We start from the raw sequence: 72,089 nt of genomic DNA, 5'->3' as shown, positions 1-72,089 counted from the left end.
CAATTCAACTTACACCATTCTCAGCTGTATACATATTACAGAATCTCTCATTTAATCGTAACAAAAAATATTATCCCTCCGAACATGCAACCTGAGATACTGACAATGTTAAACTTCAGGGGCCATTATAGAGGGGGCATCTCCGTATGGTATGAGGCTTTACAAACCCGCTCTAACTCTCCTCTTCTTAGGTACGCAAACACATGGTCCAACGACTTACAATGTAATATAACATCCGAGCAACTTACATTAGCAAATAAAACACTCTCCAGGATATCAAAATGCAATACTCATTGGGAAACCTCTCGCAAAATCCTATACAGATGGTACATTACCCCCAGACGCATTGCCTCCTTCTCTGCGGAGATGTCCCCTCTATGCTAGAGGTGTCATAAGGAAATAGGTACATATGTCCATATGCTATGGCAGTGTCCCATTGTCTCAGATCTTTGGGGAAAAATTGAGAACTTAATACAGAGGTCTATGATACGCCAATTCAAACTTTCACCACAATTAGCATTACTTCTTATTGGGGCTGAAACCCTTCCCCCCAAATTCAAACCCACTATCTGTCATATTATCTTCGCTGCCCACCACATAATCTTCACAAATTGGAAGTCTCAGGACAGTTTGTCCTTTCCTCATGTCATAGTGACTAAGCATAATAACATCATGATGGAAAACAAAATCAGAACTAGGATAGGCTTGTCACAAGGTGAATTTCTCTTCCCAGAGACCTGGCTGTATGTATAACTAACTTCTTATTTATACCATGATACAGGATCTATGAGATATCTTATATGCCATTAGTAGAATAGGATATGTTGTTATAGTAGTTTTTTTTTAGTTTGGGTTATGTATAATTTTCTATGTAAAGCAATACTATACAGCCTAGCATAAACAAGTTTACGTTATTGGTGCTTCCAGTACTCTACCCCTTCATAAGGACAAATATGACTTGGAAATTAACAGGTTAAAGGGGTGAAATACTCTCAAGTCAGGACTTATGTCTATCATTGTGACTGACGGAGGTTTGATATAACCCTCTGAAACCGTCAGATCAGGCTATTAGCAATGGCACTCTTTGACTACCTTTAAGGTCAAGTAAAAGTCAGAGAGCTATGCTATACTTTACTATAAGCTATCTAGACCTGTACTTATGAGAAAATTGTTAACTGTTGCTGTCGATGTACACTATGCACATTAATGCTGACAATGTTGTTGTATATCACTTTTTCTTATAATAAAAATATTATATGATGAAAAAATACTTTTCAACCTTGAAGATGCTCAACCTATTGTATTTCTGCAGTATGTTGCAAAGTGACAGTTGTGATGAGTCACTTCAAAATTGTATAAATATGACACAAGGTGTCTTCTTCATCACATTCATAGCAACAGTATTATGCTTCCCGCGGTATAGCTATGGAACAAAAATAATCATTTTCTTATGCAGTTTTTGCTCCAGTTAAAGGGAACCTGAGATGGGGAATTATAAAGCAAATGTACATACCTGGGGCTTCCTTCAGCCCCCTCCAGCCTGATCGCTCCCATGCCATCCTCTTCTGCCTTTTCGTTCGCCTGCAAATTGGCCATGGAAAGTCCTCTGGTCCGGGGCCAAATGCGGTTACACGGCCCTGCCACAAGCGTGGTTCTAGGAGCGTTCTGCACCTGCACAGTGCTACTGCGCAGAACGCTCCCAGGACTGCACCTGTGCCGACTGGCCCAGACTGGAGGATTCTTTGGGGCCAGTTTGTTATCTTTGGCCAGTTATCTTCAGACACTGTTGACCCTTCCACTGATGGAAGAGGGGTTGGCCAGTAGTGGGGTCTAAGTGACCACGGGTTCTCGCCCATACCCCCTTGAGGGGAGTGCAGGATTTTGCTGCCTAGTGCCCACCAGGTCACTACTGGGATAACCTCAGCTAGTGGTTGGGAGAACAGTGATGCTAGTATATGAGAAGGAGAAGATGTAGTGGGACAGTTAGCCAGAGATCCAGGGCAGGCGGCGATCAACGTAATCAGGTCACAAGCCAGGGGTTGGGGCAGGCAGCAATCAACGGAGTCAGGTCACAAGCCCAGGGTCAACACGGAAATCAATCAGAATAGTAACAGGAAGCAGTAGAATCACCACGGGGATTACGCCAAGCTGTCAGAATGAGCAGCACTGTCTCCGAGGGCAGTGCTGCTTAAGTACTGTGGAGAACTAATCAGAATGCAGGAAATTTGCGCTAATTATTTGCGCATGTGCTGGTGCAACCTTTTCCGCGCATGTGCTGGTTTGAACTTCCCGTTGCATGCGCTGGAGCGACCTTTTTGGCGCATGCGCCTGAAGCGCGACGCCAGATACCGCTGGCCAGGATGTAAACAAAGGAGTCCCAGGGAACCCCCGCGCGTGTGTTCAGGGAACAGGTTCGGGAATGCTGCGGGAGCCTGGTACAGTGAGTGTGACACAGTTGCAGGCAAGAGGAGAGGCAGAAGAGGACGGCATGGGATTGATCAGGCCGTAGGGGGCAGGAGGAAACCCCAGGTATGTACACTTTCTTTATTATCACCCATCTCAGGTACACTTTAAGTTCTGATTAACGTCTGACTATATAATTTGTCATCATGATCTTCAGAGACATCTATTTGCAGTTTATTTTTGTGAACAAAGAGAAGTATTGTCTCAGGGAAAGCCTTAAATATTGAGAGGACTACACATGGCAGATGGAAAAGGGACCTACAAGTATGTATGAACAAGGATAAAACTGACTAAGCCAGCCTGCTTGGAGGTGGCAGTACTAGCAGGCTGTAAAGGAATTGTGAGTTGCCTTTATTAAACTAGATTATGAAAACAGTAGAAGCTGGTCTCATGCAAGCAGAGATGGGCTTCCAAGTAATTCCAAGTAGCAAGCTACTCAGAATTGAAATGCTAATGAATTAATCAGCCGGGAACGCGGTCCGCGATTGACGGGAGGTTAACTTACCCAGAATTCTGCGCAATAGTCTGCGCTCCACTCGCATCATAGGAGAAATGTGAGCCACATTCCACAACTTACTACCATGCCTCCTCCTTCTGGGTTGCTCTTCTATAATGCGTAATGGAGCGCAGACCATCGCGCAGATTTATGGGAAAGTTAACCCCCCGTCATCCACGGTCACAGCTGATTAATAAGCGATTCATTAGCATTTCAATTCCAAGTAGCTTGCTACTCGGAATTACTCGGAAGCCCATCTCTGCATGCAAGGATTCATGCCTGAAACTGAAAACTAGAGTACGTTTTTGAAATGCAAGAACATTTACAGAGCCTGTTACAGAAAAGTGTCAAAGGAAAATATAGCAAATAGACTTCATATTTTACGACAGATCTGGTCAGATGGTTATATTTTAGCATATTTTGGAGATCTGCAGACCCAGGTTGGCCTCACCTTTTGTACTCAGAATAAGGAGATAAAGTTGGGTTACTGGTCAGTGGGAAGCTAACAGAAGCATTATTAACTTACAGCCTATATTTGATAAACTGCTAGCAGTCTATTTTGAGACAAATATATAAAATGCTCCAGTTTTTTCAGTGATATACTCACTGGACCAGACCAGAAGCCATGTAAATCTATTATGACGCATGTGTATGTGAAAACCTGCCAAAAGTTTTATCCATTGGAAGCGTATTTTTAGCAATATGCTTCCGTTCACGGGATCGCTTCAGCCACAGGAAGTGTCACTTCATGCTTGGCTGGCTGCCAAACGGGGATTACCGCACCGCTGCCGTCAATCCACAGTGTGAAACTGGCCTGAATAAAAGTCTTGATAAAACCATAAGGAAAGTTAGTCAATCAGGCCCTTTAATTCTTCTGCTAGAGCTTAATGCTAACTTTGGTGCAGAATATTAAGACCTATAAGATATAATGTGGATAAATGAACTTGGAGTAAAAAAAAAATGTCTACAAACATTTGTGTTCATTACGATTGAAAAATAATAGAATAGTAAGTGATGAGGACTCACCTACTGAAGCATTAGAGCAGGGTTAGGGAACCTATGGCTCAGGAGCCAGATGTGGCTCTTTTGATGGCTGCATCTAGCTCACAGACAAATCAGTAGGGGTTGATTCGCTAAGCTACACTGCTCAAGCAGCGCAGCTTAGTGTGGCAGCACAGGTAACATTTTCAAAGTAGGCAAGCTACTGCTGTAACATGCACTACTAGCTTACTCGCGCTACCCCCAAAACTAACGGCGGCTCCAATTGCCCACCCTGGATCCTGTCAGATCCAGTGACTTTGTAGGTCAAGATCCCCGCACTTTGATTTGCCCAATAGGCTGCCTGTCACTTGACAATGACTGTCACTATAGGGCCAAAGTGCGGGGATCTCGTCCTACAAAGTGAATCAACCCCCAAGTCAGCCAGCTAATTGTACAAGCTGTTAGTCAGTATTTCTCCTGTCTAGCTCTAAGGAAATTGCTGATGTTGCTGAAACCCAAGAAAAGTTGAAGACGCGTCTGACACTTCTGCTGCCCGGGGGGGGGGGGGGGGGGGGGAGGATCAACTGTATACACATCACCATGGCAACAGGGACGTGAGCCCTCTGCTGTGCCAATGCGCACTGTGCCAGTTTCAAACATATTGTATGGCTCTCACGGAATTATATTTTAAAATATGTGGCGTTTATGACTCTCTCAGCCAAAAAGGTTCCTGACCCCTGCATTAGAGCTATACTGAGGAGTATACATCTATCCTCATCATTCATAGACACTGATGCATCAATGTAGGGTAAGCTCCAAACTTATGGAGGATGCTATGTCTAAGGTGTTCCTGGTTAGGAGGCCAAACCAGGTTTGTCTTTGGGGTTTGCTGCTTGGCCCTTGATGTAGCCTTGTGACCTAATTGAAAGATTGATCATTTTACACTGTCTAAGGACATAATGAAAATTACGTGTTTGTTGCTACTGGTGTAGGAGTAGAGGCAAAGCCAATATAGATATAATGCGTGGAGGAAAAAGAGAAGGCCCCATTAGTCACATCTTCATGCAGTATTGTTCTGTGAAGATAGACATGTCCCTTTTTACGTACGTGGGACGTGCTCTGAGGAAACAGTGAAAGTGGTGCACTCAGGGCCGGGCCGAGGCATAGGCTGGAGAGGCTTCAGCCTCAGGGCGCAGTGTAGGAGGGGGCGCACAATTCATTCAGCTGTCATTCCTAATTGTGTTTGAAGCAGAAAGAAATAAGAAAAGGGGATACATGGCAGTGACTACAAGCCAGATAACTCGATATTAAGGTGTTGGGGAGGTTGTGGGCCCTGTGGCCCTCTTAGTCTAAAAGCAATCAGTGTGTGACAGCTGGGGTGGGAGGGATGGAGGGGCGCACTTTGGTGTCTCAGCCTTGGGTGCTGGAGGACCTTGTCCCAGCTCTGGGTGCACTTGCTCTTATAGGAAGGCTATTATTAGCAAGTAGAAAGACTCAAGGTGGATAACGTCGAGGGGCTGAGAAGAAAGGCATTTTTTTACCTGCCATTTTTGGCGAAAATCTTTTTATCTGAGGGTGACTTCACCCCTTCCAACAGCAAACTGTTCCTGAAGAGGATTTTTTTCTAATGGTTTATGAAGCTTGTAAGGAAAAATAAAATCGACTTTTAAGTACGTACTGTTAATAATCCTGGCTCATATTTACTTTGTTTTTCTGTAAATGTTTAGCAAGACACAGGGGCATTCAATATTATGCAGTGAATCTTATTTATAAGGAAATTTGCATTTAATTAAATTAGTGAAACTAGTCACATTACCTACACCACCAAACTAATATGAAATTTTATGGGAAGACTTCATTTAAATAGCTCCACAGTGACTACAAGGTTACACAGAAAGGAAGAAATAATATTTGAATAAATTGTTTCTTCAACATAAAACTAATCAGAACATAGGGGAGATTTGATTTTCAAAAGCTTTTTGCTCTAGTCAAATATCCTTGGTGTGCTAATTTACGGACATGTTAGTGATCTGCTAATTTTATGTTTCTTAACCAGATTATTCTCTTTAGGTTATTGCTGTAGAATTACCTTAATGCTACTATAGCAAGAGCACATCTGGACTCCTGTGAAGGTGCCAAGATCAGTGATCTGTGTAAGCAGCTTTTGTGTTCTTTGTTAACCACTTATGGACTGCAGTGTTAACCCCCCCCCCCCCCCCTAGTGACCAGGACATTTATTACTAAAATGGCCACTGCAGCTTTAAGGCCAAGCTGCATGGTCGAACAACTCAGCACACAAGTGATCCCTTTTCTCCCCACCAACAGAGCTCTCTGGTGGTGGGGTCTGATCGCCCCCCAGGTGTTTGTTTGTTTTTTTGTAAATATTTATTTTATTAAATTTTAATAAAATGTACCATTTTTTTTATTTATCTTATATCCCTCTCTCCCCCAGCCAGCCAATCAGCGTGATCAGCTGTCATAGGCTTCAGCCTATGACAGCCGATCAGTAGTTTGCCTGCCAGGGGAACAGCCGTGTCACACGGCTGTTCCCAGTACAGCAATGCTGCAGATCACATCGCTGTACAAAGTAATTAGACGGCAGTTTCACCGTCTAACAGTCTCCCGAGTGGCGGGGTGGAGCTCCCCAAATAGGAGATGTGTGCGCAGCCTGCGCGCGATCTCCTGCTAGCCCCATAGATGGCCGTCCACGCCAATCGGCATGGAGCGGTCCTGGGGCTGCCGCACTGCTCACGCCAATTGGTGTGGAGCAGTCAGCAAGTGGTTAAAGAAAAAAAAGAAATAAAAATGATGATAACCCTATATCTCCAGGAAGCATCACCATGGTCAGCTAACATCAGAAACATCTGAATTTTTCCCCAGTGATGAACAGGGGATATCTGGAAGAGACCATTACTAGACATACCGGGGTGCATTCACTTAACTAGGGTAAGCAGAATCAGGTGCATGAAGTCTTACCACATGATGAGTAGCGCAGAATGCAATTGATTTCAAGCAATGCATTACCCTCTACTTTACGCATGCTATTTTTTTGCTTACAGCAATTTAGTGAATACAGTCATATCCCCCCCCCCCTTTCCATTAAGTAAGGGTACCCTTCACCTTTTTTCAATACTTGGGATAAGAAGGATATTTTATATATATATATATATATATATATATATATATATATATATATATATATATATATATATAAACCATGATCCAGGAGCACCACAGAATATTGTCAAGGATGGTGTGCCTGGCCCTCACCCCTGTACCAAGGGGTCAATACAGTAGAAGCCTCCAAGGACCGGCACCACACAAAGTATTAATAGCTCAGTGAATCTTTATTGCAGCATATGGCAATAAGAAGCAACGACAGCCCGCTGTTTTGCCCTGTTGGCCTTTGTGAAGTTGGCAACTTGACAAAGACCAACAGGCCGAAACAGCGGGCCGTCGTTGCTTCTTATTGCCATATGCTGCAATGAAGATTCACTGAGCTATTAATACTTTGTGTGGTGCCGGTCCTTGGAGGCTTCTATATATATATATATATATATATATATGTATAGTGAGTTATCTGTGTTGGCAAGCGTGTGCAACTTGTTCTAAACTTGTGCTTGTGAATGTATGTGTTTTTTTTTTATAAACCTATTTGTTTAGCTGTAGCAAATGACCTACCTCTCTGGAGGAACTCCTTTGTTTGTTGGGTCTGCGACCTCGAAAGGTAGTAGTAGTTGGCACCTCCTTACAGCTCTGGGCCCCCCTGCAGTTGCAGTTACTGATCCCCTGTAGTTACGACCCTGTCTTCTTCCATATCACAGTACAGCTCCACCAGTACAGATCCACCACTGGCGTCTAGTAGAGTGCTGGTCCCAGGTCACCCTCAACAATCCACTTCCTATTCCACCTTACCAATATCTATTAATGGCCAATGTGATAACCTCAACTAAAAATCTCGTAATACTGTAAAACTATTAAATAGTAATACATGGTATTTCAATCACATAAAATGACTTGTAAAACAGCTTAAAGTTTTATATATGGGCTCTCCCTCATTCAGAAGGCCTTGGCTGGCTCCTCCCAATGTGCTGAGCTCACAGTGTATGGGTGGCTGCCGCACAGGCAGACTTCATCTCTCCACTTCTCAACACAGCTTGCTTCACTAGTACTTGTGCACTGCCACATCTGGGGTCTACCCATGTTGTGGAATTTGTGGGACTTTATTGCTATTACATATGAATTTGAGTGGCACCTATACTGAGCATTGATTAGTGCAGTGAGAAAAGACTTCCAGCTATGACAGAATTAGGTTACTCACATGCCGTGCTGATCTGCCTCAGTCTAAGTTTTAGGGAGCAATATCCCACAGCCTTCTAATTGCAGATCTGTGCAGCCTTTCTTCTTGTTTAACTGCTATAGCTGCTACTTTTTTTCTCAACATATGATATGCAGGTCCTGCACAGGCTCTAACCCACGTATTGGGATTGCAGATAATAATAGGAAATAGGCTGAGGTCCCCCAGCCCTGCACACACTTCTGAGACATGGGCCTAAATTCACTAAGGTTCTCTCCTGTCTTTAATAATGTTTCTAGAGTTATCACCATGGTGATCAGGCATGTAGTATTCAGGAAACATTTTCCCTCAGGCAAACCTAAAGTTTACTCTTCTGTCTTTAAGTTAGGGCTGGTGCACACCAAAAACCGCAAGCAGATCCGCAAAACGCTAGCGTTTTTTTAACCGCTTAGTGTCATTTTGATAGCGCGGTTTTGGGGCGTTTTGGGGGCGTTTTGCGTTTTTTGCGTGCGTTTTTGCAAGCGTTTTTGGAAGCGTTTTGCGTTTTGAGTTTTTCAGGAAAAGAGGTAGAAAGACCTTAAACAAAGGGTTAAAGTGCGATATATTGATGACACATGTCAAAACGCATCCGCATCCGCATCAAAATCCACTTGATCAAGCGGTTTTACAGGCGTTTTGCGTTTTTCCTATACTTAACATTGGAGGCAGAAACGCATCCGAAATCCAAAAAATGCCTCACCCAGGCATTTTTCGTTTCTGCAAAACGCCTGCCGCTCTGGTGTGCACCACCCCATTGAGATACATTGACCAAGCAGATCCGCAGCCGCAAGCGGATCTGAAAACGCCCAAAAAGCCGCTCGGTGTGCACCAGCCCTTAAGGAGAGATCTCTAAAGTCAACTCTTCAATCCTTAAAATAACTCCAGAATTCTAAAGTTAAAAACAGGCTGTTAATTAACTGCATGAGAAAATAACTACAGAGAAGGTAACTTTAAAGTGAACCAGAGATGAAGCACCCTCATGTATTTTACCATATATATCAGTGAGAACATTAGAGAAAACACCTACCCTGCTCTCTGTTTCATTCTTCACTGCTCAGCCTGAGCATTCAGTCTGGCTTTGCTCAGGAATCATTATAGCTGAGTCTGTCTTCTCTGATGTCTTTTCAAGCCCAAGCTTGCCCCCTTCTGGCTCTGCTATAATGACTCAGCTGTAATGATTCCCAAGCAAAGCCAGACTGAATGCTCAGTATGAGATTTTATCAGGGCCGATAAGAAGCAGGCTGAGCAGTGAAAAATGAAACAGGGAGCAGGGTAGGTGTTTTCTCTAATGTTCCCATTGATATATATGGTAAAACACATGAGTGTGCTTCGTCTCTGGTTCACTGTAAGGACTAAAGAGATAAGATAACTCTCTCACTGTGAAAACTTATCTCTATACCTTAATAAGTCAAGATCCAAGTGTGGAGGTAAGTTTTTTCTTGCCTTATCTCCAGCATGATCTTAGTGAATTGAGGCCATTGTCTTTTATATACATATTCTGAGGTGCTGAACATCCACTCTGTCTTCAATGTAATCATTATAGCTAAGCTGCCTGCAGACAATTAATGGTGGTCAGATATGTTGCCTAGTTTAGTGACAGCTTATCATCTAACGCTGCCACATTCCAATTGGGGGGGGGGGGCACATTTATCCCTGGACATTGTCAAAAACCTGAGCGGTTCTTGCCTTTTTCATGATTGCTAACTCAGTAAAGGACCAGCCTTTAAAGCGTTGCTATCATATAAATCTAGCATAGCGGGGTCTGAACTTGCTACAACAGTAATTATAGATTGACGGTATACATTGAAATGAATCAGAGCACTCAGTATATGATTTTATATAAAAAATTGTATTTGCTTATCATACAGCATATATACACAATACGAACAGTTCCAAGTAGTGTTTCCTTCTAACAGTATTCCATCTCATCATGGCCTATATAGCAAAGCAATCAACAATTTACTAAGCACATTTACAAAAGAATATAACAGTTGTGTTATGTAGAATAAGATCAATAGTAGTATCATATGTATCAATAGCTGTGTATCTAGTAGCTGGGTAAAACTTGTAGTAATCTTCTTAAAGAAATAGCATAAAAAATAGCTTCTAAAAAAACTTCTTGCTAACAGCTTAACAAAACATAATGCTGAAAAATGAATAAAGTAAATCACCAGAATATTAAGCATATTACCCCTTCTCTGCCATCTCTTCAGCATCTAGAACCACGTGTGGGAAGGTAGCTTCTGCCTCGTGTGTCTTCTCAGGAGATTGGTAGGCTAGTGCAAATTATAAGCTTTTAGCTCCTACTTTTATAGTGATTGGATGCAATATGGCTGCCTAATCTGGAATTTCCCTAAATTCCAGGTTCTGATTGGCTGAAAGTTTCGTGCGTCATCAATGCTGTATCATGTTTTGAATACCTAAGTCATATTATTGTTTATAAATTCCTTATTACCTTATCTTGTGAGAATTAACATCATTTGGAGTGTTTACAAATTCTGACATATATATATATATATATATATATATATATATATATATATATATATATATATATATATATATATATATATATATATTGATATCAGGTCATATTTGACGTCTTTAATTACAAATGGATGTCACCAGTCATCTTGTCTGCTGGTTGACTTATTTGCCCCAGACATTTAGACTTTCAAACATTAAACAATGTCAGTTATGATGCATTTCTGATAATGTGTCCTTCTGCTAATTAGTTTGGAATGTGTCTGTTCTTTCCCAGACATAAAATTGGTCAGGTTGACCAAGTAAAAAGTCTACAGCAATTAGATGCTTACTGAGGTACACAGGGCTTCTAAAATACGTATTTAAATATAAAGCTTATTATATAATTCTTCATAAAACAATTAATCATATAAGATATAATTGCACATTAAAATGTAATATACCTTATATATATATATTTGTCTTTCCTATAAAGAATGCATTTAATGTCCACCGGCAGATGTCAGCATTTCATCAAGTAAATAACAAGCAGTATTAATAATGGCAATTATAAGACTTTGAAGCCGCCAGGTGTCATATTTGTCCTAAATATGGGACAAAAGAAAAAAAACCTTGCAAACTTTTATTAACATTCCAAAGGACAATCATAGTCAAAACAACTTTGTGGAACACAGCTAATGTGTTTTGAAACTTTCACTGCAGAATCCAGCATTAAAATGTATTTCAAAGTATTAAATTATATTATGTGTATTTAATGGGTTTAACAATAACTATTTCTTTCTTTAGAAGGATTGTATTGATTATTAATATTTATATGTAATAACTTAGCAAATATACATATATGTTTGCTGCAGTAATTTAACTTTTAAAACTTGTTTCCAGTCTTCAGACAGAATGCTTATCTATAACCTTGACATTTGAAAGATGCTTGTAACAAACAAAAATGTTTTAGCTTAGTACTAAAATAATCTAATTATGAGTTTCACTGCCTGGAATATGATGAGATGTCCTAGAGCAATATTTTGTTTACCTTGTTCAGGTAGGATATATATGTTCACACAGCCATCACTGTAAATGGGAGGCGCTCCACAAGACGCCTCTGCACCATGGATGCACCAGGATAAGTATATTTTTTTCTCCCTGGTTTTTATCCTCAAAATCTTGGTGAGTCTTTAAGTCCATAGACTTTTATAGTCAGGAAAAATATGAGTAGATTTGCTGTACCTATCTAAGAATCTCCTTCACTCAATACAAGAATAGGTTTCTCTGAAGGAATGAAAGAACAGAAAAAAATGTATTCAACTGAAGTTACCTTATATTTGTTTGGATATACCGTGACCTGGATAAAGGAGAATCTTCACCAAAATATTGTGAATAAGACAGTTAGAGATGCCCAAATGTAACAAAACAAATTAAATGGTCAAAAGGGGAGGCTTTCCTCCAATAGCAATCAGATACCTACAGTTAGACAAATTAAAAACTATGACTATTTTTTAGTGTTTCATTGGTAGAACCAGACCTTTTTCAAGTTGAACAGACTGATGCCTGCCAAAGGGTTTTTTCAAAACTTCTACTTGTAGGTATCAGAAAAGTCAGGTTATACTGACAAAACCAATCACAAGGCAGGCTTATTTTGTTTCATCTTTTACGGTTTTTATTTTTATTTTTTTTCTACCTTAGTTACCAAAATAATATTTTGCATTGAACTTTAGCAATATATGCGTATCTTTGCATTTATATATTTGTCTAGTTAGTGCTACACAATCTTTTTTTTTATCAAGTTACATTTTTAAAATAAAAAGCAGCTTTTTTTCCCCAAAGAAGACATAGATAAAGAAGTAGCACTTACTTTTTATTAGAAACTGAAATGTCACTAAGAGTAAAAAAAAATCAGCATCCTGTGATGGAGTGGAGGGCTATAAAAATGCCATTTGTTTCTTAAATTGAGCTCAAACCTGAAATCAATGCCAAACCAATTTACAATAAACCAAGCACTTCTATAAGATGTACATACTATTTCTAACAGCTATTCCAATAATAATACACACCACATCACAAAAATATCACTACTTTATCAAATTTAACAGACAAGTTATCTTATGCTATTATTTAATCAAAGTGAAAATTGATCTTTGAAAAAGTAGTCATTTAAGTAATAGCTTTCAACTAACTAATTAAATTTGCCATGTAAATTATACATTTTCATTTCTTCTAATTACATTTTGAAAGTCAACATAAGGCTATGGATATGGTCTATGCAAGTGATTTACAATGCTGAGGGTGATTTTTGACTGCAGTAGTTACAGTGTAATTCTTTTGTTGGTTGATTTAAAAAAAATTAATTATACTGCAAATCCCTGATGTCAGGCTTGTCTGGCTAATAGCTATAGGTCAGATTGTTTGCTCATATGACTGCCCTATAACCCAGCCGTAACACTTGCGTGCACTCCTGCCTAACAAACTACACAACCCTGCAGGTAGATGTAGCATACAACCTGGCATATATAGCATTCACCAAACACAGCAAGGAAATGCAGATACAGTATAATTGAATAGTCACCTGAGGCCTATAGACTGAGGCAATTCAGACGAAAATATAATCACAATACAGATGCAAGGTCAGACAGGCCGGGATCAGGGCGGGCATCGTTCATGCAATGGTCCTTAAACATTCTGAGGTTTGGCAACAGGGAATCCAGTAGATGCAAGGTCAGGTACAAGCCGGGTCGATAACAGAAGATCAGAAGAAGAGTAGTCAGGTTCAATTCGGGTCGGCAACAAGGTATCAGATCTACAAGAAGCTTGGTCAGGAGACAGGCAGAATCTGCAGCAAGACAAGGCACTTGGTTTGAGCGCAATCTCAGCTACAAGCCCAGCATAGGCTATCACGGGCACAGACCAGAGTGCTCACCTAATTCAAATACAAAATCCCACCAATTGGAGTTCAGCGTGTCAGCAATCAGCTGACACGCAGGGAGACGTGATGTCTATTGCATAGACGGAGTGCGCACGGAGATGCGTCCTCCGCCTGCCGCTCTGCATGCCTGTGAGTCAGCGGCAGGGATGGCAACAAAATGTGAGTCAGCGGCAGGGCCGTCAGCGGCGGCCTGCCGAGACCTTACACCTGAAACTTTCAACATATCTGTAATTTTGAAGACTTTAAATTGAATCAGACTTAATTCCTTTTAGCAATACATAAAATTGTTGAGGGGAGGAGGTTATTTTTGTAATTTTGCTTACATGTCTTTCTTACTTTAGGAATGAAAAGGGAGTAACAAAAAGGACTTACGCTTTCAATGTATATAATATACGGTAGTGTTAAAGCACAAGAAAAGTGAATACTGTAAGATGTACTCTTTCCATTTGCACAAACAGGGTTTTTTTTCATTATTTAAAAGATTGACTATTGGAGGTATGCTTCCAACCTTAACAACATGCAAGACGTAAGTATAAATCATATTGCTTAATCTTATGTTTGTATAAATATATATTCCTACACAAAAAATGATCTAAGTAAGGTTCATTTTGTCAACGAATAAAGGTATAATGGCTGAGAGATTTAAAAGTGGTCATAAAAATGTCTGATATTTCATTAAACAAATCAGATAATTTTCATCTTTTTTTTATTGTACTGACCAAGGTTTTCACTCTCATTTCAAAGTTGTCATTTTTATTTCTGGTTTTGAAATTCTGATTCAATACCTTTCTTTCAGAGTTTACACTAAATGTCCTAAGTAAACTGTGTGTTGTATTTATATTATCCTTTATCATTTTTTTGTGTATTTTTTCTTTTCATTATTGTTTTTTTATAATATGTTTCTCCAATCTAGTACTTCTTATTACAATTGTTGTAATATTTGAGGTGCACCGTATTATTGGAACAACAGCAATTTGATCCGTATTATGTAACAAAGGCGCCTATTAAAAAGGGTGCCCCGTAGACATCAATGTGAAACTGGTTTTGTTTGATGATAACTGCATAAAAAGGGCGCCACATTAATTTAAAACAATGATTTTGTTTGTGAAATAATTTGCCAAAATATAAAACAAAGATATCGCTTGTGAAAGGGAAGGTTCAGGGAGGGTATTGAAAAAATAAAAATCAATTTCCACTTACCTGGGGCTTCCTCCAGCCCGTGGCAGGCAGGAGGTGCCCTCGCCGCCGCTCCGCAGGCTCCCGGTGGTCTCCGGTGGCCGACCCGACCTGGCCAGGCCGGCTGCCAGGTCGGGCTCTTCTGCGCTCTAAGGCCCGGCACTTCTGCATCCCACGCGGGCGCGCTGACGTCATCGGACATCCTCCAGGCTGTACTGCGCAGGCGCAGAACTACTGCGCCTGCGCAGTACAGCCCGGAGGACATCCGATGACGTCAGCGCGCCCGCGTGGGACGCAGAAGTGCTGGGCCTTGGAGCGCAGAAGAGCCCGACCTGGCAGCCGGCCTGGCCAGGTCGGGTCGGCCACCGGAGACCACCGGGAGCCTGCGGAGCGGCGGCTAGGGCACCTCCTGCCTGCCACGGGCTAGAGGAAGCCCCAGGTAAGTGGAAATTGATTTTTATTTTTTCAATACCCTCCCTGAACTTTCCCTTTAACTTTAACTTTCATGTCCATACCAAATGTATCTATTATAGTAACCCATTTTTTAACAAATAATCGTTTCTAAACTGTATAATTGTTTCTAAAACTGTTCCAAATGCTTTCTCAGAAAAAAACATTTACATTTCAACCTTGCTTTTTAATGTTACAAATTATGGTTTTTCAACAAATTTAGTTAAACTTATATAAAAAGAAAATGTTTATTTTTTACGTATGTCTCCTCAGTTATCATTTTTTTATTTTATGTAAAACTAAAACAGACAATCATATACAAATTTATTTTACACAAATAAAATGGGGGATTAAGGTTAGATGCCCTCCAGCCCAGAGGGGTCTTAAAGTTAGGTACCACCAGCAGAGACTTAGGGTTAGACATCACCAGGGGGGACTTAGGGTTAGGCACCACCGGGGGGGGTCTTAAGATTAGGACCACCAGGGGGCTCTTAGGGTTAGGCACCACCAGGGGACAGTTCTGTGTGAGAGTAGGGAGAGGTTATAGTAAAATATCATAAAGGATTAAAGATATTTTACTATATGAATGAAGTAGTACAATATTGGTATATTAAACAATATTTTAACAATATTTTTAACTTTTACTGGTCTTAATTTTAGTAAACATAAAAATGAAGGTGACAGTGGGTAATAGTAGAATATCAGTATTATAAATGGTATTTTAAGTTTATCATTTTAGTAAACGAGAACTTTAATATTGTTTATATCTGGCGTTCTTTTTAGCCGGGGGGGAAGGCATCAGGTCCCGATGGGTATACCCTTGAGTATTATAAAAGATTTGGAGAAATTTTGAAACCATACTGGGTGAAGGCATTAAATGCCATAAAGGCAAAGGACAATCATGAGGGGAGACTGGGACGGGATTCATTGGTCTCACACATAACGGTAATACTGAAGGAAGGGAAGGATTTGGCATCTTGTGCAGGGTATGGGCCCATATCTCTATTAAATATTGACCTAAAAGTCCTAGCAAAAATCTTAGCAAATAGGATGGCACCATTATTAAAAGAGTTGATACATTATGACCAAGTGGGATTTATACAGGGGAGGGAGGCAAGGGATAACACCCTTAGGTCAGTGGATGTGATTCAGTGGGTGGGATCCTCACCTGGCCCTGTTTTGCTATCCACAGATGCAGAAAAGGCATTTGACAGGGTCAGGTGGGGATACATCAAGGTGGTGCTGGAACACATAGGCCTGGGGTAAAACATGAGAGCCTGGTTGCATCTATGTATAGAGACATGACGGCTAGAGTTAAAGTAAACAGAATGCTGTCTAGCCCCCTGGAAATAACAAATGGAACCCGTCGGGGTTGCCCGCTGCCCCCCCCCCCCTGGTATTTGCCCTAACCCTGGATTCCTTTTTAAGAACAATCCGAAGAAATGTAGATATCACTGGAGCAAAGATAGGACCGACGGAACATAAGATTGCGGCATACGCGGATGATTTGTTATTTTACTTGACAAATCCAAGGATAGCTATGCTAAATCTTATGAAGGCTTTTATGGAATATGGGAAGATCTCAAATCTTAAAATAAATTGGGATAAATGTGAGGCAATGAGCATAGGGAAGAAGGAGGAGGAAGTGGAACAATTAAAAGTAAACTTCCAGTTTAGATGGATGAAAGATTCCTTAAGCTACCTAGGTATAAAATTGTCCAGAAATATGCAAGAGATTATTGGATTAAACTATCACCCACTCCTTAATACAATAAAAAAGGATTTAGAAAATTGGGCAAAGCTTAGACTCTCATGGTTCGAAAGGATTAATGTACTTAAAATGAATATCATGCCGAGGCTGTTATATGTCTTCCCTGTTCCCCTACCTAGAAGTTATTTTGATGAATTAAAGAGGGTGTTTAAAAAGTTCGTTTAGCAAAATAGAAGGGCAAGGTTGAAATTTGCATTTATTTCACAGTCAAAAGATAGAGGTGGTCTGGCAGTTCCTGACCCCATGAGATATTATTTGGCTGCTGTATGCACGAGGGTGGTTGACTGGAATAAAAATGAAGCATCAAAACAGTGGGTCCTGTTGGAAAGATAATTATTTGAGGGCGAGCTGAGAGAAGCACCATGGCTCCCATATGTACCGGAAACATATAAAATCTCATGATCATTGGTAGAACACACTTTGAGAACCTTTAAAGGGAAGGTTCAAGCAAAATAAAAAAATGAGTTTCACTTACCTGGGGCTTCTACCAGCCCCATGCAGCCATCCTGTGCCCTCCTAGTCACTCACTGCTGCTCCAGTCCCCCACTGACAGCTTGCCGACCTTGGAGGTCGGCGGGCCGCATTGCGTACATTTTTACGCATTCCCGCTAGTGCAGGCACATTAACACATACATTTTTACGCATTACTGGTTTAATGCGTACATTTTTACGCATTGAACCAGTAATGCGTAAAAATGTATGGGTTAATGTTCCTGCACTAGCGGGAATGCGTAAAAATTTACGCAATGCGGTCCGCTGACCTTCGAGGTCGGCAAGCTGCCAGCTGGGGACCGGAGCAGCAGTGAGTGACTACGAGGGCACAGGATGGCTGCATGGGGCTGGTAGAAGCCCCTGGTAAGTGAAACTCATTTTTTATTTTGCTTGGACCTTCCCTTTAAGAAAGTAAATAATAAGAGAGATATGTCCATGAGCCCCTCTCTCTTAATGCCATAACTGGGAAATAGCAGATTTCCACCAGGGTGCCAAAAAGGAAGTTATAGATAGTGGAAGATGGGAAGGAGGCCACAAATTTGCTCCCCGATTAGAAACAGTAAGTGGTTGGATGAAAGGGAAATAGCGGAACAACTACAGGTGAGTAAGATAGATATATGGAGTTTGAATCAGTTTAGACACTTTCTACTTACTCTGGGCACGAGGGAAATTCTATCAAGGGAACTGACCCAATTTGAGAAGCTATGCCTGTCTGAGGGAATGATTAAAGGAACCCTGGCAAAGATATATAAAATATTAGAAGAAGAGGAGGATTACACCCTAAAATATAAAACAAAATGGGAGGGGGGTACGGGGAGGAACTGGACGAGTACCCAGTGGGGAAGAATAGTTAAGATGACATACGGGCTTCGATGTCCACCAGAATACAGGAATCTGGCTATAAAATAGTTATGAGGTGGTATTATACACCAGATAGATTAAACAAGATAAGTGGGGCAAGCCCAATATGTTGGAGGTGTAGTAAAGAAAGAGGAGATTTCATGCATTAGAGGGTCATTGGGGATGCATTTAATTAATGACGCCGGATTCTATTTGCAAGGAACTGGAAGTGTCAACAGGCCCCTACTATAAAGAAATGGTTTGCGGGGAATTAAACCAGGTTTATAGGATGGAAGAACTTTCAAGTATAATCAAAGGAAAGGAAAATTGAGGTTGGGATAAATGGCTAGAATTTAGAGAAACAGAAGAATATCGTGGCATGGAGATATAAGATCAGTAGCAAGAGGGGTTGTTCTCCCCATGGGCAGGGAGACCTAGAGGGGAAAATGGGAGAACTATGGAGGAACAGACAAGTGGGATCGGTGTATATTTATTTCTATTTCTTGGTGGAGGTGTTACTCTTTCTTGGGTGGAGGTGCTATCGTATCAGGAACAGAGGATATGGGTCGGGCTTGGGGAAAGATTGTATGGGGGAAGGGAGGGACTTTTCCTGGAAAACATTATGTAAAGATTTTGTATTGGATTTTTTGTAAGACATTGGAAAATATATATTTTTGGATAAATAAAGAATAGGAAAAAAAAATCAGATAATTTTCATCTCTTTTTTTTATTGTATCTTATCACTCATTTCAGTGATATTTTACTATATGAATGAAGTAGTACAATATTGGTATATTAAACAATATTTTAACAAAATTTTTAACGTTTACTGGTCCTCATTTTAGTAAACATAAAAATGAAGGTGACAGTGGGGAATAGTAGAATATCAGTATTATAAATGGTATTTTAAATTTATCATCTTACTAAACGAGAACTTTAATATTGTTTATATCTGGCGTTCTTTTTAGCCGGGGGGGAGGGCATCAGGTCCCGATGGGTATACCCTTGAGTATTATAAAAGATTTGGAGAAATTTTGAAACCATACTGGGTGAAGGCATTAACCACTTCCCGACCGCCGTATTGACAATTGGCGGCCGGGAAGTGGAGAAGTGGACCCCGCAAGGACCGCCGTATAGACAAATGGCGACGGTCCTTGTAGGGGCATGGGCGGAGCGATCGCGTCATCCGTGACGCGATCCTCCGCCTCCGCCTGTCACCGCTCACCCGCCGCAACATCCCACCGGCCATACGGAAGCGCCGGCGGGATGTTAACCCGACGATCGCCGCATACAAAGTGTATAATACACTTTGTAATGTTTACAAAGTGTATTATACAGGCTGCCTCCTGCCCTGGTGGTCCCAGTGTCCGAGGGACCACCAGGGCAGGCTGCAGCCACCCTAGTCTGCACCAAGCACACCGATTTCCCCCCCCCTGCCCCAGATCGCCCACAGCACCCATCAGACCCCCCCCTGCCAACCCCCCAGACCCCTGTTTGCACCCAATCACCCCCCTAATCACCCATCAATCACTCCCTGTCACTATCTGTCAACGCTATTTTTTTTATCCCCCCCCTTCCCCCTGCTCCCTCCTGATCACCCCCCCCACCCCTCAGATTCTCCCCAGACCCCCCCCCCCAGACCCCCCTCCCCATGTACTGTATGCATCTATCCCCCCTGATCACCTGTCAATCACCTGTCAATCACCTGTCAATCACCCATCAATCACCCCCTGTCACTGCCACCCATCAATCAGCCCCTAACCTGCCCCTTACGGGCAATCTGATCACCCACCCACACCAATAGATCGCCCGCAGATCCGACATCAGATCACCTCCCAAGCGCAGTGTTTACATCTATTCTCTCCTCTAAACACGCACTAATTACCCATCAATAACCCCCTATCACCACCTGTCACTGTTACCCATCAGATCAGACCCTAATCTGCCCCTTGCGGGCACCCAATCACCCACCTACACGCTCATATTGCCCTCAGACCCCCCTTATCAATTCGCCAGGGCAATATTTACATCTCTCCTTCCCTGTAATAACCCACTGATCACCTGTCAATCACCCATCAATCACCCCCTGTCACTGCCACCCATCAATCAGCCCCTAACCTGCCCCTTGCGGGCAAACTGATCACCCACCCACACCAATAGATCGCCCGCAGATCCGACATCACATCACCACCCAAGCGCAGTGTTTACATCTATTCTCTCCTCTAAACACCCACTAATTACCCATCAATCACCCATCAATCACCCCCTATCACCACCTGTCACTGTTACCCATCAGATCAGACCCTAATCTGCCCCTTGCGGGCACCCAATCACCCGCCTACATGCTCAGATTGCCCTCAGACCCCCCCTTATCAATTCGCCAGTGCAATATTTACATCTGTTCTCCCCTGTAAAAACCCACTGATTACCTGTCAATCACCTGTCAATCACCTATCAATCACCCATCAATCACCCCCTGTCACTGCCACCCATCAATCACCCCCTGTCACTGCCACCCATCAATCACCCGCTGTCACTGCCACCCATCAATCAGCCCCTAACCTGCCCCTTGCGGACAATCTGATCACCCACCCACACCAATAGATCGCCCGCAGATCCGACGTCCGATCACCTCCCAAGTGCAGTGTTTACATCTGTTCTCTACCCTAAACACCCACTAATTACCCATCAATCACCCCCTGTCACTGCTACCTATCAGATTAGACCCCTATCTGCCCCTAGGGCACTCAATCACCCACCCACACCCTCAGAATGCCCTCAGACCCCAGCCCTGATCACCTCGCCAGTGCATTGCTTGCATCTATTCCCCCCTCTAATCACACCTTGAGACACCCATCAATCACCTCCTGTCACCCCCTAGCACACCTACCCATCAGATCAGGCCCTAATTTGCCCCGTGTGGGCTCCTGATCACTCGGCCAAACCCTCAGATCCCCCTCAGACCCCCTTCCAATCACCTCCCCAGTGCATTGATTGCATCTATTTTCCCCTCTAACCACCCCCTGAGACACCCATCAATCACCTCCTGTCACCCCCCTAGCACTCCTATCCATCAGATCAGGCCCAATACAACCTGTCATCTAAAAGGCCACCCTGCTTATGACCGGTTCTACAAAATTCGCCCCCTCATAGACCACCTGTCATCAAAATTTGCAGATGCTTATACCCCTGAACAGTCATTTTGAGACATTTGGTTTCCAGACTACTCACGGTTTTGGGCCCGTAAAATGCCAGGGCGGTATAGGAACCCCACAAGTGACCCCATTTTAGAAAAAAAGACACCCCAAGGTATTCTGTTAGGTGTATGACGAGTTCATAGAAGATTTTATTTTTTGTCAAAAGTTAGCGAAAATTGATTTTTATTGTTTTTTTTTTTCACAAAGTGTCATTTTTTCACTAACTTGTGACAAAAAATAAAATCTTCTATGAACTCGCCATAGACCTAATGGAATACCTTGGGGTGTCTTCTTTCTAAAATGGGGTCACTTGTGGGGTTCCTATACTGCCCTGGCATTTTAGGGGCCCTAAACCGCGAGGAGTAGTCTAGAAAACAAATGCCTCAAAATGACCTGTGAATAGGACGTTGGGCCCCTTAGCGCACCTAGGCTGCAAAAAAGTGTCGCACATGTGGTACCGCCGTACTCAGGAAAAGTAGTATAATGTGTTTTGGGGTGTATTTTTACACATACCCATGCTGGGTGGGAGAAATTTCTATGTAAATGGACAATTGTGTGTAAAAAAAAATCAAACAATTGTCATTTACAGAGATATTTCTCCCACTTAGCATGGGTATGTGTAAAAATACACCCCAAAACACATTATACTACTTCTCCTGAGTACGGCGGTACCACATGTGTGGCACTTTTTTACACCCTAAGTACGCTAAGGGGCCCAAAGTCCAATGAGTACCTTTAGGATTTCACAGGTCATTTTGCGACATTTGATTTCAAGACTACTCCTCACGGTTTAGGGCCCCTAAAATGCCAGGGCAGTATAGGAACCCCACAAATGACCCCATTCTAGAAAGAAGACACCCAAAGGTATTCCGTTAGGAGTATGGTGAGTTCATAGAAGATTTTATTTTTTGTCACAAGTTAGCGGAAAATGACACTTTGTGAAAAAAAAAACAATTAAAATCAATTTCAGCTAACTTGTGACAAAAAAATAAAAACTTCTATGAACTCACTATACTCCTAACGGAATACCTTGGGGTGTCTTCTTTCTAAAATGGGGTCATTAGTGGGGTTCCTATACTGCCCTGGCATTTTAGGGGCCCTAAACCGTGAGGAGTAGTCTTGAAACAAAAATGACCTGTGAAATCCTAAAGGTACTCATTGGACTTTGGGCCCCTTAGCGCAGTTAGGGTGCAAAAAAGTGCCACACATGTGGTATCGCCGTACTCGGGAGAAGTAGTATAATGTGTTTTGGGGTGTATTTTTACACATACCCATGCTGGGTGGGAGAAATACCTCTGTAAATGACAATCTTTTGATTTTTTTACACACAATTGTCCATTTACAGAGTTATTTCTCCCACCCAGCATGGGTATGTGTAAAAATACACCCCAAAACACATTGTACTACTTCTCCCGAGTACGGCGATACCACATGTGTGGCACTTTTTTGCACCCTAACTGCGCTAAGGGGCCCAAAGTCCAATGAATACCTTTAGGATTTCACAGGTCATTTTGAGAAATTTTGTTTCAAGACTACTCCTCACGGTTTAGGGCCCCTAAAATGATTTTTATTGTTTTTTTTCACAAAGTGTCATTTTCCGCTAACTTGTGACAAAAAATAAAATCTTCTATGAACTCACCGTACTACTAACGGAATACCTTGGGGTGTCTTCTTTCTAAAATGGGGTCATTTGTGGGGTTCCTATACTGTCCTGGCATTTTAGGGGCCCTAAACCATGAGGAGTAGTCTTGAAACGAAATGTCTCAAAATGACCTGTGAAATCCTAAAGGTACTCATTGGACTTTGGGCCCCTTAGCGCAGTTAGGGTGCAAAAAAGTGCCACACATGTGGTATTGCCGTACTCAGGAGAAGTAGTATAATGTGTTTTGGGGTGTATTTGTACACATACCCATGCTGAGTGGGAGAAAGATCTCTGTAAATGGACAATTGTGTGTAAAAAAATTTAAAAATTGTCATTTACAGAGATATTTCTCCCACCCAGCATTGGTATGTGTAAAAATACACCCCAAAACACATTATACTACTTCTCCTAAGTACGGCAATACCACATGTGTGGCACTTTTTTGCAGCCTAACTGCGCTAAGGGGCCCGAAGTCCAATGAGCACCTTTAGGCTTTACAGGGGTGCTTACAAATTAGCACCCCCAAAATGCGAGGACAGTAAACACACCCCACAAATGACCCCATTTTGGAAAGTAGACACTTCAAGGTATTCAGAGAGGGGCATGGTAAGTCCGTGGCAGATTTCATTTTTTTTTGTCGCAAGTTAGAAGAAATGGAAACTTTTTTTTTTTTTTTTTTGGTCACAAAGTGTCATTTTCCGCTTACTTGTGACAAAAATTAATATCTTCTATGAACTCACTATGCCTCTCAGTGAATACTTTGGGATGTCTTCTTTCCAAAATGGGGTCATTTGGGGGGTATTTATACTATCCTGGAATTCTAGCCCCTCATGAAACATGTCAGGTGGTCAGAAAAGTCATAGATGCTTGAAAATGGGAAAATTCACTTTTTGCACCATAGTTTGTAAACGCTATAACTTTTACCCAAACTAATAAATATACACTGAATGGGTTTTTTATCTATCAAAAACATGTTTGTCCACATTTTTTGCGCTGCATGTATACAGAAATTTTACTTTATTTGAAAAATGTCAGCACAGAAAGTTAAAAAAATCATTTTTTTGCCAAAATTCATGTCTTTTTTGATGATTATAATAAAAAGTAAAAATCGCAGGAGCAATCAAATAGCACCAAAAGAAAGCTTTATTAGTGACAAGAAAAGGAGCCAAAATTCATTTAGGTGATAGGTTGTATGAGCGAGCAATAAACCGTGAAAGCTGCAGTGGTCTGAATGGAAAAAAAGTGGCCGGTCCTTAAGGGGGGTAAAGCCCACGGTCCTCAAGTGGTTAAATTCAATAAATGCCATGAATGAAGTAGTACAATATTGGTATATTAAACAATATTTGAACAATATTTTTAACTTTTACTGGTCCTCATTTTAGTAAACATAAAAATGAAGGTGACAGCGGGGAATAGTAGAATATCAGTATTATAAATGGTATTTTAAGTTTATCATTTTACTAAACGAGAACTTTAATATTGTTTATATCTGGCGTCCTTTTTAACTTGGGCCCTTATTATATGCACACATTTGATCCTTTAATGTTAAAAGTTTGTGGTGCATGTCTGACACTTCTGATAAATGATAATCTTTGAATAAAGAGATGTATTATAAGTAAATACTCCCTTCCATTGTTTTGTTGTTATTGCAATTCTCCTTATACAGTATAAGTCAGGGTTAATTATGCCAAAAGTCTACAGAGTAAGAACGTATTGTGGTGTCCCTGCATGATTTGGGCCGAGGGGGTGCCTATAGTAAAAATATTGGTAATTTACTTTACCAATATTTTACTTTAGACTTGGTCCTCATCCTCACACTGGCCATCCTCTCCTTGGGCCATATGCAATTTACTTTTTCACCTACATTTTCTCCTAGGAGATAATTTTTCACCTTCTATTTAAAATAACTTTCCAGTACTTTTCAACTAAAAAGTACCAAAAAAGTAAATTAAAAAGTACTATCAAAATTATTTTGAGTATTTTCTTGCTTTCTGGTGGCTTAAAGGGCATTTTATTGACAAGTTTAAAAATACCACCTAGGAGAAAACTATGGTGAAAAAGTGAATTGCATATTGGCCCTAGTGTCTAACACTAACCCCCACCCCAATACATAACAGTAGCCCCCAGCACCCAAACAACCACTATTTGTAGACAATCATCTACAAAATAGATGATCAGCTCTTCTAATTCTCCCCTAATTAGAATTCAATCACCTACTAGTATCACACTGGGTTCCCAACTGATGCATGGGTGTTCGATAACCGATCATTTCCATTGGTGGCTATTAAATGCCTGCTGATCACAGCACCCAAATGACTTGGTCTGCTACAAGGGGGCCTCATCAGTAATATCACCACTTTCATTTTTCTCCTCCACTGTGCCCTCTGTGTAGTGCACGGCTGACAATTACATTTTCTTTAGTGTTCCATCTGTGACTACCTACCTATTTCCATGTTCTCTATCAGCTAGGATGATAGTCAACATCTGACACGTTTAATGCTGCAGAGCTGATAGGGAACCAGAAGACAGTGGTTTAGGGTAGAGCTCCCCAACCCTGTCCTCAAGTCCCACCAACAGTACATGTTTTGCAGAAAAGCACAAACATTCACAGGTGGGTTAATTAGTGTCTCAGCAGAGCTGATTGCCTACCTGTGTGGATTTCCACAAAACATGCACTGTTGATGGACCTTGAGGATAGGGCTGGGGAACTATGGCTTAGGGGATTCCATATCCTGAGATTCCAAGGACGTTCAGAGTCTCAGGAAACTGTAGTCACCTGTGATGAGACTTTGTGCCTTGAGAGGCATTTCAGAGACATGTGCAACAGTTACTGAGGAATCTATGAAAAGGAGAGGTACCTCGAAGAACATTCAACATAATAAATGCCAATCAGTTGAAAGCAAATTTTTGCAAAATAAAGGATTGCTGGCTGTAGCATACAATCGATTCATAGATTCTTCACAAAATGTTTTACTGTTTATTTTTGTTTAGTTATACAGTAGCTGAACAAGTACCAAGAAGTATGTGAAAAAGTACTAACAAAATATTCTGAGTATTTATTTGCTTGTTAATTGCTTAAAAGCATTTTATAGATATTGGGCACGATTCACAAAGCTTTTTCACCTGTTTTCCTCTGTTTTCACCTTATCTATGTTACTTTTTACGCTCCCAAAAAGCAAAAATATATAATATAATTAAGGTAAGAAAAGTAATATTGAAATGAAGTTCCAACTTACTTGAAAGAACAACTTACTTTAGGTGATTATTTTGCTTGTAAATTTGCTTAAAGGTTATTTTTTATCAATTAGGTGATAAATAATTCATTTGTGAGAAGTTTTGTGAGTAGAGCCCAAGGTGTGAAAATATCACCTAGTAAATACTTAGGAGAAAAAGTCAATTGAATAAGGGCCTTCAAAAATCTGCTTCCCTGTCCCCTCCACTCCTCACATTAAAAGGTGAGCTTTATTCTGGGCAGCAGAGAGGGAGAAACTGTGTGAATGGTTTATTCACATGCAGACCACAGACCGCCTATGAAAGAAGAATATCAGATGAACTGCAGGCAATGCATAATTTTGAGCACAGGAAATCCGGAGGCAGCAGTTCTAGTGACACGACTTCCATTAGCCTGTGCTGACTTTAGCATGATGCATCTGACTCCATCGGACATATTCACCAAACTGGGATAAGAAAATAAAGTTTTATTCACAATGAGTAGAGTGTACTGCATTTCATGGACTGTACTGCATAACGCTCTACTTATTGTGCGGTAATTTTACACACATTATTCTATTTACCACCCTTTTGTACCTATAATAGTGCAGCAAGTAAAAATAGGCGTGAAATAACAAAAATAGAATATCGGTAATATAACCGGGAATTAGTGTTGGGCGAACAGTGTTCGCCACTGTTCGGGTTCTGCAGAACATCACCCTGTTCGGGTGATGTTCGAGTTCGGCCGAACACCTGATGGTGTTCGGCCAAACCGTTCGGCCGCATGGCCGAACTAAGAGCGCATGGCCGAACGTTCCCCGAACGTTCGGCTAGCGCTGTGATTGGCCGAACGGGTCACGTGGTTCGGACCCGAACGCGCTCTGATTGGCCGAACTGTCACGTGGTTCGGGTAAATAAAAACCCGAACCACGTCATATTTCCGCCATTTGTCCGTGGGTTTAGCTTTGGGTAGGCAGGCAGGGTAGTTCGCGCTCCAGCCACGCTAGCCAGGGTCCCCCCAGTCATTGTGTCGCTGCTGGGAATAGTAGTACACCGCTCGCTCAACATTCTGTTTACTGCCACTCTGTGTACCTCGCTCAGCCACACTATATAGCATTCTGTTTACTGTTCTGTGTCTGCTGGGAATAGTAGTACACCGCTCGCTCAGCCACACTATATAACATTCTGTTTACTGCCACTCTGTGTTTTCTGGGAATAGTGGTACACCACTCACCCGCCACTGTATAGCATTGTGCTCTGTGTCTTCTGGGAATAGTAGTACACCGCTCACCCGCCACTGTATAGCATTGTGCTCTGTGTCGCTGCTGGGAATAGTGGTACACCGCTCACCCGCCACTGTATAGCATTGTGCTGTGTGTCGCTGCTGGGAATAGTGGTACACCGCTCAGCCACACTATATAGCATTCTGTTTACTGTTCTGTGTCTGCTGGGAATAGTAGTACACCGCTCGCTCAGCCACACTATATAGCATTCTGTTTACTGCCACTCTGTGTACCTCGCTCAGCCACACTATATAGCATTCTGTTTACTGTTCTGTGTCTGCTGGGAATAGTAGTACACCGCTCGCTCAGCCACACTATATAGCATTCTGTTTACTGCCACTCTGTGTCTGCTGGGAATAGTAGTACACCGCTCACCCGCCACTGTATAGCATTGTGCTCTGTGTCGCTGCTGGGAATAGTGGTACACTGCTCACCCGCCACTGTATAGCATTGTGCTCTGTGTCGCTGCTGGGAATAGTGGTACACCGCTCACCCGCCACTGTATAGCATTGTGCTCTGTGTCGCTGCTGGGAATAGTGGTACTGTATAGCATTTCTGTACTGCCACTGTACTGCTGCCAGTCAGCGTGTACTGTAAGGATAAGTGAAATGAGGAAGAAATCCGGTGAAAGAGGGAGGGGCAAGGGAAGAGGTGTTTCCCCTGACGGTTCACGTACAGGCCACAGGGGAGCACCCAAGAAAACCCACTCAATACCGCCCATGTTGTCCAGGACAACAACCCTCACAAATCCAAAAGAACAGGACAAGATAATTACTTGGATGACCTCTCAAGCGTCCAGCAGTGGGTTAAGCAGCACCAGCACATCACGCACGAGGTCCGAGTCCTCAGCCAGTTACAAGGAGCCAGTGGGCACAAAGCTGACACAACCGGCAGCGACACCACGCACACAACTGCCAGATAACCAGTCCGATGAATTACCTCAGGACACAATGGGGTATTCGCAGGAGCTATTCCCAGCCCAACAAACTTCCACCTTTTAAAGGTCAATGGAGGAACAGCCAGAAATGTTGTGCCCGGATTCACAACCATTAACTGTGGGAAATGCACCGCGCACTGAAATACAAGGCGAGTCCGAGGAGGACTCGGAAACCCAAATCCCAGAGCAAGTTGGGCAGGAGGGGTTGCAATTGCAGGAGGTCGGCCGACAAGATCTGGAAGACGACGTTGGAGTGAGCTGCGCAGAGGTTGTTCTGGGGAGCTCTACTCCACGGCGGCGGCCCCCCACAATGACATATGACGAGTTTGAGGAGATGGAAGAGGAGGGTATGGACAATGTGGACAGAGACCCAGATTTTGTTTGTGAATGAGAACATCGCCGTCGTAGCAGCAGCACAGATGAGTCTGTTGAAGAACCCACTGCTGCACGAGTTCGCCTTGTGCCACAAGGTAGGCGGCGCGCAATTTCAGGCACCACAAGCGTGGAAGTTCAAGTGAGAGGCAAAAGAGGAGCAAACAGAAATCGCCAGCAAGGCAGGTGCTCCAAAGTCTGGGCTTTCTTTGAAGACTGCACTGAGGATGTTACCATGGCGATTTGCAAGGTGTGCAAGACCCGCCTGAGCAGGGGGAAAAGTATTAACAACCTCTCCACCACCAGCATGAGCCGCCACATGCTATCCAAACATCCCACTCTGTGGGCAAACGCAGCAGGACAGGGTACCAGCAACACTGCCTCCCTTGGGTTCACCAGACTCACCACCAGACCTGCCTCAGCAGCAGCAGTAGCCCAGCCATTGCGTGGTTCACAACATTCACAAACATCAGACGACGCTGACACTGTCACTTTCCGGAGTAGTGCTCTTGAGGTCTCCCAGTGTTCATCAAACACAACAACCCTTCCGTGTGCAGCGCTACGGTTCAGTTGTCTGTGTCGGAGATGTTTGAGCGCAAGAGGAAATTGCCAGCAAATGACCCCCGGGCCGTGGCAGTAACAGCCAGCATAGCCAAGCTTCTGGCCTGCGAAATGCTGCCATATCGAGTGGTGGAGACAAACAGCTTCAAGGGCATGATGTCAGTGGCCATCCCACGTTACGTGGTTCCCAGCCGCTACCACTTTGCGTGCTCTGCAGTGCCTGAGTTGCATGAGCACGTGGTCAGCAAAATAACCCGAAGCTTGAAGAATGCCGTTGCCTGCAAGGTTCACCTCACCACTGACACCTGGACGAGTGCGTTCGGCCAGGGTCGATACATCTCCCTTACCGCACACTGGGTGAACCTTGTGGAGCCTGGCAGCGATTCCTCACCTGCTACGGCGCGGGTGTTGCCCACGCCGCAAACAGCTGCACCGCCGTCCCTCCCACTGGATAACAACAGCAGCACCTACCTCTCTAACTCCTTCTCCTCCAACGCATCTCAAAGCTGTACCTCATCCGGAAACGCTAACCCAGCAGCAGTAGGATCGTGGAAGCAGTGCAGCACAGCTGTTGGCATGCGTCAGCAAGCGTTGCTGAAGCTGATCTGCCTTGGGGATAAGCAGCACACAGGGGAGGAAATTTGGAAGGGAATAAAGGAACAGACGGATTTGTGGCTGGCACCGCTGGACCTGAAACCGGGCATGGTTGTGTGTGATAATGGGAGTAATCTCATTTGCGCTTTAAGGTTGGCTAAGCTGACACACATCCCTTGCCTGGCGCACGTGATGAACCTAGTAGTTCAGCGGTTCCTGAGGACATACCCAGGCGTGGCCGATCTTCTGTTGAAGGTGCGTCGAGTGGCCAAACATTGTAGAAATTCCAGTACTGCTTCGGGGGCACTCGCCAAGATGCAGGAGCGCTTCAATCTCCCCCACCATCGCTTTCTGTGTGATGTTCCTACGCGCTGGAATTCTACGCTGCACATGCTAGCCCGCTTTTGCGAGCAGAAGAGTGCAGTGGTCCAGTACATGACGGCGCATCCGGACAGCTGCCAAGCTTCTGTGGATCCGATTGGGCCAACATGTTGGACCTCTGCCAAGTCCTCCAAAATTTTGAGCAATCCACGTTGCTTGTGAGCAGTGACAACTCTTCAGTCAGCATTACCATACCACTGCTGTGTTTACTGAAGAGGTCAATGTTGAAAATCAAGGAAACAGCTGTCATGATGCAACTGGGGGAATCTGAAGGAGAAAACGATCAGCGTGATGGTACCAACATCAGGCCATCCGCCTCAGGGAACGCTGGCCCCAGCAGCTATGACGAAGAAGAGGAGGAGGAACAGCTGGAGTTGGAGCAGGAATTTCATGCCACCACTGACGAGGGCCAGAGCGGTGCACGTTGGACTTCCACAATTCAGCACGAATGGTCAGCAGAAGCAGACCAGGAGGAAGGTGACGACTATGATGCATCACAACAACTATCACAACGCTCACAAGAGGATGATGAGGATTCTGGTAGGACTCTGGCACACATGGCTCAATTCATGCTAGACTGCATTGAACGTGACCCACGCATTGTGCGCATTCTGGACAACACCAATTACTGGGTTTATACCCTTCTGGATCCACGGTACAAACACAATGGGCTCGATTCACCAAGCAGTGCAAAGTGTTAGCACCATGGTGAAAAGGCCCTCTTCACGCCTAAAGTCATTTTAGGCATGATAAAGGAGGCCTCGCGCGCAAAGTTTGGGCGTACCGGCGTGCGCGCGAACCGCACCTCGCTCCGCGCGCAAACGCGGCGCTTCACGCGAAGCAGATGTTTCCGCGTGAACATGCCTCCGATCGCGTGTACTGCGTCCACATCACGCGAAGTGAACTTAGAAATAAAATCACATCTGTTTCAGCGTTGACTTCGCGCGTTCGGCGGTGCGCGCGCGCGCGCCATTGCTACTACGCGCGATGGGCAGTAGGCGCCGCGCATGCCCAATCAATTAATGATGTTAATACAATTATGTAGTTAACATCTAACAGGTGTTTTTGGCCTTTATAAGTTTGGCTTATGAGGAGAGGATTCAGTGAGGAATCATTTTGTGATTGAGCAAGTAAGTGCTGTTTGATGTTGTGCCTTCCATTTTTTTTCAAGGTGGTCAATGTGAATGAATGTGTCTTTTTATGCTGATTTGCAGTGAGTTGACTCTAAGTTATACAGGTTCGGGGGCTATTTGCACAGAATCATTGCCTTAACTGCATCTACCTAGCCCCAAAACCTGTATAATTCATATGTGTCAGTAATTAAAGGGATGAGTTGGCAACACTGGAATGAATGTGTCTTTTTATGCTGATTTGCAGTGAGTTGACTCTAAGTTATACAGGTTCGGGGGCTATTTGCACAGAATCATTGCCTTAACTGCATCTACCTAGCCCCAAAACCTGTATAATTCATATGTGTCAGTAATTAAAGGGATGAGTTGGCAACACTGGAATGAATGTGTCTTTTTAAGCTGATTTGCAGTGAGTTGACTCTAAGTTATACAGGTTCGGGGGCTATTTGCACAGAATCATTGCCTTAACTGCATCTACCTAGCCCCAAAACCTGTATAATTCATATGTGTCAGTAATTAAAGGGATGAGTTGGCAACACTGGAATGAATGTGTCTTTTTAAGCTGATTTGCAGTGAGTTGACTCTAAGTTATACAGGTTCGGGGGCTATTTGCACAGAATCATTGCCTTAACTGCATCTACCTAGCCCCAAAACCTGTATAATTCATATGTGTCAGTAATTAAAGGGATGAGTTGGCAACACTGGAATGAATGTGTCTTTTTATGCTGATTTGCAGTGAGTTGACTCTAAGTTATACAGGTTCGGGGGCTATTTGCACAGAATCATTGCCTTAACTGCATCTACCTAGCCCCAAAACCTGTATAATTCATATGTGTCAGTAATTAAAGGGATGAGTTGGCAACACTGGAATGAATGTGTCTTTTTAAGCTGATTTGCAGTGAGTTGACTCTAAGTTATACAGGTTCGGGGGCTATTTGCACAGAATCATTGCCTTAACTGCATCTACCTAGCCCCAAAACCTGTATAATTCATATGTGTCAGTAATTAAAGGGATGAGTTGGCAACACTGGAATGAATGTGTCTTTTTAAGCTGATTTGCAGTGAGTTGACTCTAAGTTATACAGGTTCGGGGGCTATTTGCACAGAATCATTGCCTTAACTGCATCTACCTAGCCCCAAAACCTGTATAATTCATATGTGTCAGTAATTAAAGGGATGAGTTGGCAACACTGGAATGAATGTGTCTTTTTATGCTGATTTGCAGTGAGTTGACTCTAAGTTATACAGGTTCGGGGGCTATTTGCACAGAATCATTGCCTTAACTGCATCTACCTAGCCCCAAAACCTGTATAATTCATATGTGTCAGTAATTAAAGGGATGAGTAGGCAACACTGGAATGAATGTGTCTTTTTATGCTGATTTGCAGTGAGTTGACTCTAAGTTATACAGGTTCGGGGGCTATTTGCACAGAATCATTGCCTTAACTGCATCTACCTAGCCCCAAAACCTGTATAATTCATATGTGTCAGTAATTAAAGGGATGAGTTGGCAACACTGGAATGAATGTGTCTTTTTAAGCTGATTTGCAGTGAGTTGACTCTAAGTTATACAGGTTCGGGGGCTATTTGCACAGAATCATTGCCTTAACTGCATCTACCTAGCCCCAAAACCTGTATAATTCATATGTGTCAGTAATTAAAGGGATGAGTTGGCAACACTGGAATGAATGTGTCTTTTTAAGCTGCTTTGCAGTGAGTTGACTCTAAGTTATACAGGTTCGGGGGCTATTTGCACAGAATCATTGCCTTAACTGCATCTACCTAGCCCCAAAACCTGTATAATTCATATGTGTCAGTAATTAAAGGGATGAGTTGGCAACACTGGAATGAATGTGTCTTTTTATGCTGATTTGCAGTGAGTTGACTCTAAGTTATACAGGTTCGGGGGCTATTTGCACAGAATCATTGCCTTAACTGCATCTACCTAGCCCCAAAACCTGTATAATTCATATGTGTCAGTAATTAAAGGGATGAGTTGGCAACACTGGAATGAATGTGTCTTTTTATGCTGATTTGCAGTGAGTTGACTATGATGTCCTGAGGGGTCCCTCTGCTCATGGGCCCCTGCTAGTGTGAATGCCTTGAGCCTTGGTAGGTCAAAAATGTCCTGTATGTGCAGTGTTACTTAGTACAAAGTTGTTATTGTTATTTCCTTTCCAATTTCATTTGCAGATGGAGCCTTATGCTAGTTGGTTGAGCGAGGCTCGGGCTGTTGACCGCATGAGCCGCTATAATCTGCGCAGGAGACGGATTCCACGTCTCATCCCGGAACGCATTGATGTTGCGTTGCTTTCAGACAGAGAACTGCTGAGGCTGACAAGGCTGAACAGGGCAGCCTTTGATGAGCTGTATGCTCGTTTGGAGACCTATCTCAGGCCATTAACATCTCGAAGTCATGCTGTGAGTGGGCAAACTAAGTTGTTTGCCTGCCTGCAGTTCCTGGCCAATGGGAGCTTTCAACGGCTGGGTGGCTTTGCCTGTGGGGTGTCCCAGTCCACCATGAGCAGGATTATATCCCAGTTCCTGATAGGCATGCGGCGGATAAGCAGAGAGTTTATCCACTTTCCTCGGTCCCGTGCCCAATGGGATGCAGTCAAAGTGGCATTTTACCATCTTGCCCAAATGCCCAATGTCATCGGGGCCATTGACTGCACCCATGTTGCACTTGTTCCTCCAAGTGCTGATGAATACATGTATCGGAACCGGAAGCTTGGCCATTCGTTGAATGTCCAAGTAGTGTGTGGCCCTGACATGGAAATATTCTCTGTTGTCGCTAAATTCCCTGGTTCGTGTCATGATGCCCATATTTTGCGTGAATCTGCCCTTTTTTAATTTTTTTCATGCGTTTTATCGTGAAGGCGGCTGGTTGCTTGGTAAGTTGATCCTTATTTTTTTTGTTTTTGTTTGGGGAGTTTTGCATTTGTCAGATATATATCGGTATGTGTAATGTTGCCCTACTAATTTGTTTGCTTTGTATTATATTCAAGGTGATGCAGGATATCCTTGCCTGCCCTGGCTTCTGACACCTCTTGGCCATCCAAGCAATAATGCGGAAGAGGCCTATAACAGAGCACATGTGCGTACCCGTTCTGTTATAGAGCGTTGTTTTGGGCACTTAAAAACGCGTTTCCGCTGCATTGACAACAGTGGAGGTGCGTTGTTATACAAACCACAGAAGGTCATTGACATTATAGTGGCCTGCTGTGTGTTACATAACATTTGCATTAAGCAAAACCTCCCTGGCTACAGGCTTCCACACACACCCTTATCAGTGCAATCCGATGACTTTGAGGACGAGGAGCCAGATGAGGAGGAGGAGCCAGATGAGGCTGGCAATGTAGTGCGTGGAAGAGTCATTGTAGAGTTTTTTGAGTGATTTTTTTTTTAAAATTTGTTTTTATTTGTTGGCTCCCTTTGTTGCAGCGTAGAGTAAATCTTTGGCCTATCAATAGTATGCTGGACATAGGCTTGCAATGCTGTTGTCCATGTATATTGTGGCCTACACGTGTATTTGGCACAAATTACTGCATAATGTATGTCATTTGCACACTGCATGCCATTGCATGTGACCATTGGGCAGTCTCAGGTGATGGCTACCTGTATTGGAATGACCGCCACTAGCGTTGCGCTCCCTGGCCGCAGCCGATCCACATACAAATCACGCACGGCGCAATAGACGCCCACAAAATCATTTCTGTCGCCAAATGGATTGCCAGGTGCCTTTTGCACAAACTATTACCACCAGAAAAAATAACACTGATCGCACAGTTGGACACTGTCCAACTGTGTGCTCACTGGGATTGAATCTGCTCACAATAGTTATCGGCAAAGGCAGCTGCCAATGCATTTTGCGGCCGGAAAAATGCCGTTGCAGGCAGCACTTTAACTACAACGTGCAGACTTACATGTAATGCAACGTGGCCAGTGTGAACAGGCCACGTGTTACATTGTTGTGCCTTACTTACAGGTTGCCCTAACGTGTGCCAGTAACGTCCCTGGGTGCAAGCAGCCTAAATGGGCCCTAAGTAGCTAATTATTAGCTCTGTATGTTTAACTTTAAAGTGAACCTCCGGACAAAAAATCTACTCCTCAGCACTGAAAAGGGCTGGTGTGTCCTTACCAGTTTCACACCATCAGAACATTGTTTCTCTTATCCAAGCCTCATTTTTAGCTGCACAGAAGAAAACTGCCCGTGCTATTTTCCCCTAATGCTGCGCAAAGCATGATGGGATTTCAGATGTGGTTTATCTTTTTGTTTTTTTTTTTGTTTTTTTACATTTCAAATTTGACATTTGCAGCCTAGCGTGTGCAGCTGGGAGGGGTAATCAGGACACAGGACAGTTGGAACTGTGTCTCCTGCTCCTTGTCACCTCCTTTCAACCAAAAAGATGGGTGCCCCCATGACAAAGATGCCAGCCCCCATGAATCACAAACATTTGCCTGTTCTTTTAAAACAGGGTGGCTAAAAAATTATATTACCCATCTATTCTAATTAACTTAACTAATGTAACTGAATGACAGTATGTTTGTTTAGGCTGAAGTTCCCCTTTAAATTTTACTTCAGCCTCTCCTGTGTTGTGTGCAATATGCGCGTATAGCGCAGAGTCCTATGCGCGTATAGCGCAAGGTGGTATGCGCGCACGCCGCAAGGCACCGTGTGCGCGCGGCGTTCAATGACATGTGCATAGCGCGCTACGTGGTACGCGCGCGTTGGCGCCCTTAGGAAACAGGAAGTGACAGGAAGTGACTCATCTGGTGAGAGGGAAGCAGACTGAAGAGGCAACATGGTGCAGCACTTCACCAGGCGTGAGCGCGTTTATTTGGCCACCGTAAGTATCTGAGTTTATGCCTGTGTATTACATGTATCTGTTGTCTTGCCTGTATGTATATATGTCTGTATGTAGTTGTTTGTTGTTTTGTTTCTTCATTACTGTATATCAGGGTGTGGTTCCAACCTGGCTCTATCACAGACTGTAGTTTTTGTAAATGTTGACATGTCTGTAGATCTGAGTTCTGATATTGACTGTCTACATTATACATTTTGATCAGTGTCAATTTCTGCCGCATGTTTTTTTGGACAGTATTATAAATGTGTTGGGTTATTAAGTTGTCATGTGGAAATGCTGGAAAATGTCTGGTGCTGTTATGTGGCATTGGGGAAGCAGAAGCTTCTTTTAATTATTTGTAGTACTTAAAGGGCCAGTGCACAGTATATTTTTGGGATGGAAAAGTGTTGTATTGTAAGGCTAATTATGTGGCAGTGGTTAATGGTTTGTCCTTTGTGAAATGGTTTGTTCCCATGAGTGATGTTACCCCTTGAGCAACAGAGCATTTTTCACCTTTCTGTGCTACTTCCATTCAATTGTTTAGAACGTTAGCTTTACTTTTTGCAATTAAATGAACTCAATCTTTGTTTGCCACACACAAAAGCATGTTTTTGGAGGTGTGACATTATGGCAATTGTTGTTTGCTTATTTTCATATCTTGTAATGGGGAATTTGCCCAAAATGTGTGTTCCAATAGTTTTTGCCTGATTAGGCCAAATATAGTAGTTAAAACAAGCGTGGTACTGTATTTAAAGGGACTGTGAGCAGTGCATAACCTCTGGAAAGATGAATATCATGTAAAGCTCTTTCTCCTCATTCAAATTATATATATATATACCGCCGCCCTATGCCTTTTCAGTTTTGCTATGTTCATGATTGTAATTGCCGCGGCAACAATTTGGCTTGCAAATATCGAGACAAATAAAAGGCGTATAATGACAAATTAGGTGTTGTATGAAAGCGCCGAAAGATAGCTTTCCAATCATGCCCATCTTGCCATAGTGATCTTGGATTACACAGGGCGACATTTTCTGAAAGTCAACAGCTCCATTCAGCCACAAATGTCGCCGTGTGTAATCCTATTGAAGTATGGAAAGATGGGTTGAATTGTAAAGTAATTGTTTGACTCTTTCTGCCGACAGCTCAATCCACATTCTACCCCTTTTTTTTTCACACTCTTTGCAAACAAAATGTGGCCCGCGCACATTACAATAGCAAAACTACTCAACAATAAAAGGTGTAGGGCGCTGGTTTATATATAATTGCAAAGAGGAGAAAGAGAGCTTTCAAATTAGCTGCATGTTTCCATAGGCTATGCCCTGTTTGGAGTCCCTTTTAAAGACCGTGAAATTTAGGTGCACATTTGTCCCGGCTAGAAAACAATGATATTTGGGTCTTGATCTCATTTTTTGATCCCAATATTGCATGTGCTAATTAAGGAGAATGTTTTCCCATTTGGCCTCCATCCATAATTCCAAGTGCATAGTTTGGAAAGTAACAGTGTTATCCCCTCTTGACAGACCAGTTTGCCACATTCAATCCCTAAGGTATTTTAGATATTTTATTGTTGTCTTTGCTCATCTGAAATCCTAACATTTGCGGAACTGTGGCCGGGAATTATGGAATGTTTGTGTGGGCCCAAAAAAATAGTGGTATGTGAAAAATGCTTTAGGGTGTGGTTGGACTATTTGCCCACAAGATGTCCACAGTAACTTTTGGTTGATGCGCCCTGCAAGCGTTCTTAAGTACGCTTGCAGGAAGTAGTACGATGCTGAGCCCAAATTTGTAAGGTCACAATAATTGCACTGCTTCTCATAGAAGCAGCGCATCATTGCAAGGGTTATATCAACGACCGTTAATAGTTTTGCCCGTTCATTGATCTCCATTTCACCAGGCAGTGTGCATGTGAGCGTTCCCATGAGCACCTGGGACTGGGGGAATGAGGGATTTGGCCATCCCTGTTAGTGAAAGCATAGAAAAATGGGCAGATAAATACCGACACCGGGGGGGGGGGGGGGGAGTGGTTAATTAGCTGCTGACCTTGTTGATGCACGAAGGCAATGTAGCTGGGTATTTGGCACACACTGTAAGGCTGTGTCACCAACTTGGTGAAACATTTGTCAATGCCACAGACAACACAATTTCAACACCATGGTATGTGGAGTTGCTGAAGGCAAGGGTTTCTAACCCATTCCATTAATACTCATGCCCCTGTAGCGACCTTTAGAGGAATGTTTGGTTGTGTGAGAATGGCTTGAGGTCACTTAGGCTATTAAGTCACTGAGGGCACCCCCACCACAAACCTATTCTCCCTTGGGGTTCTGTGTTGTAAATGATGTTTGTGCCTAGTAGGCTGATCGTAGTAATACTGTGGCGACAGATGACTCTACCCTCCTTGTACTGCTGACTTGGGTGGGATTTGTGAAGTGTTCTTTAGGCAGTAATAGTTTGTATGTAATGGGTGTGTCCGCTGGTAATGGCACGCTAGCAGCAGCCAACAGAACTCCTTATCTTGGTTACTGTATCACTGGCAAGCTGACACTGAGAAAAGGTCCTCAATCAAATATGAGGAATTGGTTGTGTGTGGGTAATGTTTGTGTAACTTAACCAAACTTTCACTCTTTTCTCAAACAGACGGTATGACATTGTAGGAAATGTATGTATTAACTTCATCAATTAACATTATTTGCAATAGCCAACATAAAGGTCCCCAAAGTCTCATGTCAAACATGTGTAATGTACAGTGTGTAGCATACACACAACAATGCTGTGTTTGTTGTCATTCTGTGCTTGAAACATTTGTTGTTTGTTAAGTGGCTCACTCATTTCAGACTCAGACAGCAAGTGAGAGTTGCCTCACTGCAACAAGCAAAGTTATATTAACTACTTACTATCCAGATAATGAGTTTGAATAAAATACATTAAATTAGAGTTAACAACAATCCAATCAGTGTCACTACAGACTCAGGAGTGAGTCACCCACTTAAAATACCACATATGTCACTCTTTCACACACAGAAAGTGAAAAGGAACACAGCATAGTTGGTTATTTGTGTGCTACCCACTGTACATACACATGTCTATCTCAGCTATACTTTCATTTGAAAAGATAATTTTTTCCCAATCTTGTTTCTCTTACAGACACTCCTCCGTACAAACTATGACGGGCTGGCGGACATGTACGCCAAAAGGCGTGTGATGGAGGAGCTGCAGAGTGAGCTCCGCCAGCACTTCCAGGGCCACCACAGCATTACCCAGATCCAGCGGAGGTGGTCCGACATGAAGCGTCGTGAGCGGAGCTTCGTCCGAGAGGTCCGCCGGGAGCATGTTCCTGGTAAGTAATGTATACGAACGATCAGCATTATGATGGCTGGCCGCTGGTAAGCTAAATATGTAATTTACAGGTCCCTATGTAAGTGTGTGCCATGCTTTCTGTGTTTATGTGGCCCAAATTGGGGACTGAAGGAGCCTCAATGCATATTGCAGGGGTAGCTTAAGTAGGTTTTATGTGGGATCATTACCTAGAGCACAGGAACGAGCATGCATCTCTATTACCATTACAGTGATATAGAAACCTATGTTTGGTACACTGTTGTGTAAGAAATTGTGAATATTCGTTATAGGCCAAGCAGATCCCTTCATGCCTTGGACACACCATTGCATTTAACCATGAAATAGCACTACAGATATAGCAGCGAGTGTTTGTGTGATTGCCCATACACCAGTACTACAGGTGTGTTCTCTGCACCATCATTGTCAAACCATAACTTGGTTCGTGGGAATCTACAAATTATTTCACACACATCCATGTGCATTTATAAAGCAAAGTAATAGTGACAAACGTTATAGGCAAGGTTGGATTGATGGCTTATTATTGGAATGGGCCCCACTGATGATGAAATCTGTTTCTGTCACTCAAACTATTTCAAATGAAGATAAGGGAAATGGCTACGTAATTCATTGAATCAACTTGCGTTATACAACATCGATTGTGCACAATGTCATAGTACATTTGGTAAGCATTGTGTAATCTTACATCTAGTTAGCAATATACTTTTTTACACAATACAGAGGTATACGAATTGTGTTGTGTGAAACAGTGCTGATCACCCTTAAGTGGCTGAACCACTTAAGTACCATCCGTCACAGCCCCCTTAATGATCCAAGAAGGTACCTACAGGCTGATGGAATCCTTACTAATAGATGTACATATCTGCCACATGTCTGCTTTCAGAGCCACTATTAGGGAGGGAGCATTCTGAATGGCTGTATTGCTGACTCTCTACTATATAATGGCAGGTAACCATTAGGCCCCAAAAAAATGACCACCTTTCATGTAGCATGGGCCTTAAATACCTATGTTTTTCTTTTGCTCTCTATAGAAGCACCAATGCCACCCCGCCGACACCGCGGGGACCCGGCACATGAGGACTCGGACGAGGCTCCGGACCAGCCCCCTCCGTTGGATGTGGGTGAAGAAGGTGGGCCATCCCAGGACCCACCTGATGTTGGGCCCCCAGCTCTGGAGGGCGAAGCCCTGGGAGGCCCACCGGATCTTGTGGGCCCGGAAGGCCCCCCAGCCCCACCTGCAGCCCAACAACCTGGCCGAAGACGCCAGAGTAAGTGTAACCATTCTTATTACTTCAAGAAAGTTTCCATGCATCTTGTTTTTAACCTAACTTTTGTTTTGTTGTGTTTTTTTTTACAGGACGTTCCCAATTGGCAGCCATAGCCAGACAAATGGCCCAAATGGCTGCTGCTTTGCAGGGGGCCCTCTCCGACTCGGAGTAATGTACATAATTTTATTTGTTTAATTTGTTTTATTGGTTTTATGTGTAGCTGATGTATATAGTTTGAGATTGTGTGTAGATAGTTTTGTATTGTGTGTGTATATATATTTGTATATATTTTTATGTAGATATTTGTATATATTTTGATATCGTGTGTGTATATTATGTAGATAGTTGTATATATTTTGATATTGTGTGTATATTTGTATATTGTCTATTGCGTGTATATATTGTGTATATAGTTTGATGTTGCTCGATCATTTTCAAATATATGTTTCAAATGGTACACTTGTGGTTAGCATTGTGTTGTTGGTCTATAGTTGCTACAACTTAGGCTTCCTTCACTACACATGTTTTGGAGATTCTGGTTACATTACTGGCCTAATTATCTTTCTCCAAACACCTAATGCTGGATACACACGGTGCGTTTTAGCGCTTGATTTTCCTCCTTGGAAATGTTTGTCTAAAAAAATTTGACGGGAAAATCGAGCGCGCAAAAGCAACGTGTGTATCCAGCATAATGCACAGTTCCAACTCCATCGCCACACGGCCCACCAACAGTGCATGTAATCTCACGCAACATACATGGGCAATATGCATGAAAGTGAGACAGATTTTAAATTACATCCATTTCACTGTTTGTGGGCCTTCAGGCCAATGCTTTCTGCAGTGTGTGGTCAACTTGTTATACATAACCTATTGGCATGGTCACAGTCCCAAGCGCCCAACTACAATGATGGCTGAGAACTTCACACTCAGACAGCATTATAATATTGCAATAGTCAATGTGTAACTAAGGACATAGTGAATAATTTTTAAAAATTTAGGGGAAACAAGTGGCCCTACACAATGTGAACTAATCTATTGGTGGCCATACCTCAGTCTGAATTGTTTTGTTTGAACAATAAAGTACTCTTCAAAGGACACTAATGTAGGAACCTAATCAGATGCATGTTTTTTAAAGATTAACACTCTTAATAAGGTATACCCCCAAAAGAAAAAAAATGGAACTGCAATGTGTGGCCCCAAAAATTATTTATTCAAAATTTGGAGCAGCAAATCATTCTGCCTTTCAGCTATTTCATTGTGTCTTTCAATGGCTTCAGCCATTCTGGCTTGAGTGATGTTTTGTAGCTCTTGACCATTAGCCAACCGCCCCAAGATCTGATTTTGGGTTTCGCCAACCCGAGCCATCCGGCTCAGAATCAAGTTCTGGCGATGAAGATCCTCGGCCAAACGCACGTGGCTCGCCTCAAGGCCCACTCCGGCATTGGCCAGTCTCTGCACATTTCCACCCATGTCTGTCGAAGTCCGATTCAAGGTGACAAAGTCCTGGTGGAAGCGGGCCATGTGTTCCTCCATTAGTCTACGATAGTCCTCTTGGGCTTGAAGAAAGTGCTGGGAATGCCACCGGTCGTTATTATAGTCGGCCCTGGTGTAATTTGTGGAATGGGAGGAGGTGCCGGAGCTGGCCTGGTCAGAAGTGGGTGACATAATAGGTATCGTGGTGTTGCTTTCTGCAGAGACATGAAGGTTGAGTGTTGGCCCTGGCAATTCAACCATCACATCGGAACCACTATGCAGTGACATTTCCTCACCTAGGAAGAGAAGAGTAAATGGTTTCTAAGTAGAAGTTTGCAACAACCCAAACAACCTTTCACACAAAACTAGACATTACAAATTCAAGAAACCAAAAAAATAGGGTCAGCATGCACAGGCTCCAACACAATGACAACATCATGATTAGAGTCAGTGTGAGCTATAGTTTAAAATGAACTGAAAACAAATGCAAACCATCACTTTTGCATTTACATACTGTCACAATGGCCCGCAATGTTTAATACAAACAAATAAGTTTCCTGACCCGAAAGTTCATGTACTGCATTAAATTGCAAAGCGTGTGATGTGGCTTTAAATGAAAACCAGATTGAGAGGGATATGGACTAATATGGATGCTTCCTTGTAAACAATAACAGTTGCTTAACAGTGCTGATGATGTATTTGCCTGTCTTCATGGTCAAATGTGATGTCTCAAATCCTTGATAACTTTGACCACAGCACATGATCTACATGCTTCTTCAGGGGCAGTTGCACTAAATATTAGGGTCACACAAACAGCAAAGTCATGCAACTGTTATTTAGTTCCAAAGGAAACGCTATTGACTTTTGAAGGCCACAAATCACAAAACTAGAGTGCCGGTTATATACAGCTGCATCCCTGAGTGTGATGGAATATGGTGTGAAATCAGTGCCCAAACACTGCCTACACCATTGTTGAAGTAAAATCTTTACTTTCAATCAATCCATCCATACATCAAATTTCAAAAATTGACGGGGCCTTTGGGAGTGGCTCTATAGTGGCACTCAAATGGATGACAGTAGCAGCAACACATTCCCGGCTACTGACAGCACAAGTCACCCTGTGTCCCCCCCCCCCCCCAGCTTTTTGGGCAGCACTTGACTGCAGCTTCATATAACTTCCTGGCACCGCTCAAACTTGACACACTACACCACCCTCTGTTTAAAAGTAAAGCAGCAATAAGTGCAGATGGAGGCCAGCGCAGAGAAGAAGCAACAGGGACAGAGGGGGACTACCGCTCAGCAGAGCTGGTAATGTATGAGTGGTGTCTGTGGAAACCACAAGGCATTGGCAGCATCTCCACAGATATTGTTCATTTTCATACTGAAATACAATCACATTCTGTTGCCAGTGAAGCCAGCCATACAATCCCTGTATCATCAAATGTTTGGCCTGAGTGATCTGTTGGTTGGATGTGCTCTCAAAAATACCAGTATATGCCAGCTGTTCCTTTTGCCACCCTTTAATGTAAGGTTTGCAGACTCAGGTACATGGTACTATTTTCTTCACAATTGCCTTGATTGGAGACATCGACATACATATATACTGGTTCACTGTAACCACCATGGAGGCTGGCCATGGACTTTACAGTGAGAAGCACATACAGACAAAATACACAAATCTAATTTGTATGTGCTTCTCACTGTAAAGTACATGGACAGCCTCCATGGTGGTTACATTGAACCAGTCTTGGCAAAACATTACCGTGGGGGGGGGGGGGAACCACCTGTGGTGTATCAAGGCTTTGGATCCTATTGACCGTTTCCCCCCTCCTCCGTCCCATGGTGGTGGACACTATCCTCCTCAACCAACTGCTATTGACCTCGGAACCTAGCACACGCAACCACATGCACAGTACGGGTCCTCTTGACAGAAATTGACTACAATAGGCATTCGCCATGCAGCAACTATAATGCTCAGACACAAGTGGCCAGCATACTATAGTGTGAAGCACGGAAAATGCCTATTCACAACAATCACAATTATAATCCTCACTAAAGTGCCCCCACTGGAGGGCCAAAAGGGTAACATTGGCCAAATAAAAAAAATGGTCAGCTCTGGGTTCCCTACCCTGCACCACCAACGACAGAGGAAAAGGTGGGAAGCCTCTGAAGGCTGATGAGGCTTCACACACCCAAGGTCAGTACCAATGCATTGCTGAAACTTAATAGTGAATGTTGTGTGTTTATTTCACCATACCAACAACATATCTTACACAAAAACAAACGCCATGTAGAGGATCAATGTTTGGATTCACAGATTCCTTCTTTCAATGTGAATTACAACATCTAACCTCCAATGGCAGCATTCCTATTGGTCAAAATTGATAGTCCCTGCAAAATGCCATGCCATGTAGGTGTGGTTGGACATGGAGCATTGTAGATCATACAAGAAAAATAATGGAGTCAGGCACTAGCAAATCCTTAACAAAGGCGTATATGCTCATGTGCACTCACTACCTCACCAACCCATGTGTCACTTGCCATTCAAGAGCCATTGAAAGGTCCTTTGTGGCAGATTAGCTGCATGCTTTGAGATGTATAGACTCGGAACATTACCCACACACCTCTCCACCGGCCACATGCTACACTGTCACAGTGTTTTCACAAGGAAGATATGTTAGCCAGCAAATCCCTCTTCATATCCTTTGGCCTCAAGGACATATACTAACACATAAAACTCACCAGCACTTGCTGCTCCATGGGAAGCCTCCTCATGTTGCCATGAGTCAGACTGCATGCCCTCATCCAGACTGGACCCAGAAATCACATGAGCTACACAAAAAGGAGCACACATAGAAAGGTTAGGACACTAGGCAACACAGCCAGCTCCTCGGCTGCCTTGTTCAACAGCAGTTTCTACATACACAGGAAACTCACCAGCACTTGATCCTGCCGGAGATAAGTCCACAGATTGGAGGGTCATCAAAAACACTGCAGCATCACTCCCCGAAGCAGCAGCAGAGCCAACAACAGCTACACCAAAGGCAGAGGAACCCAAAGGTTAGGACACTAGGCAACACAGCCAGCTCCTCCACTGCCTTGTTCAACAGCAGTTTGTACATACACTGCAAACTCACCAGCACTTAGTCCTGAGGGAGCTAAGTCCACAGAAGACAGTCCAGCATCAGTCCATGCGGCAGCAGCAGAGCCAACAACAGCTACACCAAAGGAAGAGGAACACAAAGGTTAGGACACTAGGCAACACAGCCAGCTCCTCCACTGCCTTGTTCAACAGCAGTTTGTACATACACTGCAAACTCACCAGCACTTAGTCCTGAGGGAGCTAAGTCCACAGAAGACAGTCCAGCATCAGTCCGTGCGGCAGCAGCAGAGCCAACAACAGCTACACCAAAGGAAGAGGAACACAAAGGTTAGGACACTAGGCAACACAGCCAGCTCCTCCACTGCCTTGTTCAACAGCAGTTTGTACATACACTGCAAACTCACCAGCACTTAGTCCTGAGGGAGCTAAGTCCACAGAAGACAGTCCAGCATCAGTCCGTGCGGCAGCAGCAGAGCCAACAACAGCTACACCAAAGGAAGAGGAACACAAAGGTTAGGACACTAGGCAACACAGCCAGCTCCTCCACTGCCTTGTTCAACAGCAGTTTGTACATACACTGCAAACTCACCAGCACTTAGTCCTGAGGGAGCTAAGTCCACAGAAGACAGTCCAGCATCAGTCCGTGCGGCAGCAGCAGAGCCAACAACAGCTACACCAAAGGAAGAGGAACCCAAAGGTTAGGACACTAGGCAACACAGCCAGCTCCTCCACTGCCTTGTTCAACAGCAGTTTGTACATACACTGCAAACTCACCAGCACTTAGTCCTGAGGGAGCTAAGTCCACAGAAGACAGTCCAGCATCAGTCCGTGCGGCAGCAGCAGAGCCAACAACAGCTACACCAAAGGAAGAGGAACACAAAGGTTAGGACACTAGGCAACACAGCCAGCTCCTCCACTGCCTTGTTCAACAGCAGTTTGTACATACACTGCAAACTCACCAGCACTTAGTCCTGAGGGAGCTAAGTCCACAGAAGACAGTCCAGCATCAGTCCGTGCGGCAGCAGCAGAGCTAACAACAGCTACACCAAAGGAAGAGGAACACAAAGGTTAGGACACTAGGCAACACAGCCAGCTCCTCCACTGCCTTGTTCAACAGCAGTTTGTACATACACTGCAAACTCACCAGCACTTAGTCCTGAGGGAGCTAAGTCCACAGAAGACAGTCCAGCATCAGTCCGTGCGGCAGCAGCAGAGCCAACAACAGCTACACCAAAGGAAGAGGAACACAAAGGTTAGGACACTAGGCAACACAGCCAGCTCCTCCACTGCCTTGTTCAACAGCAGTTTGTACATACACTGCAAACTCACCAGCACTTAGTCCTGAGGGAGCTAAGTCCACAGAAGACAGTCCAGCATCAGTCCGTGCGGCAGCAGCAGAGCCAACAACAGCTACACCAAAGGAAGAGGAACACAAAGGTTAGGACACTAGGCAACACAGCCAGCTCCTCCACTGCCTTGTTCAACAGCAGTTTGTACATACACTGCAAACTCACCAGCACTTAGTCCTGAGGGAGCTAAGTCCACAGAAGACAGTCCAGCATCAGTCCGTGCGGCAGCAGCAGAGCCAACAACAGCTACACCAAAGGAAGAGGAACCCAAAGGTTAGGACACTAGGCAACACAGCCAGCTCCTCCACTGCCTTGTTCAACAGCAGTTTGTACATACACTGCAAACTCACCAGCACTTAGTCCTGAGGGAGCTAAGTCCACAGAAGACAGTCCAGCATCAGTCCGTGCGGCAGCAGCAGAGCCAACAACAGCTACACCAAAGGAAGAGGAACACAAAGGTTAGGACACTAGGCAACACAGCCAGCTCCTCCACTGCCTTGTTCAACAGCAGTTTGTACATACACTGCAAACTCACCAGCACTTAGTCCTGAGGGAGCTAAGTCCACAGAAGACAGTCCAGCATCAGTCCGTGCGGCAGCAGCAGAGCCAACAACAGCTACACCAAAGGAAGAGGAACACAAAGGTTAGGACACTAGGCAACACAGCCAGCTCCTCCACTGCCTTGTTCAACAGCAGTTTGTACATACACTGCAAACTCACCAGCACTTAGTCCTGAGGGAGCTAAGTCCACAGAAGACAGTCCAGCATCAGTCCGTGCGGCAGCAGCAGAGCCAACAACAGCTACACCAAAGGAAGAGGAACACAAAGGTTAGGACACTAGGCAACACAGCCAGCTCCTCCACTGCCTTGTTCAACAGCAGTTTGTACATACACTGCAAACTCACCAGCACTTAGTCCTGAGGGAGCTAAGTCCACAGAAGACAGTCCAGCATCAGTCCGTGCGGCAGCAGCAGAGCCAACAACAGCTACACCAAAGGAAGAGGAACACAAAGGTTAGGACACTAGGCAACACAGCCAGCTCCTCCACTGCCTTGTTCAACAGCAGTTTCTACATACACTGCAAACTCACCAGCACTTAGTCCTGAGGGAGCTAAGTCCACAGAAGACAGTCCAGCATCAGTCCGTGCGGCAGCAGCAGAGCCAACAACAGCTACACCAAAGGAAGAGGAACACAAAGGTTAGGACACTAGGCAACACAGCCAGCTCCTCCACTGCCTTGTTCAACAGCAGTTTCTACATACACTGCAAACTCACCAGCACTTAGTCCTGAGGGAGCTAAGTCCACAGAAGACAGTCCAGCATCAGTCCGTGCGGCAGCAGCAGAGCCAACAACAGCTACACCAAAGGAAGAGGAACACAAAGGTTAGGACACTAGGCAACACAGCCAGCTCCTCCACTGCCTTGTTCAACAGCAGTTTCTACATACACTGCAAACTCACCAGCACTTAGTACTGAGGGAGCTAAGTCCACAGAAGACAGTCCAGCATCAGTCCGTGCGGCAGCAGCAGAGCCAACAACAGCTACACCAAAGGAAGAGGAACACAAAGGTTAGGACACTAGGCAACACAGCCAGCTCCTCCACTGCCTTGTTCAACAGCAGTTTCTACATACACTGCAAACTCACCAGCATTTTGGGCAGAACGTGATGGGCCCTCTGATTGTGGGATGCTAGGTGCCAATCCAGCAGGAGCCTGAAGGCCAGACCCACCTTCACCTACAATTTTGACATAGAGAAACAAAGCATTATAAATGTCATAAGCATACTCAAACACGTGTTCACTTTCCAAGAAAACAGCATCATGAATTACCCTCATCCGAAGTTGGCGCGTCGGCATCGTACCCACCCTGGATGCCATGCAGGGCCACGGTCATCAAATGCGGCTCTACCACCTGCTCATAATCGAGCAACGCCAGTGATGCGGGGGGACCACCACCGGTACCAAGGCTATGTTGAACAAACAAACAAAAAAAAAAAATATAATTAGACCACTACAACTAACCAGTCTGCACTATCCTGATAATCCTGTCTGTGTGACTGTGATCCAGTGGCAAACATTCAACATACACTTCACATGCTAGTATTTAAAGCCGACACATACTGCATGCACCTTTGTAATGTCGAATTCACACACTACTGCAGCCTTTAATGTGTGTACACACGTCAGTTCAAAGTGTGGGCCACATGAAAGCTCACAGACCAATATTACCCCCTTCCATGTAGTATGAGAGACATACCTTGAGGGCTGGAACCCACAGGAGCGCTTTTGGCAGCGTTTTGGCAGCACTGCGATACGCTAGCAGTTTGCCAAAACGCTGGGCTAATGTTAATGGATGGGGCAACTTCCACAGGAGCGTTTGCGTTTCCCAGAAACGCAAACGCAGGACCTGCAGCATTTTGGCTTAGTGCACACCGGAGCGTTTCCGCTGCAGTTTGCGATCTGCTTGCGGGTGCGGATCCGCTAGGGTAATGTATTTCAATGGGCTGGTGCACACCAGAGCGGGAGGCGTTTTGCAGAAACGCATACTCCCGGGCTGCTGCAGATTTTGGATTGCGGATGCGTTTCTGCCTCAATGTTAATTATAGGAAAACCGCAAACCGCTCTGAAAAACGGCACTTCAGAGCGGTTTGCCAGGCGTTTTTTGTTACAGTAGCTGTTCAGTAACAGCTTTACTGTAACAATACATGAAATCTACTACACCAAAACCGCTACACAAAACCGCAAAACGCTAGCTGAAACGCTACAGAAAAAGAAGAAAAAGCGTTTCAAAATCTGCTAGCATTTTGCGGATCTGCTAGCGGTTTTTGGTGTGCACTAGGCCTTTGGGAGCGTTAGCGCTTCAATGTAAAGTATTGAAACGCTAGCAGAAATGCTCAGCACAACCTAAACTGAGCGGTTTTGCTAGCGTTTTGCGGTTCAGCACACTGTAACAAAATGAAAAATAATTCACAGGACCAATCAGGATAAAAACGCAAAACGCAAAACGCTAGGCACCCGCTGGGGAAAAAAATACAATGTTGCAAAACATGACCAAAAACGCGCATGAATCCGCTTGCAAACCGTTCAGACAAAACGCTAGCGGTTGCGTTTTGCGTTTGCTGATTTCAGTGGGTTCCAGGCCTCAGTCTATTGTATGTAGCTGAACTCCCCATCAGACCAAAATCTTTGCAAGATGCTGCACACACTCAAGCGATCAGTAGCTGGCAAAGATCTGCTCCTGCAAAATATCCATTCCTGCAAATTGCAAAAATAGTCAATGAGATATGCAGAACACCATACACACATGATTTCACTGACATTCATCTGCAGATCAGATCCACCAGGATGGATTTTCAGATCTGCGGAAGATTGCTTGATCTGCAGATGAATGACAGCTAAATCGTGTGTATGCTGATCTGGCAATCTCATCGACGAGCATTGCAATTTGCAGGAATGCATTTTTGCAAGAACACCTCTTTTGCAGATACTGATCTTTTGGGTGTGTACAGCATCTGTGTGTGCAGCATCTTTCAACGTTTTTTATCTGATGTGGAGTTCTGCTCCATAGAAAAGAGTGTGTAGAGTATGGCTGTCATACTACATGAAGGGTGGTAAGATTGGTCTGTGATCTTTCATTTCCCAAACACTATAGTCTGATGTGTGTATGAGCCTTAAGACTGTTCAGAAAAACACTAAACGCTAGGTGAAGCGCTACACAAAACATAAACAAAACCTATTAAAGGGAACCAGAGTCCATAGCCAAAGATTGTATACATAACTTCCAGCCCCATAGACACGGATCACTCCCACAACGCCGTCCTTTGTTGGTTGGATCCGCCGGGTCCCCCAAAAGTGACTGGAGCCGGTAACGACCATCCAGGAAGTGGATGATGGCGGCGTGGGAGCCAGTGTTGGCAACTCATCCCTTTAATTAATGACACATGAATTATGCTGGTTTTGGGCCTAGGTGGATGCAGTTAAGGCACTGATTATGTCCAAATAGCCCCTGAACCGGTATAACTTACATATGAGACTAATTAAAGGGATGAGTTGCCAATACTGGTGATAGCAATCCTGGCTTATGGGCCTTTAACACCCCAAATATATCGCAAAGCTTACACTTCACACACATTTGCACAGCTCAGATTCACTTGAAACATATTCTAGCATTTAGTGGATGTGATAGCTGGTTTTGCTATGTGCCAGGCCGCAAAGAAAAAAAAAAAGTGTTTATGCATTGCATTGCCCATTATACTACATTGCATTGCCCATTATACTACATATAAACGGTTTCGATTGGATCAAATTTACTTTAACCATGGATGGCCAACAGCAATTACACTACGACATATTTCTTGCTTCCGTTGTGGAAGACAAATAATATACATGCCACCAATTACATTGACCATTATTGTAGTTTAGCACAGGGTTAATTAACTAACATTGTTGTAAAAAATACACATGCTTTCAAAACTTACGCATATTGACGCAGCTTGGTCAATTTTTTGCGAAGCCGCAGCTTGATGTCGGCAAAACGCTTGCGGCATTGCTGCTCGGTCCGCTGTTGATGGTCCACAGCGCACACTTCAGCGCAAATAATTCGCCAAAGGCGGTTTTTGGTAGCCACATCTGTCTTGCCAGAATCTCGCCCGTACAGCTGATCGAAGCGCAGCACAACCTCCTCACACAGTACCAAGTTCTCGGCCTCTGAGAAACGGATCCCCCTTCTCCGGGGCTCTTGGCTGGTGGTCCTCTGAGTGCCGGAGGTGCCAGGATGGGGGCTAGGACTGCGGTGGTGGCGGTAACTGCCACCTCGGGGACTGGTGCGATGGGGACTGTGGCGACGGGGACTGCGGCTGCGGTCGCGGTCAGAGCCAGGCCGATCGGATCGGCCACTACGGCCATGACGAGCAGGGGTGGGCGACTGCACCTGGGAAGAGAGGCGCAAACTTCTCCTCCTATTAGCATCCATGTCAACCCACAACAAAGCAGCCTCCAACTAATCCTTTAATACACACACTACATAGCTCAATTGAAATCACCAATAGAATTAATTACATTAATTACATGCACACATTTTCGCGCGAAGCCGCAGAACGCGCGCACACGAGCACGCGAGCACGCTACTACGCAAGCACGCGCCGGCGAGATACTCACATTTACAGGCATCGCGTGAAGAGCAGTACTTCGCGTGAAGAGCCCCGGTTCACGCGAAGCACACCGCTCTTCGCGCGTGTGCAATTTAGCGCGCGAGCACCCATTTCCCGCGCGAGTCCGCACATCGCGAGCCACGGCGTACGCCTGTCCGCGCGCAACCGCAAGGGCGCGCGAAAACTGGGTTTGCACTGCTTGGTGAATCGAGGCCAATGTTCCAAAACTGCTTGAAGAAAGAGTCAGACAGGTCAAAATGGAAGAATACCAGCAGGCCCTTGTGGAGACTTTAGAGAGGAGATTGACATCCTCCCCCTCCTCTAGCCAGTTGTACACCGACAGACTGACTTCCGCAAACCCAGGACGACCAGGAGGGCAGCAAACAACGCAAGCCGCAGCTAGTGCCCAAAAGGGAATGGTATCGGCAGTGTCCTTGGAGTGGGAAAATTTTCTGACACCCATGCAGCAGCAGCCCACTGAACAGCAAGCGTGCAGATCCACCTCCAACACCGATCGCCTGGAGAAGATGGACAAGGACTACATGTCAGATGACGTAGCTGTGTCGAACAATCCATCTGCACCCTTCAACTATTGGGTATCGAAGCTAGACACCTGGCACGAACTGGCAATGTACGCAATAGAGGTGCTGGCTTGCCCGGCAGCCAGCGTTATGTCGGAACGCTGTGTCAGTGCTGCCGGAGGCATCGTCACAGATCGGCGTATCCGCCTCTCCACAGAAAATGCAGACCGTCTGACTCAAATTAAAATGAATCAATCCTGGATTGGAAATGACTACGCAACACTCCAGGACCCCAACCAAGTAACATGACCAATGAACATCTGGGATGGTGTAGCGTTTCCGGTCCCTGTTTATTGAACCTCTCATCTGTATTACATTTATGACTGCATGGCGGCAAAAAGCATTGCTGCTATATCCGCACGCTTTTTGTCCTCATGCAAGGCCTGGGTTGTTGTGTCTCAAAAAGCATGGCCTTCTCCTCCTGCGCCTCCTCCTGTTCCATCACGTCTGCTGCTGCTGGGTTAGCGTTGCCGCGTGGTCCCTGTTTATTGAACCACTTATCTTTATTACATTTATGACTGCATGGCGGTACAAAGCATGCTATCTGCACGCTTCTTGTCCTCATGCAAGGCCTGGGTTGTTGTGTCTCACAAAGCGTGGCCTTCTCCTCCTGCGCCTCCTCCTGTTCCATCACGTCTGCTGCTGCTGGGTTAGCGTTGCCGCGTGGTCCCTGTTTATTGAACCACTTATCTTTATTACATTTATGACTGCATGGCGGTACAAAGCATGCTATCCGCACGCTTCTTGTCCTCATGCAAGGCCTGGGTTGTTGTGTCTCACAAAGCGTGGCCTTCTCCTCCTGCGCCTCCTCCTGTTCCATCACGTCTGCTGCTGCTGGGTTAGCGTTGCCGCGTGGTCCCTGTTTATTGAACCACTTATCTTTATTACATTTATGACTGCATGGCGGTACAAAGCATGCTATCCGCACGCTTTTTGTCCTCATGCAAGGCCTGGGTTGTTGTGTCTCAAAAAGCATGGCCTTCTCCTCCTGCGCCTGCTCCTGTTCCATCACGTGTGCTGCTGCTGGGTTAGCGTTGCCGGTCCCTGTTTATGGAACCTCTTATCTTTATTACATTTATGACTGCATGGCGGTACAAAGCATGCTATCCGCACGCTTCTTGTCCTCATGCAAGGCCTGGGTTGTTGTGTCTCACAAAGCGTGGCCTTCTCCTCCTGCGCCTCCTCCTGTTCCATCACATCTGCTGCTGCTGGGTTAGCGTTGCCGCGTGGTCCCTGTTTATTGAACCACTTATCTTTATTACATTTATGACTGCATGGCGATACAAAGCATGCTATCCGCACGCTTCTTGTCCTCATGCAAGGCCTGGGTTGTTGTGTCTCACAAAGCGTGGCCTTCTCCTCCTGCACCTCCTCCTGTTCCATCATGTGTGCTGCTGCTGGTGCTGGGTTAGCGTTACCGGTCCCTTTTCCTGGAACCTCTTCTCTGTATTACATTTATGACTGCATGGCGAAAAAAAGCATGTTACCTGTGCAAAGAAACATGACATTTTCCACATTTAAAAGACAGTTTTTCCTTTGAAACTTTACAATCAATTTTCTTAAAAACTATAAGCTCTTTTTCAAATATTTTTTTTCCTCTTGTACCCACTCCCAAGGTGCACATACCCTGCTAATTTGGGGTATGTAGCATGTAAGGAAGCTTTACAAAGCACAAAAGTTCGGGTCCCTATTGACTTCCATTATGTTCGGAGTTCGGCGCGAACACCCGAACATCGCGGCGATGTTCGGCGAACGTTCGCGAACCCGAACATCTAGGTGTTCGCCCAACACTACCGGGAATTATACTATGGCCTAAGCTAACCCTGTTTTCACACAGAACCCTCCTTCTTGATGCCTAAGACTAACCAATCCCCCATGGTGGGACCTAACCCTAAGACCTCAAGGCCACCCCACTCCCCGGAGAGGGTGGAAGACAAGTAAGCTGATAGGGAATAGTAAGTGTGTCTGTTACTCACAATTTTGTGGAAGTGTAAATTAGCACATTGCAAACATCACTACTCATGCCACATAAGAAAAGTGTGTTCCGTTCCTTTTTAACTTTTTGCTCCTGTTAGCAAAGTACCAGCACTCTCTCCCAAACAGTGTTTGGGAATTTTTTTGCTTTTTCGCATCAAAAATGCTATTTTTGATTTTGAGAAGATATTTGTGAAAAATATATTGTATTTTTGCAATATGGTCATGCAATATGGTCAAAGGAAACAAATTTTTCCTTCCGATGTAAAAATTCACAAAAAACGCAATAAATCGTTTATTTTTAGTGCAAAAATTTGCCAAAAAATCAACAAACGTATTACAGAATGATTTTCGCTGGCATTTTCACTCTAAAGTTAAATCTAACATTATTTTTATGAATATTACTGCAAAAAAAAATATTGCCATTTTTTTCATCACTGCTCCCAAGTCAGTACTTAACCAAGTCAGTCTCAAGGCTGCGGCTGCTGCGGCTACAGCCACAGGGATGAAAGACTCATGTCCGTGCAGTCTGCCGGGCTGTGCAGAAGCCCGCGATTGGGATGGTCCCGGCAACAGGGAGGATTGGTGGCAGGGGACAGAAGTCCCCTGAGCCACCACGTGCTTGTCCGCCGAGAATGATTACTGTTTTTGTCCCTCTTACTTGCTCGTTTTCTGCCACTCCTGTCACCGATCATTAGATGAATGAATGGAACCTTTGTTCCCATTCATTAATCTCCCCTCTAGGTCCACGTGATCGCCGGCATCAATGATATGTCTGCGTCACTTCTGAAGTAACTCAGTCACATATTACTTCCTATTTAACATACTTATTGTATGCAATAGGAAATAATGCCCAAGGACATCTGGTGGCCAAATAGTAAAATTACTCCTACAGACTATAGGGAATACAATTTTTTAAATAAGTATGTCAAAAGGGTATATTATTATTAAATTATGGGCTTGTGATTAGTGATGTAAAACTAAAAAAAATGCATCTATATTTACAAATACAATTTTGTCACCATACATTATACTAGGGGTATAATTTAAACATTGCAATAACCCAGACGAATGGGCAAATACAATGTGTAGCTTTTATCCACAGTAGAAAGTTTTATTTTAAAACTACATAGGCCCAAAACTGAGACATACTGATTTTTTCCATGTTTTTCTTATTATTCCCATTAAAATGCATTTAGAATAAAATAATTCTTAGCATAATGTACCACCCAACGGAAGCCTAATTGATGGTGGAAAAAACAAGGTATAAATTATGTAGTTGTGATAAGTAGTGATAAATGTATTGGGGAATGAAAAGGTGGAGTGCTGAAATGTGAAAATTCCTCTTGTCCATAAGGTGAAAACAACCCGCGGGCTGAAGTAGTTAATATTATATGTATTTACCTCCCTCTTTATTTTTCACCAATCTATTTTCTTGACTTGAGTAGTCTTTTTCTATTTTTTCTTGCGCTTATAATGCTGTAAAATGAGATTTTGAACCCGCACTACCCAAATTCTCAAAGGATTGAACATTACATTTTTCTCTTACCAATAAGCACCACTAGTTAAAAAGTCATTTGGTCCCAGCTACTGCAGTTAGTATCAAGTAACTATGAAGACTGAAATTACATTTCATTAAATCTGACAGTTCTTAGATTGGTTTTACAACTTGTGATTTTAATTTTGGAAGAAAGATATTGAAAATGATTTGTTCTCAGATTCCAACATAAAATATAATGAACCTTAATGGTATCCTAACACTGTTAAAACTGCTTTGATAGTAACTATCTCTATCTTGAAAAAGTCTATATTCAGCCTGGATTAGCTTTGAAAGAAAATGTTCAAAGGCATGAGAAAATGTTCCAACACTTAACATTATTAGAATGTTCATACATTTTAATACAAATGGCTTTATTGGACATTTTTTTATGTTTTCGCTTCACAGTATGTTTCATAAGAAGTTATTAACTCTCGCACTTCCAGTAAAAATGTTTAAACAGACTTTCCCATTAAAGTAAATACCAGTTTAATGGAAGCTAAACAAGTATTTTTTCTATCTTTAAGCTAGCAGGCGGCCTGCCAGTCAGACAATAGAATCCTGTTGTGTGCTTTATGTATGATATGTGATCCTGTATTTCTATGTAACAGACATATAAATAACATTTCTTCTTTGTGAAACATGTCTGGCTCGCAGTCCTAGGGGTGCTCTTTAAAAGCAAGTAGCTTAATCAATTGCCGACTGCTCCACGCCAATTGGCGTGAGCAGTGCGGCAGCCCCAGGAGCGCTCCACGCCGATTGGCGTGAACGGCTGTCTATGGAGCCAGCAGGTGATTGCGTGCACACTGCGCGCGCATCTCCTGCTTGGAAGGCGGAGCTCCGCTTGGTAGACTGTGTTAACGTAACCACCGTCTAATTACTTTGTACAGTGCTGCGATCTGCAGCAGCGCTGTACTGGGGACAGCCGTGTGACACGGCTGTCCACTCCAGAGTGTCAGCGGTAATCCGCTGTCATAGGCTGAAGCCTATGACCACCGATCACAATGATTGGCTAGCAGGGGGAGGGAGGGAGGGTTTAGGGAAAAAAACACATTTATTTAAAAATAATTAATAAAAATATTTGTGAAATAAATAAACATTGTGTGGGGGATCAGACCCCACCAACAGGAAGCTCTGTTGGTGGGGGTAAAAGGGAGGTGGGATCACTCATGTGCTGTGTTGTACGGCCCTGCAGCTTGGCCTTAAAGCTGCAGTGGCCATTTTAACAAAAAATGTCCTGGTCACTAGGGGGGTTTAATCACTTGAGGACCGCCCCCAGCCAATGGGCGGCGGCAAAGACTGGGCCTAAACGATCGCAATACATCGGCGGGGGCGGCGGCGGGCGTGGTTATGCGGTGATCGCATCATTCGTGACGCGATCAGCCGCCGGCGACTGGCTTCGCCCCCCTCACACTGTAACCCGCCGCCCGCTCGGTAGCAACGGCGGGTTACTAGCACCCAGATCGCTGCATGACACGCGTATAATAGGCTTTGTAATATATACAAAGCCTATTATACAGGCTGCCTCCTGCCCTGGTGGTCCCAGTGTCCGAGGGACCACCAAGGCAGGCTGCAGCCACCCTAGTCTGCACCCAAGCACACTGATTTCCCCCCCCCTGCCCCCTGATTGCCCACAGCACCCCTCAGACCCCTCCCTGCCCAACCCCCAGACCACAGTTTGCACCCAGTCACCCCCCTAATCACCCATCAATAACTCCCTGTCACTATTTGTCAACGCTATTTTTTTTAACCCTAAACTGCCCCCTGCTCCCTCCTGATCACCCCCCCACCCCTCAGATTCTCCCCAGACCCCCCCCCCCGTGTACTGTATGCCTCTATCCCCTCTGTAATAACCCACTGATCACCTGTCAATCAACTGTCAATCACCCATCAATCACCCCCTGCCACTGCCACCCATCAATCAGCCCCTAACCTGCCCCTTGCGGGCAATCTGATCACCCACCCACACCAATAGATCGCCCGCAGATCCGACATCAGATCACCTCCCAAGTGCAGTGTTTACATCTGTTCTCTCCTCTAAACACCCACTAATTACCCATCAATCACCCATCAATCACCCCCTATCACCACCTGTCACTGTTACCCATCAGATTAGACCCTAATCTGCCCCTTGCGGGCACCCAATCACCTGCCCACATGCTCAGATTGTCCTCAGACCCCCCCTTATCAATTTGCCAGTGCATTATTTACATCTGTATGAACAAGAAAAGTACCAATATGGGTAATAAATATCTAACAAAAAAATGGCTCCACACATATATGGTGCAAATATTTATCGATACAACTTTATTAGACAATCCAATTAAAAACAAATAAAAATTATTAAAATCTCCCGATTAAAACCAAGAGTTGTTGGTATTCCAGCTCAAACAGAATAGTATTATATAGTAAGATTCTGGTGTTCAAAAATAAAACATACACGGAAGGATACTCCAATTATGTGCAAATAAGTGCCCAGTGCAAAAAGTGCCTAGTGCAAAGGGATACACTGTAACCAGCTATCCATCTACTCACAATTAATCTCTAGGTGCATAAACAAGCATGATAAATAAATACACGTATCTCATAAAAAGCGACAAGTGCCAATATGTACATAAAATACAAACATCTGAATGTGCAGTGAAAGCCCTCTGCGCGTAGTAGCCGTGTGCATACCCAGCCCCAGATAAGAGAACTGGGGATGCGTATGCACACGGCTACTACGCGCAGAGTATTCTGTTTGAGCTGGAATACCAACAACTCTTGGTTTTAATCGGGAGATTTTAAAAATTTTTATTTGTTTTTTAATTGGATTGTCTAATAAAGTTGTATCGATAAATATTTGCACCATATATGTGTGGAGCCATTTTTTTGTTAGATATTTATTACCCATATTGGTACTTTTCTTCTTCATAGTGTTAATTATTCATCAATTGGGTAACTTATCTTGTTATGCAATGTGTTGGGCCACAGAGCCCTCATCGCTCCCCCGCTTTTTGAATTACATTATTTACATCTGTTCTTCCCTGTAATAACCCACTGATCACCTGTCAATCACCTACCAATCACCTATCAATCACCCATCAATCACCCCCTGTCACTGCCACCCATCAATCACTACCTGTCACTGCCACCCATCAATCAGCCCCTAACCTGCCCCTTGCGGGCAATCTGATCACCCGTCCACACCATCAGATTGCCCCAGACCTACCCTCAGATCACCTCCAAAGTTACATCTGTTCTGCCATCTGATCACCCACTGATCACCTATCAATCAGCCCCTATCACTAATACCCATCAGATTAGACCCCTATCTGCCCCTGGGGCACCCAATCACCCGCCCACACCCTCAGAACGCCCTCAGACCCCAGCCCTGATCACCTCGCCAGTGCATTGCTTGCATCTATTTCCCCCCTCTAATCACACCTTGAGACACCCATCAATCACCTCCTTTCACCACCTGTAACCCCCCCCCCCCCCCAGCACACCTACCCATCAGATCAGGCCCTAATTTGCCCCATGTGGGCTCCTGATCACTCGGCCAAACCCTCAGATCCCCCTCAGACCCTCTTCCGATCACCTCCCCAGTGCATTGATTGCATCTATTTTCCCCTCTAACCACCCCCTGAGACACCCATCAATCACCTCCTGTCACCCCCCTAGCACTCCTATCCATCAGATCAGGCCCAATACAACCTGTCATCTAAGAGGCCACCCTGCTTATGACCGGTTCCACAAAATTTGCCCCCTCATAAGACCACCTGTCATCAAAATTTGCAGATGCTTATACCCCTGAACAGTCATTTTGAGACATTTGGTTTCCAGACTACTCACGGTTTTGGGCCCGTAAAATGCCAGGGCAGTATAGGAACCCCACAAGTGACCCCTTTTTAGAAAAAATACACCCCAAGGTATTCTGTTAGGTGTATGACGAGTTTATAGAAGATTTTATTTTTTGTCAAAAGTTAGCGGAAATTGATTTTTATTGTTTTTTTCACAAAGTATCATTTTTCACTAACTTGTGACAAAAAATAAAATCTTCTATGAACTCACCATACACCTAACGGAATACCTTGGGGTGTCTTCTTTTTAAAATGGGGTCACTTGTGGGGTTCCTATACTGCCCTGGCATTTTAGGGGCCCTAAACCGTGAGGAGTAGTCTAGAAAACAAATACCTCAAAATGACCTGTGAATAGGACGTTGGGCCCCTTAGCGCACCTAGGCTGCAAAAAAGTGTCACACATGTGGTATCGCCGTACTCAGGAGAAGTAGTATAATGTGTTTTGTGGTGTATTTTTACACATACCCATGCTGGGTGGGAGAAATCTCTCTGTAAATGGACAATTGTGTGTAAAAAATCAAAAATGTGTCATTTACAGAGATATTTCTCCCACCCAGCATGGATATATGTAAAAATACACCACAAAACACATTATACTACTTCTCCTGAGTATGGCGATACCACATGTGTGACACTTATTTGCAGCCTAACTGTGCTAAGGGGCCCAAAGTCCAATGAGTACCTTTAGGATTTCACAGGTCATTTTGAGACAGTTGGGTTCAAGACTACTCCTCACGGTTTAGGGCCCCTAAAATGCCAGGGCAGTATAGGAACCCCACAAGTGACCCCATTTTAGAAATAAGACACTCCAAGGTATTCTGTTAGGTGTATGATAAGTTCATAGAAGATTTTATTTTTTGTCACAAGTTAGCGGAAATTGATTTGTATTTTTTTTTTCACAAAGTGTCATTTTCCGCTAACTTGTGACAAAAAAAAAATCTTCTATGAACTCACCATACTACTAACAGAATACCTTGGGGTGTCTTCTTTCTAAAATGGGGATCCTATACTGACCTGGCATTTTAGGGGCCCTAAACAATGATGAGTAGTCTAGAATCCAAATGCCTCAAAATGACCTGTGAATAGGACGTTAGGCCCCTTAGCGCACCTAGGTTGCAAAAAAGTGTCACACATGTGGTATCCCCGTACTCAGGAGAAGTAGTATAATGTGTTTTGTGGTGTATTTTTATACATACCCATGCTGGGTGGGATAAATCTTATTGTAAATGGACAATTGTGTGTAAAAAAAAAAATCAAAAAATTGTCATTCACAGAGATATTTCTCCCACCCAGCATCTGTATGTGTAAAAATACACCACAAAACACATTATACTACTTCTCCTGAGTACGGCGGTACCACATGTGTGGCACGTTTTTGCACCCTAAGTGCGCTAAGGGGCCCAAAGTCCAATGAGTACCTTTAGGGTTTCACAGGTCATTTTGCGACATTTGGTTTCAAGACTACTCCTCACGGTTTAGGGCCCCTGAAATCCCAGGGCAGTATAGGAACCCCACAAATGACCCCATTTTAGAAAGAAGACACCCAAAGGTATTCCGGAGTATGGTGCGTTCATAGAAGATTTTATTTTTTGTCACAAGTTAGCAGAAAATGACTTTTTGTGAAAAAAAAACAATTAAAATCAATTTACGCTAACTTGTGATAAAAAAAAATCTTCTATGAACTCACCATACTCCTAATGGAATACCCTGGGGTGTCTTCTTTCTAAAATGGGGTCATTTGTGGGGTTCCTATACTGCCCTGGCATTTTAGGGGCCCTAAACCGTGAGGAGTAGTCTTGAAACCAAATGTCGCAAAATGACCTGTGAAATCCTAAAGGTACTCATTGGACTTTGGGCCCCTTAGCGCAGTTAGGGTGCAAAAAAGTGCCACACGTGGTATCGCCGTACTCTGGAGAAGTAGTATAATGTGTTTTGTGGTGTATTTTTACACATACCCATGCTGAGTGGGAGAAATATCTCTGTACATAGACAATTGTGTGTAAAAAAAATCAAACAATTGTCATTTACGGAGATATTTCTCCCACCCGCCATGGGTATGTGTAAAAATACACCCCAAAACACATTATACTACTACTTCTGAGTACGGCAATACCACATGTGTGGCAGCCTAACTGCGCTAAGGGGCCCAAAGTCCAATGAGCATCTTTAGGCTTTACAGGGGTGCTTACAATTAGGCACCCCCCAAAATGCCAGGACAGTGAACACACCCCACAAATGACCCCATTTTGGAAAGTAGACACTTCAAGGTATTCAGAGAGGAGCATAGTGAGTCCGTGGCAGATTTCATTTTTTTTTGTCGCAAGTTAGAAGAAATGGAAACTTTTTTTTTGTCACAAAGTGTCATTTTCCGCTAACTTGTGACAAAAAGTAAAATCTTCTATGAACTCACCATGCCTCTCAGTGAATACTTTGGGATGTCTTCTTTCCAAAATGGGGTAATTTGGGGGGTATTTATACTATCCTGGAATTTTAGCACCTCATGAAACATGACAGGTGGTCAAAAAAGTCAGAGATACTTCAAAATGGGAAAATTCCCTTTTGGCACCATATTTTGTAAACGCTATAACTTTTACCCAAACCAATAAATATACACGGAATGGTTTTGTTTTTTTTTATCAAAGACATGTAGCAGAATAACTTTCGCACTCAAATGTATAGGAAATTTTACTTTATTTGAAAAATGTCAGCACAGAAAGTTAAAAAAGTCATTTTTTTGACAAAATTCATGTCTTTTTTGATGAATATAATAAAAACTAAAATTCGCAGCAGCAATCAAATAGCACCAAAAGAAAGCTGTATTAGTGACAAGAAAAGGAGGTAAAATTCATTTAGGTGGTAGGTTGTATGACCGAGCAATAAACCGTGAAAGCTGCAGTGGTCTGAATGGAAAAAAAGGCTCTGGTCCTTAAGGGGCGAAAAGACTGTGGTCCTCAAGTGGTTAACACTGCGGTCCTCAAGTGATTAAAGAGAAACCGTGACCAAGAATTGAACTTCATCCCAATCAGTAGCTGATACTCCCTTTTACATAAGAAATCTATTCCTTTTCACAAACGGATCATCAGAGAGCTCTGTATGGCTGATATTGTGGTGATACCCCTCCCACAAGAAACTCTGAAGACCATGGTGCTCCTGACAGTTTCCGGTCTGTGAACCTTGTTGCATTGTAGGAAATAGCTGTTTACAGCTGTTTCCAACTGCCAAAAAAGCAAGCAGCAGCTACATCACCTGCCAACAGTAAAAATGTCAGAATGTAAATCAGGGATTTAAAAGATTTTACATTGGGCAAACACTGACTAAATCATTTATACATAATTATTGTAAAAATGAAGCACTTTTTATTACATTATTTTCACTGGATTTCCTCTTTAACGTAAACCTGAACCAAGTGAAATGATTTAAAATAAACACGATACACCTGCAAATGAATATTATATACTTACCTTGACATTAGTTTCTCTCAGAAGATCACCATTATCTTCTAATGGTGCCCATACATGGTACAATTTTTTTCATCCAATCTTACCATTTCAATGTAATTTTAGGGAACTGCCTAAATTATCCTTTCAGTATATTCACTTAATTTACCCTTTACTACATAGAAATGGTAAGATTGGATGAAAAAGAAAATGTACCATGTATGGGCACGTTAAGAATGACTCCTTCCAATTCTGACAAGATGTTGTCAGACGTGTCTCTAAAGGAAGCCTTAACTGACAACAACTTTATCAGTTGCTGACCGTTATAACAGAAAGAACAACTGATGTACAAGGTAATTTACATGTTGCCCTATGGCTCAAGCGATATTACTGGTTAACTGCTGAGTGCTGACCCGGAAGCTGTTACTGGGTCATCACCATTTTTAAAATGGAGGATGGGAAATTCCATTGATCACAGTGAACACACAGGATGCAGGAAAGGAGAAAGAGATTGAAAAGCAGACTACATGGGAGATAAATATGATGTATGTTTGTTTATTTTAACTTTTATTTTTCAGTTCAGGTTTGCTTTAAGCTTCCAGTTCTCTATTAAAATATACCCCTAAATAGTTTGATTAGTATTGGCTAAAGAACAGATCGACCCATACCATACATAGAGCTTGCTGTTGCAGTGACCGTGTGTCATTGCGAAAAGCTATTTGGTGTCCATCTTTATATGTATATTCCCACACATATGACCCTCCCCCACCACACACTTTTAGCCTAACAAAATAGAAACATTGATTAGCCAGCCCACCCAATGCGGCACCCTAGTCCCCCATGCAGAGTGCGCATTGAAGTGTGCCGATGGAAGCTCACCTACCTTTCCTAGCACTAGCTCTGGACCTTGTGTCTATCTGGACAAAAGCTGGAGCAAGGACAAGTAGATGTTCATTTTACAGCATGCCCCAAACTGTGTTCTGCATGGTTACTCTTGGTATATCATCTGCATAAAAGCTTATAAGCTAAACCTGCCATTTCAATCCCAAAATGTGGGTGTCAAAAAAGTTGGCTTATCCATGGAGATATATGGTAAATGTAGGCATTTTTAAGTGACATAGAGTAACCAGCATTTGATTATATAGGATCAATATGATGTTATGAAAATAAGAGAGATGGCATGAATTCAATCTTCAAAAATGGAAAGACTAACAATATGTGTTAAATAGAAAAATTGGGGTTTTGTGTGTTAAAAATACATGTAGTGCAATTAAACACATATTCAACTGCAAAATAAACAAGCATAAAAAGCTAATATGAGATACAAGAAAACATTATAAAAATAATTTTGTTATATGATTGAAAAATTATTCACCTTTAGAAAAATGTTCATGGGCACAGACTAGAATTGCAAACATATTACATATAAATAGAACTGAGTTTCTAGAAAATGTGGTAAAAAAAATATTTTTTACCACATATTTTTTACGACCATTATTTTCTGTGGCACGGTGCAGCATAAGCAACAAATATAGGTACATAGCAATACAGACATTGGAACATAATACAGAGAACAAAAATCTGACTGTAGTAATACATTGTGATTTACAAAATGTCTAGCAAGTTACAACACACTAAAGCAACAGCCACGAAACAAAAGATAGGGCAATACATAGGTTATTGATCTTAAGACAGTAAATGTTTCAAGAGAGTGGACATAAAGTAGTTAGCACTTAAAGAGACACTGAAGCGAAAAAAAATTATGATATTATGATTTGTATGTGTAGTACAGCTAAGAAATGAAACATTAAGATCAGATACATCAGTCTAATTGTTTCCAGTACAGGAAGAGTTGAGAAACTCCAGTTGTTATCTCTATGCAAACCAGCCATTAAGCTCTCTGACTAAGTTAGTTGTGGAGAGGGCTGTTATCTGACTTTCATTATCTCAACGGTTCCTGGACTATTTACTTTTCCTCTGCCAGAGGAGATGTCATTACTTCACAGACTGCTCTGAAAGAATCATTTTGAATGCTGAGTGTTGTGTAATCTGCACATATTATAGAATAATGCAATGTTAGAAAAAACACTATATACCTGAAAATAAAAGTATGAGAATATTTTCTTTGCTGCTAATCTTCTAGTAATTATTCATAGTACACAACCAATTCATTATATCATATTTTTTTTTCGCTTCAGTGTCTCTTTAAGGAATGTCCAATCAGTGGGAGGTATATTTTGGATGGGGTAAGAATTGTCCCCCAAGAAGTGTAACCTGGCTTGTGGTCAACAGGAAAAGCCCAGGACACATAACACCATGTAAAGTTCAACAGCAATGTAGAATCAAAAAAGGAATAGGAAGCACTGCACCTTCAAAGAATCTGCTTTAATCCATGTAGATATACAGTACACACATGAGGCTCTATTCACAAAGGGCAGTTCAGTAAAATAATTTTGGTCTGTAAAATACCTCATACGGTATTTTACACTTTTTTTACAAATTCGCTAAAGTTTTTCCGCATGCGGCAGAAGTTTGGTAATTTACCGAACAAACATGCCTCAATTCACTAAGCCCTGCTTGGTAAGTGTCACTTACCAGCCATGTAGCAGGTCAGCGGTGAGGCAGGAAGCTGCATACATGACTCTGAAGTTTATGTCATATCATCTAGTGGCGTCTTGAGACACAGTTGTATCATCCTTGGGGCACATCTGGCTATGGGGAGTGGGGCTGACTTGCACTAGTCTAAGGACACATCTGGCTACAGGGAAATGGGGCTATACAAGGTAGGGGGTAGTGTTGGGCGAACAGTGTTCGCCACTGTTCGGGTTCTGCAGAACATCACCCTGTTCGGGTGATGTTCGAGTTCGACCGAACACCTGATGGTGTTCGGCCAAACCGTTCGGCCATATGGCCGAACTAAGAGCGCATGGCCGAATGTTCCCCGAACGTTCGGCTAGCGCTGTGATTGGCCGAACGGGTCACGTGGTTCGGACCCGAACGCGCTCTGGTTGGCCGAACGGGTCACGTGGTTCGGGTAAATAAATACCCGATCCACGTCATTTCTCCGCCATTTGTCTGTGGGTTTAGCTTTGGGTAGGCAGGCAGGGTAGTTCTCTCTCCAGCCAGGCTAGCCAGGGTCCCCCCAGTCATTGTGTCGCTGCTGGGAACAGTAGTACACCGCTCACCCACACTATATAGCATTGTGTTTACTGCCACTCTGTGTACACCGCTCACCCACCACTGTATAGCATTGTGTTTACTGCCACTCTGTGTCTCTGCTGGGAACAGTAGTACACCGCTCACCCGCCACTGTATAGCATTGTGCTCTGTGTCGCTGCTGGGAATAGTAGTACACCGCTCACCCACCACTTTTCCTGGAACCTCTTATCTGTATTACATTTATGACTGCATGGCGATAAAAAGCATGTTACCTGTGCAAAGAAAAATGACATTTTCCGCATTTAAAATACATTTTTTCCTTTGAATAAATTTTCTCAAAAACTATAAGCTCTTTTTCAAATATTTTTTTCCTCTTGTACCCACTCCCAAGGTGCACATACCCTGCAAATTTGGGGTATGTAGCATGTAAGGAAGCTTTACAAAGCACGAAAGTTCGGGTCCCCATTGACTTCCATTATGTACGGAGTTCGGCGCGAACACCCGAACATCGCGGCCATGTTCGGCGAACGTTCGCGAACCCGAACATCCAGGTGTTCGCCCAACTATACACGAGTCAATCCCTTTTTGCTGGTTTCTGATGGAAACGTGGGTACCTCGACTTATATGCGCATATATATATATATATATATATATATATATATATATACATACACTTTTTTTATCAATCCATTCAGTTTTTCACTGGAACATATTGGAAAGCATTCTGTTCACAGTCATGCACATAAATGAAAACTTATACTTTAAAGGTGAGAGATTTGCCAAAGAGCTTGTAATTATGTGTTTAAGTGGTGGATTAGCTCCAAATTGCTGTACTAAACCACATGCAGATATTATAAGTCAGAGCTCACTTAGTAATGTTTTAAAAGAACTTGTTATATAAGATAAAGGATTCAGTGGAGAAAGATATATTTATTCTCTGACTCCACAAGTGGTAATTTGAGATGAATATCATACAAAGGATAGAATTTGATTGTACATTCACACAAATGTTTTATCCATGATTGAATCTGTTTGACATTATGGAGCAACCAGTGGGAGAAAAGCTTTAGAAACTTGAATATAAACTCTATTACAAATTTATATCCTGCAAAGATTTATTATGGCTGAGTAAAATGCTAATCCTTTTGAAGAAACACAGTACTTGGTTTTTCATCCTGACTTGGTAATACAATGCTGCTTTTTCAAATGTACCCAATAAACTCTGAAAGCTGAAACCAATGATGCAACATTTGTAAATTCACCTTAAGTTTCTTAAGTCTGTGTTCTTGAGCATGTTTTATGAACTCAGGTTTGCACTGTACACAAATAAATCCTGGCTTAAGTTTTTAAATAACAATAAGTTACAATGGCTCCTTCTTTTATAATATATTCTGGTTTCTCTGGATTATCTATGGATTACATTGTAATTCTGGAAAAGTGCTTTTAGTATTACAAATATCTCGGAGAGCGTATGTAGGGAGGGTGAGTGGACACCCTGGAAAGAAAAGACACAGAAACAAGGGAGCCCCAAAAGTGTAAAATGTCAAACAAAGTTGGAGGTTAAATTGTAATGAAAAATGGTACTCACAAAGGACGCTTGCAAACGGGTCAACTAACCTCGAGAAGCAGGTGGAGATGTATAAACCGGATTCCACATGGGTAACCAGAAATACTGGTGCGGTCACACTCCTCAGTAAAAAACTACCTCTGGTCCTAATGGAGGCAGAACCCCAAAAGGCCAAGGAACACCCCCCAAGCACAAGGGGAGGAAAAGAGGTTCCCAGGGGTAAGATAAAACTACATTAAAATACATTCAATGAGAAAAATGTATCCCTCGGCCTGAGGAAGAGGGTACAGACCCACAAAACACATTGCCAGTGCATAACAAAATTCATTGTTTACATGAATATTTGTTTTATCATACCCCTGGCTGCCGCTTCTCCTCCCCTTGTATTTTGGAGAGTGGGATTTATGTTAGAAGTCTTTATGAGAGACATATCATACTATGTTAAATAGTCGCTCTTAGTAAAACCGAACTGCTGCAGCATATAGACAAGGCTTGCATAAAGGTGCCACATTTCATTCTGTAGGTAGCTTGTTTTTTAATTATGTCCATAAATAGTTATTTAAAACAACTTTGGTTTATGCAAATGAAAATATTTCATATCTTGTTTAGCAGTTGACCAATGATTAGCATCAGTCCTTTTGCTAGACACTGTCAGTTGCTGGTCACTTCCTCCCTTCTCATCCATCTGTCACATACCAGCCCTATGCAGTCACACAAGTAATATGCCATCATAGGCTGTCAGTCAGTATTGCAGTTTGACGTCAGCGGAGATTGCAGTTACTCCTATCCTCTGCTGCTCAGACCATTACAGGAAGCTATTTTTGACTTAAAGGACCACTGTCATGAATGGTGTTTTTTATTTTAAAACAGATACCTTGTGTCGGCAATGTGGGACGCACTGGAGGGGTGCATAATTTGTAATATTTCAGAGGTGCACTGTCTCTCTCCCCCGCCTGAATTAACTGTTCCTAATGAGCACTGTGTCAGCAGCTCAGGGACACAGTGGGAGCACCTGTTATGTTGACAGGTGACATCAACGCTGTTGTAAAGCAAGCCTGTACAGGCCTGTACAGGAGACCTTTAAAGTCCCTTCTGTACAGGTACTGCTGGTGGGCACCGATTGAGTCTCGTGTGTGCCGCTCTGTGTGGCTCTGTGTGTGGACAGCTAGAGTATTGTAACATTGTCCTCAAGAGGCGGACAGAGTGCTCATTAGGAACAGTTAATGCAGGCAGGTGGAGAGAGGCAGTGTACCTCTGAAATATTACAGATTATGCACTCCTCCAAATCCTTAGTGAATCCCACGTTGATAATGTAGGAATAGATTCAGAGTAGAATGTAAGTTCTTATTTATTATGTGGAACAGTAAAAAAACCACAACACTGTGCTGGTAGCTTCTGCACGTAATGCACCAGCACTTTTGTGTGCTTCTGTCCAAAGGGCACAGAAGCGGACAGAAGCGCATTGGTGTGAATGAGCCCTAAAGGTATCTGTGAAAAAAAACTGTGACACTGGTCCTTTAAAATGAGGGGAGTAGGCAGTACATAGCAAATGCAAATCTGCAGCACTAATCAACTGCTCCACTAGGTGATTTACATTTTTTTATTGTAAAATCTAGATTAAACAAAAAAAGATCACAATTGTATATACAAAAAAAAAAAAAAAACATAAAATACATTAAACCCTTAACTAGGGCTTTCAGCTTTTATGTGCTAGTATTGTAATTATGCCATTTTATATTAGAACAATCTATTTTTTGTTATGTGTTTATATTATAATTAGTCTATTGCCTACAATAATAACAATAATAGCAAATAAGGTAAGAAAACTGGTGAGACTAAAAGAAAAAAAGACGAACTTCATTTTAATACAAAATTACCAAAAATGTTTTACTAATATACACTCTAAGGTGGCAACACACGCGATATAATTTTTTTAATTTCTTTTCAATTCAAGAAATACAATAATATTTTGTGAGTGAATTTAACATTTAAAAAAATCTGACCAATGTACCACATATTTTTCCCCAATTATGAAAACAAAAAATTGAAAAAATTGCTTGGGTCTGCATTCATCAATTTGCAATTTACATTACACTATTCAATTTAAAGAAAAAAACAAATCTGAAAAATTCACCATTCCTAATCAACTTAAATTAAAACAAAAACAGGAAATCCAGTCAGAGTTCTCATTTAAATGAAAAAAACCCTTTCAATTTTTTCAGGACAACCAATCATTTTATCGTATTGCCATAAAATTGGATCATTTTGTTGTATTGTATGTGGCCACCTTAAGAAGGAAGTTTGAGAACACAGGACTTCTAAAAGATGGTACAGAAAATTTAGTTGTGGAGGACAGAACTACAGCTGTCCTAGAGCTGTCCTATGTCACTGAGCTGTACCTCATCACATGCATGCTCGGTGTGATCCGTGAATTGGAGACTTGTGAAATTTTCAACAGCTTCTGCTGCTCTTAGTTACTTCTTGCGCGTGCCCATAGATGTACCTCTCATTTATTACATTTCAAGCCATGCCTGCTAAATACACCAATTTACCATATCTCAGGATCCAGCTTGACTGTGGGGTCTGCAATTTGGCCCTACCCTCCAAATTTGGTGTGTGTAGGAGGCATGGCTATAGAGATCTCAGACCTCATATTTTGGTGCATCATTTATGTGCATGCCCAGAAATCCTAAGAAAAAAAATGTTGACAGAAAAAAATCCCTACTGCACACATCTCTATTTAACAAAATTTTCTCAATGAGATAAGCAACTAACATAACACACAACACTTATGTAAGTGTTGCAGGTATTAAAAGAGTTATGCTATTTAAGCAGCTTGCTACATAAATTGCGTAATCAATGTATGCTTAATGTGTGCTATTTTCATACGTTAAGTTTATGGACCTTTTGTTCATATACCCCATCATTTGCAAAAAGCAAATACTACTGTTGCTAAGTAGATTTATTTAACCACTTGCCGACCGCACGCTTATATTGTGCGTCGGCAAAGTGGCAGCTGCAGGACCAGCGACGAAGTACTGCGTCGCCAGCTGCAGGCTAATTAATCAGGAAGCAGCCGCTCGCGCGAGCGGTTGCTTCCTGTCATTTCACGGCGGGGGGCTCCGTGAATAGCCTGCGGGCCGCCGATGGAAATAATCCGCTTTGTTTACATTTGTACGGCGCTGCTGCGCAGCAGCGCCGTAAGGCAGATAGGCGATCCCCGGCCAATCAGCGGCCGGGGATCGCCTCCATGTGACAGGGGACGTCCTGTCACTGGCTGCACAGGACGGATAGCGTCCTGTGCAGCCTCGATCGCCAGGGGGGCAGCAGGTAGGAGAGGGAGGGGGGAATTTCGCCGCGGAGGGGGGCTTTGAGGTGCCCCCCCCCGCATCACCCAGCAGGCAGAAGAGATCAGACCCCCCCAGCACATCATCCCCATAGGGAGGAAAAAAGGGGGGCAATCTGATCTCTCTGCCTGCTACCTGATCTGTGCTGGGGGCTGCAGCCCACCCAGCACAGATCAGTAAAAACAGCGCTGGTCCTTAAGGGGGGTAAAGGGTGGGTCATCAAGTGGTTAAAGAATAGACAGATATAGGTATAAACCCATAACAATTCAAAACCACACACTACCCCATTTGTACCTCTATTCGTACCAGTAGGTCCACAAATTTCACCACCTGATTCCTCATACCACTCTTATTACCCCTCTCCCCCCCCCCCCCCACACACACACACACAT

Source organism: Hyperolius riggenbachi, chromosome 11 (genome assembly GCF_040937935.1).
Source record: "Hyperolius riggenbachi isolate aHypRig1 chromosome 11, aHypRig1.pri, whole genome shotgun sequence".
Classification (NCBI taxonomy): Eukaryota; Metazoa; Chordata; class Amphibia; order Anura; family Hyperoliidae; genus Hyperolius; species Hyperolius riggenbachi.
Note: the sequence above shows the minus strand (reverse complement) of the source record.